At 45.5% G+C, this 70,533-nt stretch overlaps 2 protein-coding genes across 3 annotated transcripts; one reads left to right on the top strand and one right to left on the bottom strand.

The window, feature by feature from the left end:
- Positions 1 to 56,302: 56,302 nt before the first annotated feature.
- LOC100382918 (uncharacterized) lies at positions 56,303 to 58,792 on the top strand. Its single transcript, NM_001175606.1, has 2 exons — positions 56,303 to 56,879; positions 57,770 to 58,792. Exons 1-2 carry the CDS (start codon positions 56,460 to 56,462, stop codon positions 58,664 to 58,666), a joined length of 1,317 nt encoding a protein of 438 aa, NP_001169077.1. The 5' UTR covers positions 56,303 to 56,459; the 3' UTR covers positions 58,667 to 58,792.
- Positions 58,793 to 58,998: 206 nt separating this feature from the next.
- Positions 58,999 to 62,786, bottom strand: LOC103646543 (Trihelix transcription factor ASR3). Of its 2 annotated transcripts, none has more exons than XM_008671267.4 (3): positions 61,426 to 62,786; positions 60,554 to 60,604; positions 58,999 to 59,535 (listed from the first exon to the last, which is right to left on the bottom strand). In XM_008671267.4, the coding sequence occupies exons 1-3, from the start codon at positions 62,126 to 62,128 to the stop codon at positions 59,240 to 59,242; spliced, it is 1,050 nt and encodes a 349-aa protein (XP_008669489.1). In that variant the 5' UTR covers positions 62,129 to 62,786; the 3' UTR covers positions 58,999 to 59,239. The 2 variants fall into 2 exon arrangements, with proteins under 2 accessions (XP_008669489.1, XP_008669490.1); XM_008671268.3 differs by having other exon boundaries at positions 58,999 to 59,532.
- Positions 62,787 to 70,533: the final 7,747 nt, after the last annotated feature.

Below are 70,533 nucleotides of genomic sequence, written 5' to 3'. Positions count from 1 at the left end.
ACCATGAATCTTATCTTCTGGTTCTTGCATCTGTCTGAAGGCCTTAACAAATATGATATCCGCTGCACTGCCTGTACCAACCAGAACATTATGAACCAGAAATCCCTTGATGACACAAGATATGACCATAGCATCATTGTGAGGGTAATCTTTGAGCTGAAGGTCCTCCTGGGAGAAGGTGATTGGGATGTGGGACCATTTTGACTTGATGAAGGGTCCCTGCACCCCAACATGCTGCACCCTTCTCTGCGCTTCTTTCTTCTGCTTCTTGTTAGCCGGTTCTGAGCTTGAACCGCCTGTTATCGGGAGCACCAGCTTCGTAGCCGAAGGTGCTTCGAGTTGGTTGTTAAACGCAGCCATCAGCTTAAGAGTGGAAGTGAGTTCACCGGAGGTGGGCGCCAATGTTGGAGACTTGTTCTCAAATGCTATGAATTAAGAACAAGGCAACACAAAAAAGAGGTTAATGGTTACAGCCCTTCGTCCTTCGAAGCATTATTTCCCTTATGATTTAACGATCTTCGAACGAAGGTCATGAAGGGCATACCTTCATCATCACAATATATGTTAATGAAAGAAGAAGCATATGAAACATGAGAAATAACATGAGTAAACATATGGTCTTTAATATATCTTTATCATACCATCACAAATGAATAAGAACATTATTAAATTGCATTAATACCTTTGACTTGATAGAAGGTAAAAGTTCAAGCGTGACGCGTGAGCGAATACAAGCCAGCGTGAACAGTACAGGGGTACTATTCACCTATTTATAGGCACGGGACGCAGCTTGGTCAAAATTACATTTATGTCCTCTACAACTAGTTACAATCATGGCACAAATTATTATGGGCTGATTGGTCTTTTCCTCTTTAAGTCGGTGCAGCCCTTCGTATCAAAGCATGTCGCTATGCTGAAGCTCCCTGGAAGGTAGCTTCGGCGTGTACCTTCGCGCTATGTTTGCTTCTGTGCTGATCTTCCGAAGGTGTTTCTTCTTAAAGGACCTTCGGCGACGAAGCAGACCCCCAACACTAACGTAGTCACGTTCGTTGAGTTAACCATCGGGACTAAGACCCTTGCAGTTGCATTCTGCGTCGTCGATGTAGAAGGAAATTATAGTCTGATCTTAGCCAGAGACTGGATCTATGCTAATCAATGTGTACCTTCTACTTTACATCAAATGTTGTTACAATGGGTAGGCGATGATTTAGAACAATTACATGTTGATGCATCGGCCTGCATCGCTGTGGCCGATGCCCCTGTGCTTTGGACCTATGAAACTGCCACATGTCTCACATGAGTCGATTTTTCTGATTATCAGTTCATAAGTATAGGTAGGAAAGGCTTCATTCCTGTAATGTTAGAGCTGATAGAGAATCGGCTAAATCCCAAGTAAAGTTTAAATGATAAGTACATCCAAAAGGAACATATTCCAGGTAGCAGACAGTCCGGCTCCCGAGGCTAGACGGTCCAAGGAGAAGCGAGGAGATTCGTAGGGATCAGCCCCTACCGTGGATAGTCCAACCCTTGAGGGCGGACGGTCTGGTCATCTCTTGGACAGTCCGTCCCCTAAGGCCGGATAGTCCTGCTGCTGCTAGAGAGTGTTGCAGCACGAGTCCGACGTCGCGGACGGTTCGTCCTTTAATGCCGGATAGTCCACAACCACGTAGAGAGCGTCTAATTCCTCTGAAGGAAGCATAATAGAGGAATTTAGGGATCTTAACAAGTTAGGATAGGGATTTACATCGATCGATCCTTTGGAGGAGATTAACATAGGAGATGGTAAAACGATAAGGCCGACTTTTATAAACAAGACTCTGGAGGCTGATCCTAAAGATGAAATGATCGGTCTATTGAAAGAGTATTCTGATTGCTTTGCTTGGAATTACACTGAGATGCCAGGATTAAGCCGAGGGATATAGTGGAGCATCGGCTACCTATTAAATCTGGTTTTAGGCCTTTCAAGTAGAGACCAAGATCATTTTGTCTAGAATTACTCCCATGGATTAAAGACGAGATTCACCGGCTCTTAGAAGGTAATTTTATTAGACCTTGCAGATACGCGGAGTGGGTCTCTAATATTGTGTCGGTGGAGAAAAAAGAATTAGATAAGCTTAGAGTGTGCATTGATTTCCTCAATTTAAATAGAGCAACTCCTAAAGATGAATATATTATGCCTATAGCCGACATGTTGATTAATAATGCATCAGGAAATCTATATCTATACTAATCTATTAAGAATCTAATGTAGGCACCTGGTGCTACCACATGTTCACCGTCTGTGCTACCACACCGCGCATAAAAATAGTACAAAGCGAGCATTTGAACCCACAACCCCTTGCTCCAAACATTAGAGGGTAGCCACCAGATCACATGTACCTTAGTGTTTATAAATAAACAATAATTACATTTGAATAAATATCTCAATACCTATTGTGACGGAACCTCCCAAAGTATTAGGCCCACCTACAGTTGTCCTTGTCCTAAGGACTTTGGACAACCCTGTAGATGCACATAATCACTTGACAAGTTCGGTAACTGTATCCTCATCATTTTGCCCAAGAGCGCTCCACCCGTCACACAGATATTACATCACATCGGAGGATAGAATAAGCGGAAGCAAATTACAATAACTTAATTTACATTCATAAAATATAGAGAGAGTATTATTATTACAATACCAAAGCTTACCCATGACGAGGCATGTGGGCAGTTAAAAGGTCCTCAATCATCAAGCCTACATCGGTACGGTCCTTAATCGACTCAGACGGAGACACTACACCAAGACTTCCTTCTCGTGCAAGTCACCTGCCTCGTCTCGTCTTTATCATTTTCAATCCCAAAATTTGGTACCTGGCAGAGGTACATCTTTTCCGATGTTGAACCCATCACGACCATGATGGATCCACCATCAAGTTTTATTTTTGAAAACATCCCCTTCCATCTGAAGCATCATCTTTTGTTAAAATCAAAACATTTTTGTTTTCTAAAGCAAGACTAAGCATTAGAAAATCTTTTAACAAAACAGATAATTAAGGAAGGGTAAATAATTCCAAGGAAGGAAATGCAGCAATTGGCTTAACACCCAACTCCTATCACCTAATGCATCATTCAAGTGATAAAGAGTTTAAAATCACAAGTAAAAGGTAAATGCACCGAGGCTTGCCTTGTGTTGTAGGGGATTCGGGATCTGTTCCACAGATATCAAAATAAAAACTACTCCCGATAGGTGGAGTCTCAGTTGGTGGTGCAGTCTCTCCTTCTTCGACACTTACTTCTTCTTCATTTTCTATACATAACCATATATAAACATGAATTCTCATGTGATGCTATGAATATGCAGTTATATTAGTGATACATCAAGTTGTATCTTGAATACAACTTTCCTTCACGGTACACCTAAGTTACTAGGGTCTTCTAGTAGGGTTAGGCAGTTTTATTCTAAGAAACTAGGGTTTTGGGATCAAACAATGTCCAAAACATTTCAAACTTCACCCAAGGATTTAATTATCATATTAAGCTTACCTAAAAAGTTTTATGATTTTTGGAGTTATCGAATAATTTCTAAAATTCCAAAAGTCTAGGTTTAGGCCTTCTTAAATACTAAATAATTCCTGGTTTGGACTAAAAATCTTGGAACTATTTTTATTAAATACTAGGGGATTTTAGGAGTCCAGTAAAATTGGTCTCATGATTTTATCATTTGTCTATAACTTCCTATAAATTCCCTAAGTCTGGCAGAAAAAAGGGAAAATGATGAATAGTGATGGGCTGAAACCAGCCCGAGTCGGCCCACAGACGGGGAAACGCGCCCACGCGCGCGCCCGCGATGTCAGCCTTGCACAAAGGCCCTCGGTCATTCAAATAATCGGTGAAGAACCCCTGGCCACTATTCACTGTCTCTCTGACATTTGCACAAAGGCCCCTGCACTTCTGTTTCGTCGCAGACCCAGGTCCACGACGACGAACGGCGGTGAACACGCCCTCCGGTGAGCCTGTACCGGCCGGGATATGCAAAGGCTAAGCTTCTTACTTGATCGACACCAAATTCTACCCCTGGCAACCCTAATCCCTCAACTAATTGCATGAATCCGGGTCGGAATCTCTCTGTCCACGACGACGGCAAAAACCGAAGACAAACCAAGGTGTTCTAGGCGATTCAATGTGATCTAGTTCAATCAAACGGGTCTGTGAATAACAGGAGACATGAGGGAAGCTAGAACATCACACAGAAGGGCATGAACTAACCTATAGACGACTGGCCACGGCGAGATGTTTCACGGTGACGTTTCGACCGATTTGGGGGAAATACGAAATTGGGAGGCTCTGGTGGATGATTAGAGGCAAGGGTTGGTGCCTTGGATGCGTAATTACCTAGCGGAACTCACTGGGGCATCAATTTATAGAGTCCTACGATGGTGGCGTCTAATTTTGAGAAGTTGCGGTGGTGACCGGAGAGAGGGGAAATGTACTAGCGCGGGCGATCGTGGCTTTCACCGTGGCAAAGCCTCCGGTGATGGACGTACTTGCTACTATGGTTCACTGCGACGTGTTAAAGCTACTAGGCACGTGGTGCACGGTCGGTAAGCGGCCAATGCCGGCGAGGATCATCTCGGCCGGCCGCAGACCCAGTGGGTATGGTGAACCCACCAGTGACCGGCTCCGAGCCTATCTGGGCGCCAAGATCTTTTACCCCCTATAACACCCTGAATTTAGGGGTATGAAATTTCTTTCTTATGATCATCTAAGTTTAGGTGTTACTCTTCTCTATCTCACTCTAGCTTCATTCTCTCTCTAGTTTTCTCCCTCTCTTTTTCTTTTAAATAGAGTTAGTGGTATTACTGAAGGATTATTTATTTTATTTTGCCCAAAACCTATGAGTCATGGAATGTTGCATCATATTGAGTCTAAATATTTTTTGAATTGTTGCATATATTTGATTTGGTTTGAATTTGGAACTTGTTTTGAATTTGAATTGAAAACCCTAGAGAAAATAAATAGAAAAGCAAATAGAAATTTCCTGGAAATAGAAAAAGCCAATCTGGCCCAGTTAGCCCAAGTCGGCCCAGCTTGCGCGCGCCTGTCAGTCTGTCTCGCCAGCACGCCCTCTCTCCCTCTCTCTCGCTGCCCCGTGGGCCAGAGCTGTCAGCGCCGTTCTCTCCCCCCGTGCCCACTCTCTCTCTGTCCTGCCGTCCCCACCTGTCAGCTCGTCCTCAACCTCTCGCCCACGATCCCCCACCGTGGACGCACCCACGACCGTGCGTTCTCCGGCCACGTCCGTGCCCCCGTGCCCCTTTTGAGCCTCGCGCCCTGCTCGCACACCTCTCCTCTCTCATTTGCGCCCTCTACTCAACCCATTCGCCCTCTCTCTCGCTCTGCCCACGCGTGCAGGGAGCTCCGCCACCGCCCGCCATCGACCGCTGCCTGTTCTGTGGCCGCCGTCGCGCCCGTGCCCCGTCCAGTGCCATAGTGAGCTCCGTCTTTCTGTCAGCTGCTCGGGACACCCTTCGGTGTGCCCTTTTCCCCCTGCCGCGTCCAGTCCGCGCTCACTGGAGTTCCCCCTGTGCAGTCGGAGCTCCGCCACCGTCGCCCCGTCGAGCCCTTGTGCCTCCGCCGTTGCTTCGCGATGCCAGCGCTTCTGCTCAAGGTGAGCAACCTGCCTATGCCCTTAATTTGGCCATTGCTGTCCTGTTTAGCACGCGATTGTTCGCCGGAGTTGCCCTGCGCCGCCGTTAACCCGCCTCACCGTGTGCAGCGCCCTCTAGTGCTCCCGCGCCGGCGTGAGGCCCATGTCTGAACCTGCTAGATCGCCCTGATTGCGCCCAGGCCAGTCCCCAAGCCTCGGGGGCCCCACCGTGGATAGCCTCCTCGTCTCCAGCGAGTTCTCGCAGCGGGACCGAGCGGCGCCACCACGCCCACGCCTGCCCCTGGCCGTTAGATCTCAGCCATTCGTCCGAGATCGGACAGTTTAGACTTAACCCGAGCGGATCTAATCCCAGCCCTCCGATCTGGATCCAACCGCCTCTCTCTCTTCCCCCTCCCCCGCGTCTCTGCCTCTCGGCCCAGCTAGTCAGCCCATCCTAGCCCGCTGACGCCCTGGCCCCACTTGTCAGCCGCGTCCACGAGATCTAATCTGGGCCGCTGATCTCTGATTCGATGGCTGAGATTACCCCGTACCCCTTCGCGTGTGAGTTTTGCTTAAGAGCCCCCTGGTTTTAAGAAATCAACCCGCCGTCCTCTGTTTTAGCGCATAGGTCCCTGGTTTCTTTAGAATAGCCCCTTGGACTTTTATTTAATCACAGATTTAGCCCTAATTTCATATTTCAAACTTCAAAACTTGTTTATTTCATATCTTTTTCATATGAACTCCAAATTTAGTGGTTCGAATTGCAAAATGTTCACAAAATTATTCTCTGTTCAAATAAAATATGACCAACTGTAATCTGTATACTTTATTTTTTACGCTTAGAATATAGGATTAATGTGTATGTTAATGAGATAAATAGAATTAGGTATGTAATTATGGATAACACTTAAAGGATAATCAAATTCCTAAATGAGAGTAGTTCATCTTACAATTTATTCTTTTCTTTGTTTAATTACTACTTAACCTTTTTTAGCTATGTTCCAGCACTTAGAGAGTAATTAATCCCCAATTAGGATTAGTCCATATTATAACTTGATCTCATTCCCCTGTACTTAATACTATACCTTTTTGAGTTGTGTGCCAATGTTTGTACATGTTTGATGTGATGTTCATTTTTTACCTTCCAAATGTATTGAATGTATGCTCGCTTTATTTAGACAACGAGCAGCTCGTGGTTCCTAAGTGTGTTGTCGAAGATCCCTCTGAGCAACAACCTGGTGAAGGCAAGTGTCCTCAGACCTATCATGTCCTACTTTACTTTATAATTCACTGTCCCGCATTACATTATTGAAACTTAAGGATTGGCTAGTCTGTATTTACCTTACCCTGGTTTACCTTTTTGGGTTAATCATGGTTAGCTTATGCTATTGCTTCTAACTTAATCAATGAACATGATGTGATCTTTTATGATATGATGATGTTATCCCGATGAGGTTATTGTGATTACTTTAGGGGGCTCAGGCTGTTTCCTGAGTACCTCTCCGTAAGGACCTGTTTGGGGAGTGACAACCCGGGATAACAATGCAACCATGAGGGTGGAATGGGACGCCCTTAGCTGATTAATTAGAGGAACCAAAGGAGTAGTTGGCTTCACCGTAGGGCCGTCAATGGGGTCCGGGCACAGTACTTGCTCTGCCGAGGCTGGTTGCAGAGGTTATTTGATTTGGTTTTGTTAGTCACCCTTCCTCTCGGAAGATGTACTGTGTTTATCAAACTGGAGAAACCTAACGGGCGGCTATGATCTCTAGGAAATCTTTGTAAAGGCTACATAGTGAGACCCTGTTAGGTCACCTTGGTAGTGATCAATGGGGAGGCTAGAACCCCGGGCAGAATGGGAATCACGGCTTGTGGGTAAAGTGTGCAACCTCTGCAGAGTGTTAGAAACTGGTATATCAGCCGTGCTCATGGTTATGAGAAGCCTTGGGATCCTCTTTGATTAGAAGAACTTTGATTACTTTTATGATGATGATTAGCAATGATGATTATAATTCTGATCTCGGGTATTTCCTCTTGGAGGGAGTACTTCTGGGTAATAACTGGGTTATTACTAAAACTTGGCCCTACTTATAGTAATAAAACTTGACCAACTAAAATCAACTACTTAACCTTAACTCCACATACAACTAGTCCACTTTAGCCAAACGGGACATTTGCTGAGTACGTTGATGTGTACTCACCCTTGCTTTGCAAACCACCCCACCCCAGGTTGTCCCCATTGTACTCAGTGCTCAAGAGGTGAAGCTGGCAACATGGAGGACTTTGAGGAGTTCCAGAACTACGACGAGTTCTAGTTTACTTTAGTGGCAAACCCCCAGTCAGCTGCCTGTGTAGGCTTACATTCTACGTTTCGTTACTCCGCACTTTGATATTATTGTTGAACACTATGGATATGTATTAGACTTTGTGGATGTCTCAGACATTTTGATGTAATTAAGTACCTTTCCGTTATTTAATTCGAGCATTGTGTGATGATGTCCAATTATGTAATCACTGTGTACGTGAGTTCTGATCCTGGCACGTACATGGTCCGCATTCGGTTTACCTTCCAAAATCGGGTGTGACATAAGTGGTATCAGAGCCTTGCTGACTGTATGACCGCTAACCTAGACTAGAATGGTCGCTCTAAGGACTATAGACCCCTACTCTTACCTTGACCTTAGTGTCTTTTCAAAAGTTGGTCATTTTGATCAGCTCTTTGTTATTTACTTATCACAAAAAGTTTTGTCTCACTTTTCTTTCTGTTTACTTTCTGGTCTCATAGTTCTACTCTTACTCTTGTGCTTACGACATCTTTTGTAGATGGCCCGTATCAGGTGTACTGCACGTAAGTCTGTGATCCCCTTTTTGCTTTCTCGCTTGGCAGAGCATCCACTGTGTCGCATGGTGCCAGGTCAGTCCAGTCACCTGGAGAGACTGCATCGTCACCTGCACGAGGAGCAGGAGTGTCGACGCCAGGAGTAGGAGCAGGAGCAACAGGACTCTTCCCCCTCGCCTCAGCGGGAGGTGGAGTCTGAGAGGCCGCCTTCCCCTGCACCTCAGCCAGAGATGCCCCCTGCACCACCACAGGGCATCCCGGCTGCTGGAGGAGACCCTGACGGAGATGACGACGACGCTGGTGGCAGTTCGAGCCATGGCACAGAGCGCTCGGAGGAGCCGGAGCCGGAGGGGTGGATCGCTAGACCCATCACTCGTGACGCCGCTCGCGGGTGTCACTTCCACGACGCTCTCGATACTCTGTTGCGTCGGGCCTTCGACCGACACACTTGGTCTATCGAGTACCATTGTGTAGTCTACCAGCATCGTCGCGGGCTATACCCGGACCAGTGGGAGGCTACTTGCTTGGTGCGCCGTCTGGACGATGATCTCCAGGGTGCAGAGGCCTTCTCAGAGCAATATTCTATCACTGAGAGGGACACTGCCAAGGCAGCCATGCAGGATGCAGCACGACAGGCACTTTCTCAGTATTGCTCGTTGTTCAGCGGGGTAGCCGATGGCCTTGACCTGAAGTACTACCCTCGCCGTTCGACCGGCAGCGCTGGAGGTGTGATTGTCTCACCAGTTGGTGAGGGCAACCCCAGGCTGAGCAGCATGGTCAACCTGGCCGCCGTTCTCAACACAGAGTTGGACCACGCCCTTGACGAGTTGGGCAAGATTCGGGGGGAGGTTGTGAAATTGTGTGCTGAATGCGTGACATGCCACTATCTTGATGGTGGTTCTCCCGCCCCTGTCGGGATTCAGCACCCATACCGTTCATTGCCCCGTGATCGCTTTGACTATGGTACCCCAGACTGCAGGACCCACATAGATTTAGATCCATAGATCGATGGAGTCAGAGTCTGTATTAATGCTTAATTCAGTGTCTTAGTATAGTCAGTCCTAGTTAGAGTCAGTTTGATTATCTTTTGTTGGATGCTTGTCATGATGAACATGTAATGAAGTTGGATCTTTGTAATGATTGTCACTAAGGTGTGGGTATCCCCTACAACTTGGTGTAGTTATTAATAAAGTCAGTTATTTAGTTTGGTAATCCATTTATTTCCACTTTCCTCTTTATCTGAGAAATTGTTAGTGAAGATGATCAATTGTTCAGTGTTATGAAGTTTTTCGTATATCTTTTCTTATGCTGAAAGACTGCAGAGTCAGATTTGATATGTGTGTGGTTTCTACAGATGTCTGAGAAGAGGCACAGAGGTGTGAGGCGTGCTTAGCCAGAACAGCAGGCACCCCAAGAGGAGGCAACTCTACAGCAGCATTTGCCACCGCCACCCCCGATGACCATTGAGCAGATGTTCATGATGCAAACGCAGGCAGTTCAGGCAATTGGTCAGACCTTAGCAGCGATGCAGCAAGTGCAGCAGCAGCCACCCCCACCTCAGCCTCCAGTGCAAGTCCAGATGCCACAAGTGCCCAGAGACAAGCGGGCAGAGTTCATGAGGGGCCATCCCCTTGTTATTGCCCACTCTGCTAATCCCATGGACGCAGAAGATTGGCTGCGTACCATGGAGCGTGAGTTGCACACTGCTCAGTGCAACGATCGTGAGAAGGTGTTGTACGGTCCCCGACAGCTGAGGGGAGCAGCACAGTCTTGGTGGGAGTCTTACCTTGCCACCCGTGCCAACCCTGAAGCCATTACTTGGGAGGAGTTCAGGGACAACTTTTGTCGCTACCATGTGCCCGACGGACTGATGATAGTGAGCAAGGAGGAGTTTCTTGCCCTGAAGCAAGGTCCTCTATCCGTTAGTGAGTATAGGGATAAGTTTCTGCAGTTGTCATGTTACGCCCCAGAAGATGTCAACACGGATGCCAAGAGGTAGTACCGCTTTCTGAGAGGATTGGTTGATCCCCTCCATTACCAGCTCATGAACCACACTTTCCCCACCTTCCAGCATTTGATAGACAGAGCAATCATGACTGAAAGGAAGCGTCGGGAGATGGAGGATAGGAAGCGCAAGATTGGTGGACCTCAGGCCGGGAGTAGCAGCCGTCCCCGCTACTCAGGCAACTCACCCTAGCAATTCAAGCAAGGTCACCAGCACCAGCACCAGCGTCAGCATCAGCACCAGTACTAGAGGCAGTTTCCTCAGCAACAGCAGTAGCAGTACCATCAGAACAACCAGTAAGGAGTAAATCAATACCAGCGTCAGAACAACCAGGCAGCTCGTCTTCCTGCCCCAGCAACCAACCAGAATGGCCAAGCAGCCCCAACACAAGTAGGAGGTCGTGCATGCTTTTACTGTGGAGAACAAAATCACTGGGCGAAGAACTATCCTAAGAAAGCAGCTCAGCAGCCACCATCAGTCAATGCCCCAGCAAGACAAGGAGCGCCACAACAAGCACCTGGAGTCCGTGGTCAGGCCTACAACCGTGGAAAGGTGAACCACTTGGAGGCCAAAGCAATCCAGGATGCTGATCAGGATGTGGCAGTAGGTATGTTTCCAGTCGAATCCTACCCAGCAAAAGTACTATTTGATACTGGAGCCACGCATTCTTTTGTTTCTACATCTTGGGTAGAATCACATAACATACCCATAGAACCAATGATCCCACCTTTGAGAGTTAATTCAGTTGGGGGAAAAGTTCAGTCCGATAGGATTTGTCCGAATCTAAGGATTGAAATAAGGGGGATAGATTTCCCCGCTAGCCTAGTAGTAATGGGAACTCAAGGGTTAGATGTCATCCTAGGGATGAATTGGCTACATAGAAATCAAGCCACTGTCAGTTGTGACAAGAGAACAGTCATGTTGGTGTCCCCATTCGGAAAGGAAGTAGTAACCAAACTGTATTTACCCAAACTAGAAGAAGGAGACTGTCACCATTTATCAGTAGATGACAAAGAGTCCAATCCGATTGAGGCAATTAGGATTGTGTTAGAATTCCCTGATGTATTCCCTGAAGAGTTACCAGGCATGCCACCTGAAAGGAAAGTTGAATTTGCCATAGAGCTTATCCCAAGCACCGCCCCTATTTCCAGGAGAGCTTATCGAGTGTCCGGACCAGAGTTGGTGGAACTCAAGAAGCAAATCGATGAGTTGTTGGAGAATGGCTACATCAGACCAAGTACCTCGCCTTGGGCCGCCCCAATACTATTTGTGGAGAAGAAGGATGGCACGAAGAGGATGTGCATTGATTACAGAGCTTTGAATGAAGTCACCGTCAGGAATAAGTACCCCCTGCCTCGAATTGAAGACTTATTTGATCAGTTGAGAGGAGCCAGTGTGTTCTCAAAAATAGATCTGAGGTCAGGTTACCATCAGCTTAGAATCCGACCCGCAGACATACCGAAGACAACATTCATCACTAAGTATGGACTATATGAGTTCATGGTTCTGTCATTCGGCTTGACGAATGCGCCAGCTTACTTCATGTACCTGATGAACAGTGTGTTCATGGACTACCTTGACAAGTTCGTAGTGGTGTTCATTGATGATATTCTCGTATATTCCCAGAATGAGCAAGAGCATGAAGAACATTTGAGGAAAGTACTTCAGAGGCTACGAGATTGCCAGTTGTATGCCAAGCTTAGCAAGTGTGAGTTCTAGATCAGCAAAGTTCTATTCTTGGGTCATATTATAAATCGAGATGGACTAGCTGTAGATCCAAAGAAGGTAGTAGCGATTATGGACTGGAAAGCACCAGAAGATGTCCGAGGAATCAAGAGTTTTATTGGAATGGCCAGTTACTATCGGCGTTTCATTGAAGGTTTCTCCAAGATTGCCAAACCAATGACAGCCTTGCTAGCAAAGAAGGTTGAGTTCAAGTGGACCCCAGCGTGTCAAGAGTCATTTGAGATGTTGAAGCAGAAGTTGACAACAACACCCGTGTTGGTTTACCAGATGTTTACAAGCCATTCTCAGTATATTGCGATGCTTCGTACACCAGACTGGGATGTGTGTTAATGCAGGAAGGGAAAGCAGTGACATACTCGTCCCGATAATTGAAAGTTCATGAGAAGAATTACCCCACTCATGATCTGGAGTTAGCAGCAGTGGTTCATGCACTGAAGACCTGGAGACATTATCTTTATGGGCAGAAGTGTGATATCTACACGGACCACATGAGCCTCAAGTACATATTCACTCAGTCAGAGTTAAACATGAGGCAGCGAAGATGGCTAGAAATGATCAAAGACTATGAGCTGGAGATTCATTATCACCCAGGCAAAGCAACGTAGTTGCAGATGCTCTTAGCAGGAAGAGTCAAGTCAATATGTTGTCCGCTAACCCAATGTCGTTCAAGCTAGCAAAGGAATTCGATAGGTTGAGTCTTGGATTTCTGAACAACACTCAAGGAGTGGCAATTGAGATAGAGCCCACTCTGGAGCAAGACATCAGGAAAGGTCAGAAGGATGATGAGAAGATCAACGAGATTCGGCAGCTAATCATCGATGGGAAAGGTCTAGATTTCCGTGAAGATGCAGAAAAAGTGGTATGGTTCAAGGATAGGCTATGTGTTCCCGACATCAAATCGATCCGGGAACTGATTCTCAAGGAAGCTCATGAGACAGCGTACTCTATACACCCTGGTAGCGAGAAAATGTACCAAGACCTGAAGTAGAGATTCTGGTGGTACGGTATGAAAAGAGAGATAGCAGAGTATGTGGCCAGGTGCGACAGTTGTCAGAGGATCAAGGCAGAACAACAGTGACCCGCAAGTTTGTTGCAGCCGTTGCAGATTCCGCAGTGGAAATGGGATGAGATTGGGATGGACTTTATAGTCGGTCTGCCCCGCACTCGAGCTGGTTACGACTCCATCTGGGTAGTAGTGGACCGTTTGACAACGGTGGCCCATTTCATACCATTTGTTGGGGACTTGCTCTCAAATGCTTCGGCTTAAGAGCAAGGCAACATAAAGAATGTTAAACGTTAAGGTTCTTTGTCCTTCAGAGCATTATTTCCCTTAGGATATAATGTCTTTCGGACGAAGATTACAAAGAGCATACCTTCATAAATTTGACATATAAAAATGAAGAAGGAATTTATACGAAACATGAATAGTACGAACCATCAAATATGTTATTACTATTGTATTATTCTTATTTTATTACCATGAATAAGTAAAGATAACAATTCATTACAAGTGTACCTTCGGCTTGAAGGAAGATAAAGAATACAAGCGTGACGCAAAAGCAAATGCCAAGTCAGCGTGAAAAGTACGGGAGCACTGTTCATCTATTTATAGGCATGGGATGCAGCCCATGTAAAATTACACCCATGCCCTTTACATTTGCTAATAACTCTATAGTAATCCATCAGGGTCTAAATAGCCTTTTCCCCTTTAAGTCGGTTTCCTTTTCTGCTATCACGCCGAAGCTCTCCTACGAACAGCTTCGACTTTGCGCCATCCTTCGTATTCTTTGTGCTTCTTCACACTGTGGTTTTGACCTAAGTCCGAAGGTACCTGTTCATGTATCATACTCCAGAAACATTGTTAAATCATGTTTTTGAGGACCTTCGGAAGCCGAAGGCCCCCAACAGTAGCCCCTCGCAATATTAATTTGTTAGAATAATAAATTCAGATTGCGATATGGACGAAGGCCTTAAGCTGAAGGTCCGAAAAACACCTTCCCTTTGCTAGAATAGCAATAGTCAATGACAAGCGGGGCCCTGCCACTTGCAACGTATTGGGCGTATAAATAAGAGCGCACCGCGAGCACATTTAGCACGCTTTCTTGCCGTCTGCTCTTGCCTTCCTAATTTTTAGTTCTTTGCACACCAACGCTTGCCTGGCTTTTTAGATTTTCTTTAGCTTCGGCTTTAAGAGCACGCTTTCAACATTTCCGAAGATGTCTCAAGACAAAAAAGCTATTGCTGAAACGAAGTTGAGCCTTTCTGAGGAGAAGAATCTTGGCTTTATTGAATCGATAGCAAAGACAAATACAGAGAAGATTACTAGGGAGATTTTAGAAGGTTTATCTGAAGATACTGGTGATAGTGACAGTTATGATGTGGAAAGTGGTGGAGAAGACTCCGAAGATCGACCCTGGCGACCAAGTCATGCAGTTTTTGGAAAATCAACTATTAAACAGAGTCATCTCGATAATATGAGGGGAAGATATTTTCGGGACATGTCTACTGTAAGGGCTGATGACGAAGAGAGGACTGTGCCTACTCCCGAAGAGAATGAAGTTGTGATCTTCCGAAGCTTTTTTAAAGCTGGGCTTCGGTTTCCATTAAGCAAATTTGTGGTTGAGGTTTTAAAGATCTATCAAGTCTGCCTTCATCAAATTACGCCCGAAGCAATAATAAGAATGGGAATCTTCGTCTGGGTCGTGAGGAGCCAGGGCTTGGAGCCAAATGCAAAAAGCTTTTGCAATATGCATGAATTGTTATATGAGACGAAACCTTGGGGCAAAGAGCAATATCATAACAATTTTGGCTGTTATAGCTTCGTCGCTCGCTCTGGCTCGAGCTGTCCCGTGCCAACCTTCCGGAAAAGATGGCCTGGGGACTGGATGAAGGAATGGTTTTACGTGAAAAACGATTTAAAGGCACAAGAAGACATCAAAGATATTATCATGCATCCTATCTGGCAGTGCTTCGGCCTTAGGAAGCCGAAGGTGGAAATCGATGATGCAGCTGAAGAATGCCAAAAGGCCTTTGGCATAGTCTGCTCTTTCATCGGAACGAGGGATTTAGTCCAGGAGCACATAGCCTTCAGAGTGTGGCCTCTTGTAGAGCAATGGGAAATGCCAAAGAAAACCATCAGCAAGCCTGACGAAGGTGGACTGGTTAGGTTGAAATACACCTTCAGATACGAGGGTAAGTTTATTGAGCCAGATGATGATTGGCTGAAATGCATCGAAGCTACAAGCGACGAACTGCTTGGACCATACTCAAAGACAGAAGATAACGCTCTATCTACGACCTTCAGAGGGCGGAAAAAGAAGAGGCTGAATAGAGTTTTCGATGCTATTGGGTTTATGTACCCTGATTACCGCTACCCGCTGAAAGGGCAAAAGAGAAAAAGCGCAACTTCTGGAAAAGGTGATACTTCGGTTGCTCTAAGTGAGGCTGCGCCAAAGAGGAAAAGAGTGAAGGTCCTTACTCACCGACCACGCTTCATCGAACCGACCTTGGTGCCCGAATTTGGTGGTGAGACCTCTACTACTACTGAAGCCAAAGAGCCTACACCTTCACAGAAAATTGACAAGCTGACTGCAACGCCGAAGGCTGAAAGAATTGAAGAGCCAAGAGCTGAGAGGACAAAGACAACAGAAATTTTAAGTCCTTCGGCAGAAGTTGAAGTACCAAAAAGCCAAAAAGGTCCAGCAATGACCCCCAAAAGAAAAAGGATGGTTAATGTACTGGATGTATTGGAGACAATAAAGTCTTCAAGCACTACTCCGAAGAAAATTGCCGAAACTCCCGAAGTGCAAATTGAAGCCTTTGGTGCCGAAGCTACAAAGCACCAAGCTGAGACTGAAGCTGGGCCTTCAGAGCCCGCCAAGGTGAAATCCTTGGAAACCAAAGAAACAGAAGCAGCAGCACAAATTTTGGCTGAAGAAACTGACACTGCCGCCCCGAAGCATTTTCTGAAGCTTTCAATTATATTTTACGACATGCTTCGGGGAAAAAGTTGACTGAAAAAGAAAAGCAAGAGGCTCAGTTCTATGCCCAAAAATTGAAATATCCAAAGGGGGCGTTGATTTTCAACGGCAGCGGAGAAGAAGACTTCTTGTATTGTCTCCCAGACAGCAAGGAGATCTGTGTCTGTCGGGAGATGGCAAGAAGCTTCAGATTCCCAACACTAGAAGACGGGCTCTCAGTGTTGTCAAAAGATGAATTGGCCGACAGCTTAGCGTACAACAGCTTAAAGGTGAGAAAATAAACTTTTGTGTGCTTAAAAATTTGTGTGCTTATTTTTTAATACCACATTCTTTTTGCAGGGCCTTATTCTTAGCAATGCCCTCAGAGCGCAGAAAAGCGATGAAGACGAGGGATGTACCATGGCGTTGAATAACCTTCGTTCCGAAGTGATTGAGCTAAGGAATGAAGGTCTTGAGAAAGATAAAATATTAAACTCATTGCTTAATAAAATAAAAGAAGACGAAGCTACTTCCAAGGCCCAAGCTGAAGCCCAGAAGTGCGAAGTTGAAGATCTTCATAAACAGCTGGCTGAAGCGAAATTAAAGTGTGCAATTGCCGAAGCTGACCGAGACGCCAGCGATTACTGGAAAAATCATTGGGAGAAAACAACTGCAGAACTTTGGTCTTTAAAAGAAAGATGTTATGAAAAATCCATGAAATGTGTGGAAAAATTAAGACTAGTTTCGCCAGCGTTGGCGCATATTCAAATGAAGGCAACTTCGTACTGGGCAATCCCGAAGGTCCAATCGACTGGATCAGCGGCGAGGCCGAAGCTTTTGAAGAAATTTTGAGTGGCCGTGGGGACATATGCGCGTTCTCGGGTGCTAGGGGGATTACCTCTATCTTGGAAAGAAGAGGCCACGAACATGTGAAATCCTTGGCGCAAACCGAGGCTGCCTTATCTATTGAAGGTATAAAAGACCCCTCGGCCGAAGCAAGCTTGGTTGGTGGAAAATTTTTCACCGACATTTGGGAAAATGGCGGTCGGGAGATAGCTCAAGAAATTATAAGGAAAAGTGAAAAAGGTATTCACAATGCTAGAGAAATAGCAGAGGCCGCTGAGAAAAGTGCGGATCTCGAGAGGCGAACAGGTATTGATTAATAACTTTTGACTTTATGTTGTAATTTTATGACTTCGAACTTATTTACGCTTTGCATCACAGCCGCACTATCTCCTCCCCCAGAGCCTGTCGAGCCATTGGCGGACCCCAAAGCAAAGGAGGATGATGAGATTATAAAAATGGCCAAAGCTATTATGGATAAAGTTGTTGATCAACTATTAAACGAAGTTGCAGAAGTAGTCTTAAAAGAAGATTAGCTGTTATTGTAAAGATATTTGGAATGTAATATTTGCTGGACAATGTGTGTAATATTTTATAATTTTGAATGTAATATATAAGCTATTTATAATTCAATTCTTTACGATGCATGAAACTTTTACATACATACCGTTTTTTAGCCTTCGACGAAAAAACACCTTTCCTTCTTTTTCATGCTTCGTAAGGAATATCCATATTCGTGAAAATATTATGCTTCGTAAGCAATAGATTTCTCCCGATACTGAAGTTGGCGAAACTGCACTTCTTCAAACTTTATTTTGTGCCTTGGCATAATTTCTTCGAAAGCAATTTCCGAAGGCTATCATTGTATTCCCCTTCTTGTGCCATTGATGCAATATGATGTATGATGTCATGTTTATGCGAATGATGTGATGATGCTATGATATTCAATGATGGCATTTGTTCTGAAGGTACACACACATCCTCACAGTAGAATACAATCTCTTTGCCGTTTATTTTTCGGTATATCAACATTGACTTTTCGCTGTAAGCCTCCCTTAGGAGCTTCTTCGCCTTTTATTTCGGCGGTATCAGCGTTTATTTTTCGTTGTAAGCCTCCCTTAGGAGCTTCTTCGCCTTTTATTTCGGCGGTATCAGCGTTTATTTTTCGCTGTAAGCTCTGCATTCCCTTTGGAACGACTTTTGAGCAGAAAACTTACGCTGCGTTCCCTTAAGAACGACTTTTGTTGCTTCGACAAAAACTTGCAGTGTATTCCTTCGTCAAGACCTTTAGATCTTCGTCGATGTTTGAAGAAGTTATATTCATTATGATAATGACGAAGCAATTACAAGAAATTGAAAACAACAAAAGAACTAAGTTTTCGATGATTGCTCTTTATTGAAAAGGTAAATGATAACAAATGTAAAAGTTGTTTCAGCGGTAGGATATATCTTAGTAGATGTGCTTCGATTCTGGCACAGTACTGTTGACTGTGCGAGCTTCGGACTGCTCCCTAAAGTCTCGCTGCTAGTGATTTTGCTGGCTCCCTTCTGGCTGCTGGCCTTGGGGATAAGCGGGTTACATTGGTGGTGGAGGTGGGGGCTGTTGCCAAGATGCCTGAGGTTGGCTTGCCGAAGCAACAGAACTGCAGGATGGTTACCCACATACTCTGGAATGTATGGTGAGTGGTACGAAGCAGTATGCATAACCTGCTTCGGCTGGATCTGTTGGGCTGCAGCTTCTACTATCTCTTTCTGTTTTTGAATGTTAACATGGCACATCCTGGTAGTATGGCCCTTGTCCTCACCGCAGAATAGGCAGTAAATTTTCTTGGGCTGATCCCCAAACCTTCCTCCGAAGCCCCTAACGCCTCTGCCCCTTGGAGCTGGGGGCCGAGAATAGTTCTGTTGCTGCCCCGAAGCCTGGGAGGAATACTGCGGCCTTTGTTGCTGACTTCCCCTATCATCATTCTGAGTAGAATGGATAGATCTGACGTGCCTAGGGTGGATTCTCCCTCTGAAGCCCCTGGTCATTTCGGAGAACATGTAAGCTTCCTCCCTTCTTTGCCGAAAGTCATTATCTGCTCGGATATATTCATCCATCTTCTGAAGCAGTTTCTCCAAGGTCTGAGGGGGTTTCCTGGTGAAGTATTGGGCTGTAGGTCCTGGCCGAAGCCCCTTAATCATGGCCTCAATAACAATTTCATTAGGCACCATTGGCGCCTGTGCCCTCAATCGTAAGAACCTTCGGACATACGCCTGAAGGTATTCTTCATGATCCTGAGTGCACTGGAACAAGGCTTGACTAGTGACCGGCTTCGTCTGAAACCCTTGAAAGCTGGTGATGAGCATGTCCTTCAGCTTTTGCCACGATGTGATTGTTCCTGGCCGAAGAGAAGAGTACCAGGTCTGTGCAACATTTTTAACTGCCATGACGAAGGATTTCGCCATGACTGCAGTATTGCCACCATATGAAGATATGGTTGCTTCGTAGCTTATCAGAAATTGCTTCGGATCTGAGTGTCCGTCATACATTGGGAGTTGGGGTGGTTTATAAGACGGGGGCCAAGGTGTACCTGCAGTTCTGCTGACAGAGAAGCATCATCAAAAGAAAAATTTCTATGATGGAAATCCTCATACCAGTCATCCTCGTTGACGAAGCCTTCTTGGTGAAGCTTTCTGTACTGGGGCCTCCGGTTCTGCTCATCTTGCGTAAGATGACGAACTTCTTCAGAGGCTTCGTCTATCTGCCTTTCTAGGTCAGCTAGCCGGGCCATGTTTTCTTTCTTCCTTTGCACTTGTTGATGCAGCATTTCCATGTTCCTGATTTCTTGGTCCAAATCGTCCTCCTGAGGCGTTGGACTGGTGGCCTTCCTCTTCTGGCTTCGGGCTTCCCGAAGAGAAAGGGTCTCCTGGTTCGGGTCCAGCGGCTACAGAGCAGCAGCCTCTGTTGCTGAAGCTTTCTTTGGCGGCATGACGAAGGTCGATGCTTGCCGAAGGTGGTCAAAAAGGGTTCACCGGAGGTGGGCGCCAATGTTGGGGACTTGCTCTCAAATGCTTCGGCTTAAGAGCAAGGCAACATAAATAATGTTAAACGTTAAGGTTCTTCGTCCTTCGGAGCATTATTTCCCTTGGGATATAATGTCTTTCGGACGAAGATTACAAAGAGCATACCTTCGTAAATTTGACATATAAAAATGACGAAGGAATTTATACGAAACATGAACAATACGAACCATCAAATATGTTATTACTATTGTATTATTTTTATTTTATTACCATGAATAAGTAAAGATAACAATTCATTACAAGTGTACCTTCGACTTGAAGGAAGATAAAGAATACAAGCGTGACGCAAAAGCAAATGCCAAGTCAGCGTGAACAGTACGAGAGCACTGTTCATCTATTTATAGGCACGGGATGCAGCCCATGTAAAATTACACCCATGCCCTTTACATTTGCTAATAACTCTATAGTAATCCATCGGGGTCTAAATAGCCTTTTCCCCTTTAAGTCGGTTTCCTTTTCTGCTACCACGCCGAAGCTCTCATGCGAACAGCTTCGGCTTTGCGCCATCCTTCGTATTCTTTGTGCTTCTTCACACTATGGTTTTGACCTTAGTCCAAAGGTACCTGTTCATGTATCATACTCCAGAAACATTGTTAAATCATGTTTTTGAGGACCTTCGGAAGCCGAAGGCCCCCAACACCAGTCAAGACCACCTATAACAGTGCAGTGTTGGTAGAGTTATACATGTCTCGGATTGTGTGCTTGCATGGTATTCCAAAGAAGATAATATCGGATAGAGGCACCCAGTTTACTTCTCATTTTTGGCAGCAACTACATGAAGCTTTGGGTACACACTTGAAGTTCAGTTCGGCTTATCACCCGCATACAGATGGTCAGATTGAGAGAACCGACCAGATTCTTGAGGATATGTTGAGAGCTTGTGCTTTGCAAGACAAATTAGGTTGGGACAAGAGGCTACCTTATGAAAAATTCTCCTACAACAACAGTTATTAGGCCAGTCTGAAGATGTCACCATTCGAAGCGCTCTATGGGAGGAATTGCAGAACTCCATTGCCACAGAACGGGCGGTGGACCACGGCGAGCTTCACGACGTGCGCACGGGGCGAGAGAGAGGCAAGGGTGCTCGGCTGAGGGCGCAACTGAGCGGGGGAGGATGAGTAAGTGTGTGCGGGCTCCATAAAAGGCTCGGGCGTGTGGGGGCGTGGCTGGGAAACACGCGGTCGTGGGCACATCCACGGTGGAGCGCGTGAGCGGTTCGGGGGGGGGGGGGGATGGTTCCGATAGGCGGGGCCCACGGAACAGAGAGAGAGAGAGAGAGAGAGAGCAGGCGAGCGAGCGAACGAGCTTCAATGCTGACGAGCGGGGCCCGCGGGATAGAGAGAGCAAGCGCGCGTGCAGAGGGAACTGGCGCCGACAGGTCAACCCCACCGGGCAGCGAGAGGGAGAGAGGGAAAAGAGAGCGCGCGGGGGACGACGTTGACCGCCTGTCAGGGAGGGACGGACGCGCGGGCGCGCGCGCGAAGCTAGGCCGAGATGGGCCTGCTCGGCTAGAATTGGTTTTCCTTTTTTCCCTAGAATTTCTAATTTCTTTTATTTTATTTTTCTCTATGGATTTCAAATCAAATTCAAACCATTTCAAACATGTGCATGAAAAAGGATAATTTAGGCTCAGCATGATGCAACATTTCATGACTCACATAGTTTTGACAAAATAAATAATTACTCCCTCACCTAATTAACCTAATTCTAATCAAGAGAGAGAGAGAGAGAGAGAGTCTAGAGAGAGAGACAAGAGGTAACACCTGGATTTGGTAGGCATTTAGAGAAGAACCCCCAAATTCAGGGTGTTACATCACCCGAGGTCGGCCTCAGCCTCGGAACAAACTCCGCCTCGCTCGAGCTCAGCCTCGGCTACCTGCCCCCCGTGAATCCCGCAGAAGGTCACTCCATTAACTGTGACCTACATGGCTACAAGCCCCAGAGCAAGCTCAGCCACGGCCTCGAGAAGACTTACACCTCGCCCGAGCATGGCTTCGGCCTCGATATTACCAATGAAAGAACGCCCGACTGTAGCATCCCAAAAATTCAAATCCTGAAATTTTCTCAAACCCCCTCTAAATTCAAAATGAATTTCAAATTTCGTTTCAAAATGTTTGTTTGCAAGTTGATATCAACAAATAAATTATAGTGGTCTATATTCTCTCCAAAATCCTCCTCAAAATATCCTACAAATGTTTCTCCAGTGATCCCCCTCAAATTCTTTCAGAAATACCGCCCAGATATTTCCCGAGTAATCCCCTTCAAGTTCTTTCCAAAAATACTACCCAAATATTCCACCGATATATCTCCAGATATTTTCCTTTTGAGAAATACCTTCAGAATCATTTTCAAGTCCCCACAAATATTTTCTTCATAACTTTCCTCATGCTCATACGTATACGTATGCCTCCAGTGTCATACGGTGAGCTCTACAAGTTAATCTCACTTATACAAGACAAATACATGCTAATCTCCCACTAATCCTCTCATCCTCCCACTAATTCTCTCATCCCTCCCCCTATTCTCCCCACCATGGCTATAAATAGAGGGGCAAGGGCCTCCTCTCATCCCACCCAAGCCATTTCATGGCAACTCTCTCCCCCCCACACACCCACTCCATGTTCCACAAAAGCACACACTAGCACAAGGATCGTTCGGTCGTTCTTCGATCGTTTGTCCCCCTGTTCTTAGTTTGTTTGTTCGTTCGTCCGATCGTTCGATCGTTCGTCCGATCGTTCATGGTTCGTTCGTCCGTTCGTCCGATCGTTCGATCGTTCGTCCGTTCGTTCGTCCAAATAATCTTTTTCCTGCCGTTATGCTGCCGAAATTCTGATCGTTCGTTCGTTCGATCATTCGATCGTCCGTTCGTTCGTTCGTCCAAATAATCTTTTTCCTGCCATTATGCTGCCGAAGTTCCGATCGTTCGTTCGTTCGATCATTCGATCGTTCATTGTTCGTTCATAGTTCCTATTCATCGTTCATCGTTCGTTCATAGTCCCTATTCATCGTTCTTCCAGATAATCTTTGTCCTGCCGTTATGCTGCCGAAATTCCGATCGTTCGTTCGTCCGATCATTCGATCGTTCGTCCGTTCGTTCATAGTTCCTATTCATCGTTCATCGTTCGTTCATCGTCACTATTCATCGTTCATCGTTCGTTCATACGAACTATTCACCGTTACTATTCATCATTACTATTCAATGTTACTATTCATCATCGTTACTATTCATCGATGATACCTATGCCATCCTTTTTGTCGTCACTATTCATCGTTCTATTCATCGTTACTATTCATTGATCATCTGATCACCCCAAATTTCAACTACTCATCTGTCATGCTGTCCAGTCCACCTAAGACCAGCCAGAACAATATTCCAGTCATACGAACTCCGGTGACTGTGATTTTCCTTCCAGTGGGAACTTCCCATCTGGTCACCCATCCTAGGTTTCTCCAAGTTGAGCATGCTTAACTTTGAGATTCCTTCGAACCAGGCTCCCAAACTCAGATTCAAATAATTCTTATTTCTAAATTCTTATCAAACTATTCCCTATCCAACCATGTCATCCCTTAAGCATGGTCCATATTCCAGAAAACTCCCAAAATACTCTTGTCTCATATTCTGCCTATAACTCTCCTGTTCATACTAAGTCAGACGATTCATTCGTCACTATTCTCACCAACAGTGAACTTCACTGTGCTACACCACATACACTCAGCTATAAATACACCCAGCTACCCTCTCCCTCTCCACACACACTCAACACCCTCAGCCAAGGCAAACACCCCACCCACTCAATTACTCCGCTCTGCCGGCTACACGCATAGTGTCGCTTCGCTTCCAGTCCACCCTCCTGGTAAGCACCTCCGCTCCACCACCAGTAATATCACAACACCACATGACACATATTCTACTCAAGACTCTACCCATCCATATATCGCTATTCTGACCACTATACTAAATATTTGTTGGTATACTTGCTTGTTTGTATGTTTGCTTATTCATGTTGCATAGTTATCGGAGCGTTCGTGTCGTCTCGTGGAGGCCAGATCTGCAAGTCTACGCCAAGCAGTGGAGGTAGAAGCTAGTTCCACGAGCTCCCCTTCCCCCTTCGCCGAATAAGCACGGCAAGCTCACTGGATCCCATTGATGCATAAATTACCTATGTTTTTCAACCACAACCCTCAGCCTGTTATTTTATGCATGATATGATTTTGAGACAAGTTATTATGGCCACCCAGCCGCTTGCCGCAATTAATCCTTAATATATTTGTTCCAAATGATTTGAGAAAAGGTGTGAGTTTTCAAAAGAAAATGCTTTTCAAAATGTGTATGATGAAGGGTTTTCACCCTTATCACCTTTGAGTAGGGATGATCAGGGACTCCCTAGTTTAGGGGAAGGCCTAAGGTGATGGCTCAGCTGGTTTAGGCGTGAGCAGAAGGATTATCCCCTCTTATAAGGACCGGTTTGTCATCTTTCACTATCTGTACTCATGATAAGTACAACCACTCGAGACTATGTGAGCAGTCACTCAATCTGAACTCGTACGGTCCAACCCCCGGGTTATGAAGGCTGGGGAGCACCGGGAGGATAAGGAGGGGGAATGTTTTGTCCGGTTTGGACATGGCGGTGGCCTGACTCCTTCCGGTATAATCGTTAAGGTTCGGACGTGGAAGGAAGGAAAGGGATTCGGATTCGGATCTCATTGATCATGAGATCGCAGAGCCAGACTAGTGGGTAAAGTGTACACCTCTGCGTAGAGTTTGAAAACCTATTCGAATAGTCTGTGTCCACAGGAATGGACGAGTCTGGTGTGGTATGTCAATTAGTATTTGTTTTCAAAAAAGATGTGCTTTTGAGAAAAGTGGTTTTTAAAAGGTCCGGCGGTTGAGCCGTGAGCTATGGTGGACGAGAAGTCCAGTAGCTGTTTTTGAAAATGAAAACCAGTGGGAAACTGCTGAGATACCTGGATGGTTTAGTCCAGGGGATTTTGTTCTAATATTGAAAAACTTCCTGCTCCTTTTGGAGAGGATGCGCTTTGCAAAAATACAAAATGTTTTTCAAAACAACCCTGCATAAAATATTGTTGTTTCTGCAAAATATACTGAGCTCCACATATTCCATGCATTATATCTGATTTCCCCATTCCGCGGGCGAAGGTGGGCTGCTGAGTACGTTTGTACTCACCCTTGCTTATTTGTTGTTTTTCAGAAAAAGGAGATCGGGTAAGAATTGCGAATGCTCCCAACCTTGCATGTGGCTGTTGGACCGCTGATTTGCTTCGCTGCGTATATTGGGCTGCTTCAGCCCCACTCTAATGATATTTCCCGAGTTGTGGACCAACTATTAAAGTTGATCGCCACCTTTATAGGTTTGTCTCGTTTAAGCAGATTTGGAATCATCTGATGTATAAATGTGTTTACTAGCCTCCTGGGACTAGTAATTGTATCACATTTGAGTCCCAGAGGATTGGGGACGCTTCAGTGGTATCAGAGCTGTTAGGTTGGCCGTAGGACGTAACCCTTAGCCTGATCCAAAAGTTTTTGAGTCAAAACTATTTTCTTAAAAAAAAATTCTTGCTCTCATCCCTTCATTTCAAAAATGTTTTCCCCCTTTCCTTCTCTCAAAAGTCAGATGGAGGTCTGCTACCAAACCAGCTTGTGCCAGAATGAAGATGGTTTCCCCAAGTTACTGAGAGCATGCACAGTTCGCCTCGGAATCAGGAGTGAGCCAGAGTATGATGGTCGTGAATTCGTCGAGCATGGCACAAAGAAGTGTGTCATGACTGTATACATTGGATCCAGTCCGCACCATGTGGAATGGAGTGTCACTGCTGCTGGGCACAGATTCAAAGACACCTGCCAAATCGTCGTCCGCAAGGCATTGAGGGCCCTGTGTCAGATCTATGAAGAAGAAGTGGCCGACACACCGCTCAGATTCTTTCCGCCCTTTCAGAGAGACCGTCCAGTTTGGATGGCCAGGATGCGTGCATTGGAAGGGAAGCAGCTGCTTGAGGATGACCCCACAGTCATGTACCTCATTGCATACCTGCTCACCCTGGATGCACAGTATGATTTCTTGGATCGACACCACCGTTAGATGATTGCCCGAGCAGAAGATGCAGAGAAGCTCAACCGTAAGCTCCATGTGGATCTCACCACAGCTCTAGCCCGTGTAGCTGCCTTGGAAAGTCGTGAAGTCATTGCTGTTGAAGCCCTGAAGCAAGCCAAGGATGAGCATGTCCAGAAGTTGATGGAGGCCTACTTGGTAACCCATAACCAACGTAGAGCCCTGCGGATCCAAGACCCACTTCATCCAACCCAGTTCAACCCATGAGAGCTGAAGATCCCCAGATTCTTGAAGGTCACCCGGTCTCTAACAGAGGAGAGAAGAAGGCTTGGGAACTCCCGGAAGGAGCCATAGTCTTGGAAGGAATTCCAGTCTTCCCTCAGGCTATGAATAAGCAAGAGCACCCCAAGTCCTCCCAAGATCCCCCGCTGGAGTTGTTTGAGCCCTTCACCATGAAGAAGATTCCAGCACCATCCCTTGAAGTCAAGGAAGAAGCTGCAAGCACCCCGCCAGCACCGCCGCCCTCTGAGGACCTACAAGAGCCAGTCCCGCTTGAAGAAGAGTTCAATCCCGTTCTGCCATATCAGTCGTCACCAGAAGAAGTCATCAACATTAGCTCCCTCTTGACCCATCCAGGAGATGTCTCAGATTGAAGTTGTGTGCCAGCCTCGTCAGAAGAGAAGCTGCCTGGTCTGAAGTTAGTTATGCCCAGTCCTCTGCATGCATTGGGTAGTGAAGTTTTTTTCTTCACTTTGGCCAGAGCCCTGCATGTATGAGAGGTAATCGTGTAGACTCGTGTTTTGCAAAACTCTAATTGTGTGCCCCCTAGGGCATTTCAAAATGAATTTCGCTTGATGTTTTCTCCCCCTTTGAGTGCACATGTGATGCTTTAACATTAGTGCTCATAAGTCGCATTTAAGCATAGTTCTCGTTTCAGGAGCCGAGCAATAGTAGTTATGCTTAGCCCCCGAATCTGAGTAGTCCGTGCTTTGGAAAAACTCTATTCTTCCCCTATTCAAAATATTTCATTTGTTTGTGCTTATCATTGCTGAACTTATGTGTTTTCTTTCTTTTTAAGAAAGGTTTTCTCTAAAAACATAAATCACAAATTAGATATAATCCTCACCTTATGCTTCCATTCTCATCTTAACCCAGCCCAAGAGAAAAGCACCTTACCCAAGAAGATACCGGGAAGCTTACCCTTGAAGCATGGAATAAGCTACAGAGGAACCTATCCAGCCGCTCAGTCAAAAGGACCGACCGTGAGAATCAAAGCACTGCCCCTGAGTCAAAGTAAACAGAAAAAGAGGACAGAAGAAGTTATTACCATACAGAGAGGCAAACATTCTTGGAATCAGAGACCACAAACATCAGGGTCATTGACCCCGCCACTCACCCTTGCCCCTCGCACGCGTGCCCGCCTCCATGCGCACTACCACCGCCCCACGCCCCCTTTGAAGCGCACTACCGCCACCCACGCCCCCTTCTGCAGCGCACCCACCGCCATCGTCGCCGGCAACAGGCCCCCCTTCCCCTTGTTGCACCTGCTGCCTCGTGTCACCTACTCCATCACCGCCACTCCGCACCCGAGCACCCCCGCTCGCCTATAAAACCCCCCACCAGCTCCCTCAACTCCCATCTCGCTCAAAGCAAAGCACACTCCAGATAAATACCCTCTGCCAAATCGCAAGCAGCTCCATTTTTCCACTTCCTCGCCCCTAAGATCATAATGCTTGGTGATTCTTGGGTTGAAGACTGTTGTACATGGTTCATAGTCTTTGGTTTCCTCCAATATATGATGGTAATACTCTTCGATAGAATCCTCCAGTGGGAAGAGCAAAGAGAAAGAAAGGGTCAGTGAAAAGAAGATAGTGAAGAGAAGATAAGAAGGTTCTCCCAGAATCAACCCTATGTCAGTCATTTCTCTGCAGCCTGCTCAAGCAGCAACAGCAGAAGAAGGCCCCGTAACACCCTTGTTATGAGGTACTTCAAGGAGTTCAAATCCCCGAGATTCAAGAGTTCTACCCTCATTCATTTTAAGTGGGGTAGTGTTCCAGTAAGGTTCCTGCTATGGAGAAAAAGAAGAAGGCCTGTAGCAAGCTTGTGGAGGACACGATCATCGAAGCATATAAGTTTCTGGATGAGAAGTGGTCACCCAAGTTCTGTTGATAAAGCACCAGAAGACCCATCAAGAAAGGAATCCATGTGAGAGTTCGCAAGAGGAAGGTTTGCGTGTTGGCATCGATGTTTCTTCAGTAAGCCAGCTGCCAAGCGAAAGCTAGAAGCCTAAAGATGATCTTTGAGTAGCCAGAATCAGCGTTTGCAAACAGCAACCGGATTCTCCTGAAAGGCCAGATTTTGTTGAAGTTCCATCTCCTTGAGGAGTCTGCAAAGTGAAGATATGTAGCTAAAGTAAAGCTATACCCATAACCCTTCTAAGCCGAATCTCGAGGACGAGATTCCTTTTAAGTGGGTGTCACACCCGGTTTTAAGGAACAAAGCCGGGTGCATCTCATACATGCGCCAAGAAGACAACATATACAATAACAGAGTGTATAGAGATAAATGTCATAAGACATCAGAGTATTTATTACATAGCGGAAGACTTATTACAAAATAAAATAATGAATATAAAACGAACTAAGGATCGTCGGCGCCAATGTCAACTGAGAAACGCCACCTAGATTAGATCATACTCCTCGCCTTGTGGCTCCTCCTGAACCACCTGTTCTTCTCCTGTGGGGGGTGTGAGACAGCAAGAGTGAGCTCACATACGTTCATCGCTCAACAAGTTGTGGGGAATAATGTGGCATGAACTCACCAAAGGTGGGAGTTCATGAAGTGTAAGGCTGATCAATGATATAAGGCTGAAGCTAAGCATTGCTTTTAAGTTGGTCAAAATTTTATTAGCAATTACTAAGTGTAAGTAAATACCAAACCATAGTAATAATAAGTAAAAGTAATAGTAAAATAATCCCAAATGCAATGAAATGACAAATTAAGTTTAAGTTCCATAAATTAATCATGTGAGTGTCCGAGCCGCTCATGACCGTGAGCACGGCTAGTATACCAGTTTTACACTCTGCAGAGGTTGCGCATCTTTACCCACAAGTCGTGTTACCCATTTGCCACAGAGTTGATCAGACTCCATACACCTCTACCAAGGAAGCGAGGCAGGGTACCACTACGAGGCCTTTACAAAGTTCCACTAGCTTCAGACTACCCGCTACAGTTTATAGCAAGCTCTAGTGCAGGGTTCTTGCCTGATCGCCATCGCAGCAAAATCAACCCAAGGACCTCCCTACACTGACCACTCCCCTACTGCCCTTGCCCCTTTCGGGTAAGGTAGTCCTCCACTAGCTTTCCTAGTTAATCAGCCAAGGGCGTCCCATAAACCCTTGTGGTAGCACTGTTTTCCCGGGTGGTTCTCCATGTTCCCATTAACATAATGATCTTATCATGAACAATAATAATAAACAGATAATAATAAGTATAACAATGAGTGATGAATATCTTTATACCCAAAGCCACATAAAGCAATAGCATGTACTACCCAAAAATTTAGTAGTTAAACCAGTGGTGAAACAAGGTATAAAGATAGTCAAAATCTAGGGTATCCTATTGGGTCCCATCAAAATTAACCTATGCAGATCATTATGATTAATAAGAACATGACTGGGTAAAAGAAGTGATCAAGGGCACAACTTGCCTGGCACTTGAGAATCCAGGTACCAACTTGCTTTTTAGATGACACGTGTCCTCGCTCTAGTCGTAGCAATACAAACAAACATTGTAGGCAAAATTAACATTACACCAAGCATGTAAATAAAATACACAGTAATAATCTAGACATTAAAATAAGATCACAAGAACTGGAATCATTAAATTTGGAGTTATAGATTTTAAGTTATGAATTTATGAAGCTTTTATGTACTTAATACAAGATTAAGTAGTAGATAAATTTAAATGAGTCTTTCATGCCAAAACAGAGGCACTAATGGTTAGACAATAATATTATAAAAATTTAGGAACTAGAATGGACCAAATTGGAGTTAATATGAATTTTCTACAATTTAAACAAGTTTCTGCAATTAGATTTGTACTAAAAACTATTTTCTAAATATTTTTCCTGGTTTTCCTAATCTGTGGACCGCGCCTCATTTTCTGGTAAGTTCAGGGGCCAACGTGTAAGTATTCTCAAGACTCTGAGCGCCCCTGGTAAGGACGGCGGGTTGAATCCGAGAAAACCCAGGGGTTCTTTAGCAAAGTGCACCCGCGAAGGGGTATCACGGATCCAGGGCCGTTGGATCTAAGTCATGCGGCCGAGATTAGGTGGATCACTATCCGAAAGCGTTGAGCAATGAGATCCTCTGGATCCCGCACCAACGGTGTGGATTTTAAGTGAATACGATCTGCTTTCACCCACACGATCCTGGATCAACGGTTGAGGCCAACCGATACGCAGAGACTAATCGGGACCGCCCATCCACGAATCAACGGCTCTGGTGCCGTCCTCAACCCCCTGGCTCCCTTTCTCTCTCTTCTTTACTCTCTCTCTCCGGCTAATCCCCACGGCCGAGCGCCATTGACACGGCAGCAAACTGCCCGAGCTCGCCATTCGAGCCCCCATCCAACGGCGCCACCCATCATCTCCCCAAACTCCCTGTCTTCATCTTCCCAGGTCGTCTCCCCAGGTCGGCACCCTACAATCCGCCCGAGTCTGCACGCCGAAGATGAGCTCGCCGCCGTGACGGCGAGTAAATGGCTCGGAACCCCTTACCATTGCACACGCATTCGAGGGAAACGACAGGCACAGAGATGAGCGATCTAAACAAAAGGATCGGTGGCAGAGGAGGATACTACCGGCCACCCCATGACCTGAATCCGCGGCGGCGCAGTCCAGTGATGGCGTCCGGCCGGTGAGAGTTGCAAGAAAGCCAGTGCCCACAACCAAGCGCAGCTAGACGGTATACGTAAGGTAGATACTGGCGCGAACGCACGTATGACTTACCCGAACCCGGCCGATGCAAATCCAAGAAGTCCCCGCACCGCCCTGACCACCGCGATTCCTTCTCGGTCTCAACAGAGCAATGGCTAAAGCCTCGGCCTCCAGGTGGTCGTGGAGGAGGTGGGGTTCGGCCCTCTTGTAGGCCTGCCGCGGAGAGTCCGATGTGGCGCGACGCTCGGCGTACGACGCGGGCCGGTTGTTACAGATAGTTTCGGATGAGGTGAAGAAGAAAACGCGTGCGCTATTCTTGCGGGGAAGAAGACCGGGCGCGAGAGGATCTACAGGACTCCGTCTGACGAGCGGGACCACGGCATGCTCTGTTGCGCCCGCACGCGAAGTCCGCGGAGGGGAAAGACCTGACTACTCGGGCCCGTCCGCCAGTGGGTGGAGGACGCGCGTGGTGACTGACACCAAGGGCCCGCCTGTAAGCCGATTGGGAAGCACGGCGCACGACTGCAGTTTGCTGCGAAGTGGGCCACCATGTCATTGAAAGAATGAAGGGTGCGGGATAGAGTTGGGCCGCGCGAAGTGTTTCTGCAGTTGGGCCGAAAGGGGGAATCCGAGGCCCAGGCAGGGTTTTAATCTTTTCCATTTTATTTTCTATTTTCTTTTCTCCCTTTTCCAATTCAAACTCCAATTTGAATTTGAAATCGAATTCCATAGCAAACTTGTCTCCAATTAAATATCCCACATGAATATGACATGGGGTAAATTAATTTATTTTTAAGAAATTTTATTTGGATAATGCTTTTCCCCCCTTCTCCACATTTCTTTAAAATTTTGCTTTCCAAAAATAGAATTTAAATCCATGTGTCCATTAATATATTAACAATGCCTTTATTTTATTAGCCACAAATGCACAATCAAGTAAAACTCAGCATGATGCATGATTTATTTAGGTGTTATTGGTTATTCAATCCCCTTTTTAAGGTGTTTATTCACATGTGATATTAACTAGAGATGGTACACACATATAGACAAAGGAAATACTCTCTCTTCATATGAGTTACAAATTTAGGTATTACAAATCCTACCCCCCTTAAAAATAATCTCGTCCTCGAGATTTGTAAGAAAAGGGATATAATAGGTTTGGTCTAGAATTTTAGTTTCTCATTTGGTTTTGGGAATCAAAGTTTTGTTCAAGTTTTTTTAACAGTTAGTAGATGATATGAATATTGTATGTCTAGATATTCATTAGGTCAGGTATGGTTATGGCAAGTAGAGGTTGTGGCAAGGGTATAATAAGGAAAGACTTCATCCTAAACTATGGATCTTGATTCCGCTCGCGATTCAACTTGATCTTTGAAGTCTTGAGTTGATGCTTATCCTTCTTTGACATGGTTGGTCTTCTTTGGCCTTTATTTCTTGGAGTTATCATCCGAGTTAAGGACATATGGCTAGGACATATGTGAGTAGGATGGATTGTATGGTGTAGGTAGGTTAGAATCTCTTGCTAGGTTAAAATTGTGGGGTTATGCAACTATTGGATGGTTAAGGTAGTTGCATATGGCCATGTCGATCTGTCATTCTTAATTTAGTGCAGGGTGAACTAAGTTCAGACCCGATCTATAGGAGTAGAGTCTAATCTATTTCATCAGTATTATCTAACATGTTTGATAAGTCACTTTAGATTAGATCAGATCTAGGTTAGATTGGTGTGACTAGTTTGACTAGATAAGATCTTATTTATTTTAGGCTAGATCATGGTTGTTACACTAGCGTGGGATAAATATGCTTATTGGGGTAAGATGAATCCATAAGGGTAAGGTAGAATCTTTTGAGGTCACATAGATCTATTAGGATAAGATAAATCTTTTCAAGATAAGATGAGAATCTATTTTTTTAGGATAAGATGGATCTATGAGTGTAGGATAGACTTTTTCAAGATAAGATGGATTTTGCTAGGCTAGATTCTTTGATGAGGGATAACCTAGTTCATTTAGATATTTTTATAACCGTTTTTTTTCTATATGTATATGCAGATGTGATTGTGGACATTACTCCACAACTAATCACACTCAATCAAAGATCCAAATCAAACAAGTATCATAAGAACAAACATTCAAGCTTACAAATACCTATAAAAAATAGTTTTGTTTTTGTTCCTAAGAGTAGGTCTCCTATTCCTAAAGCCACTTTAGGCACAGGATTTCAAAGTGTGAAATCCACATTTGTCTTTAGAATGAAAAGGTAAGAATAATCAGAGTAAAGCGGAAATAGATGAGAAAAGATTAAGAAAAGTTTAGAAAAGAATCAGAGTAGCAAGGGTAAGTAAAGAATGATTGTCCAGTTCTATCTAGGTTTCGTCCTACAGTCAACATTCCTCTGATACCACTTCTGTCACACCCGGTTTTAAGGAACAAAGCCGGGTGCATCTCATACATGCGCCAAGAAGACAACATATACAATAACAGAGTGTATAGAGATAAATGTCATAAGACATCAGAGTATTTATTACATAGCGGAAGACTTATTACAAAATAAAATAATGAATATAAAACGAACTAAGGATCGTCGGCGCCAATGTCAACTGAGAAACGCCACCTAGATCAGATCATACTCCTCGCCTTGTGGCTCCTCCTGAACCACCTGTTCTTCTCCTATGGGGGGGGTGTGAGACAGCAAGAGTGAGCTCACATACGTTCATCGCTCAACAAGTTGTGGGGAATAATGTGGCATGAACTCACCAAAGGTGGGAGTTCATGAAGTGTAAGGCTGATCAATGATATAAGGCTGAAGCTAAGCATTGCTTTTAAGTTGGTCAAAATTTTATTAGCAATTACTAAGTGTAAGTAAATACCAAACCATAGTAATAATAAGTAAAAGTAATAGTAAAATAATCCCAGATGCAATGAAATGACAAATTAAGTTTAAGTTCCATAAATTAATCATGTGAGTGTCCGAGCCGCTCATGACCGTGAGCACGGCTAGTATACCAGTTTTACACTCTGCAGAGGTTGCACATCTTTACCCACAAGTCGTGTTACCCATTTGCCACGGAGTTGATCAGACTCCATACACCTCTACCAAGGAAGCGAGGCAGGGTACCACTACGAGGCCTTTACAAAGTTCCACTAGCTTCAGACTACCCGCTACAGTTTATAGGAAGCTCCAGTGCAGGGTTCTTGCCTGACCGCCATCGCAGCAAAATCAACCCAAGGACCTCCCTACACTGACCACTCCCCTACTGCCCTTGCCCCTTTCGGGTAAGGTAGTCCTCCACTAGCTTTCCTAGTTAATCAGCCAAGGGCGTCCCATAAACCCTTGTGGTAGCACTGTTTTCCCGGGTGGTTCTCCATGTTCCCATTAACATAATGATCTTATCATGAACAATAATAATAAACAGATAATAATAAGTATAACAATGAGTGATGAATATCTTTATACCCAAAGCCACATAAAGCAATAGCATGTACTACCCAAAAATTTAGTAGTTAAACCAGTGGTGAAACAAGGTATAAAGATAGTCAAAATCTAGGGTATCCTATTGGGTCCCATCAAAATTAACCTATGCAGATCATTATGATTAATAAGAACATGACTGGGTAAAAGAAGTGATCAAGGGCACAACTTGCCTGGCACTTGAGAATCCAGGTACCAACTTGCTTTTCAGATGACACGTGTCCTTGCTCTAGTCGTAGCAATACAAACAAACATTGTATAGGCAAAATTAACATTACACCAAGCATGTAAATAAAATACACAGTAATAATCTAGACATTAAAATAAGATCACAAGAACTGGAATCATTAAATTTGGAGTTATAGATTTTAAGTTATGAATTTATGAAGCTTTTATGTACTTAATACAAGATTAAGTATTAGATAAATTTAAATGAGTCTTTCATGCCAAAACAGAGGCACTAAAGGTTAGACAATAATATTATAAAAATTTAGGAACTAGAATGGACCAAATTGGAGTTAATATGAATTTTCTACAATTTAAACAAGTTTCTGCAATTAGATTTGTACTAAAAACTATTTTCTAAATATTTTTCCTGGTTTTCCTAATCTGTGGACCGCGCCTCATTTTCTGGTAAGTTCAGGGGCCAACGTGTAAGTATTCTCAAGACTCTGAGCGCCCCTGGTAAGGACGGCGGGTTGAATCCGAGAAAACCCAGGGGTTCTTTAGCAAAGTGCACCCGTGAAGGGGTATCACGGATCCAGGGCCGTTGGATCTAAGTCATGCGGCCGAGATTAGGTGGATCACTATCCGAAAGCGTTGAGCAATGAGATCCTCTGGATCCCGCACCAACGGTGTGGATTTTAAGTGAATACGATCTGCTTTCACCCACACGATCCTGGATCAACGGTTGAGGCCAACCGATACGCAGAGACTAATCGGGACCGCCCATCCACGGATCAACGGCTCTGGTGCCGTCCTCAACCCCCTGGCTCCCTTTCTCTCTCTTCTTTACTCTCTCTCTCCGGCTAATCCCCACGGCCGAGCGCCATTGACACGGCAGCAAACTGCCCGAGCTCGCCATTCGAGCCCCCATCCAACGGCGCCACCCATCATCTCCCCAAACTCCCTGTCTTCATCTTCCCAGGTCGTCTCCCCAGGTCGGCACCCTACAATCCGCCCGAGTCTGCACGCCGAAGATGAGCTCGCCGCCGTGACGGCGAGTAAACGGCCCGGAACCCCCTACCATTGCACATGCATTCGAGGGAAACGACAGGAACAAAGATGAGCGATCTAAACAAAAGGATCGGTGGCAGAGGCGGATACTACCGGCCACCCCATGACCTGAATCCGCGGCGGCGCAGTCCAGTGATGGCGTCCGGCCGGTGAGAGTTGCAAGAAAGCCAGTGCCCACAACCAAGCGCAGCTAGACGGTATACGTAAGGTAGATACTGGCGCGAACGCATGTATGACTTACCCGAACCCGGCCGATGCAAATCCAAGAAGTCCCCGCACCGCCCTGACCACCGCGATTCCTTCTCGGTCTCAACAGAGCAATTGCTAAAGCCTCGGCCTCCAGGTGGTCGTGGAGGAGGTGGGGTTCGGCCCTCTTGTAGGCCTGCCGCGGAGAGTCCGATGTGGCGCGACGCTCGGCGTACGACGCGGGCCGGTTGTTACAGATAGTTTCGGATGAGGTGAAGAAGAAAACGCGCGCGCTATTCTTGCGGGGAAGAAGACCGGGCGCGAGAGGATCTACAGGACTCCGTCTGACGAGCGGGACCACGACATGCTCTGTTGCGCCTGCACGCGAAGTCCGCGGAGGGGAAAGACCTGACTACTCGGGCCCGCCCGCCAGTGGGTGGAGGACGCGCGTGGTGACTGACACCAAGGGCCCGCCTGTAAGCCGATTGGGAAGCACGGCGCGCGACTGCAGTTTGCTGCGAAGTGGGCCACCATGTCATTGAAAGAGTGAAGGGCGCGGGATAGAGTTGGGCCGCGCGAAGTGTTTCTGCAGTTGGGCCGAAAGGGGGAATCCGAGGCCCAGGCAGGGTTTTAATCTTTTCCATTTTATTTTCTATTTTCTTTTCTCCCTTTTCCAATTCAAACTCCAATTTGAATTTGAAATCGAATTCCATAGCAAACTTGTCTCCAATTAAATATCCCACATGAATATGACATGGGGTAAATTAATTTATTTTTAAGAAATTTTATTTGGATAATGCTTTTCCCCCCCTTCTCCACATTTCTTTAAAATTTTGCTTTCCAAAAATAGAATTTAAATCCATGTGTCCATTAATATATTAACAATGCCTTTATTTTATTAGCCACAAATGCACAATCAAGTAAAACTCAGCATGATGCATGATTTATTTAGGTGTTATTGGTTATTCAATCCCCTTTTTAAGGTGTTTATTCACATGTGATATTAACTAGAGATGGTACACACATATAGACAAAGGAAATACTCTCTCTTCATATGAGTTACAAATTTAGGTATTACCGTGCGGTAGATTTGTAGCATCCCAAAAATTCAAATCCTGAAATTTTCTCAAACCCCCTCTAAATTCAAGATGAATTTCAAATTTCGTTTCAAAATGTTTGTTTGCAAGTTGATATCAACAAATAAATTATAATGGTCTATATTCTCTCCAAAATCCTCCTCAAAATATCCTACAAATGTTTCTCCAGTGATCCCCTCAAATTCTTCCAGAAATACCGCCCAGATATTTCCTGAGTATCCCCTTCAAGTTCTTTCCAGAAATACTACCCAAATATTCCACCGATATATCTCCAGATATTTTCCTCTTGAGAAATACCTTCAGAATCATTTTCAAGTCCCCACAAATATTTTCTTCATAACTTTCCTCATGCTCATACGTATACGTATGCCTCCAGTGTCATACGGTGAGCTCTACAAGCTAATCTCACTTATACAAGACAAATACATGCTAATCTTCCACTAATTCTCTCATCCTCCCACTAATCCTCTCATCCCTCCCCCTAATCCCCCCCACCATGGCTATAAATAGAGGGGCAAGGGCCTCCTCTCATCCCACCCCAAGCCATTTCATGGCAACTCTCTCCCCCCCACACACACCCACTCCATGTTCCACACAAGCACACACTAGCACAAGGATCGTTCGGTCGTTCTTCGATCGTTCGTCCCCCTGTTCTTAGTTTTTTTGTTCGTTCGTCCGATCGTTCGTCCGATTGTTCATGGTTCGTTCGTCCGTTTGTCCGATCGTTCGATCATTCGTCCGTTCGTTCGTCCAAATAATGTTTTTCATGCCGTTATGCTGCCGAAATTTTGATCGTTTGTTCGTTCTATCATTCGATCGTTCGTCCGTTCGTTCATCCAAATAATCCTTTTCCTGCCATTATGCTGCCGAAATTCCGATCATTCGTTCATTCGATCATTCGATCGTTCATCGTTCGTTCATAGTTCCTATTCATTGTTCATCGTTCGTTCATAGTCCTATTCATCGTTCTTCCAGATAATCTTTGTCCTGCCGTTATGCTGCCGAAATTCCGATCGTTCGTTCGTCCGATCATTCGATCGTTCGTCCGTTCGTTCATAGTTCCTATTCATCGTTCATCGTTTGTTTAGCATCACTATTTACCTTTACTATTCACCGTTACTATTCATCATTGCTATTCAACGTTACTATTCATCATCATTACTATTCATCGATGATACCTATGCCATCCTTTTTTGTCGTCACTATTCATCGTTCTATTCATCGTTACTATTCATCGATCATCTGATCACCCCAAATTTCAACTACTCATCTGTCATGCTGTCCAGTCCACCTAAGACCAGTCAGACCAATAATCCAGTCATACGAACTCCGGTGACTGTGATTTTCCTTCCAGTGGGAACTTCCCATCCTAGGTTTCTCCAAGTTGAGCATGCTTAACTTTGAGATTCCTTCGAACCAGGCTCCCAAACTCAGATTCCAATAATTCTTGTTTCTAAATTCTTATCAAACTATTCTCTATCCAACCATGTCATCCCTTAAGCATGGTCCATATTCTAGAAAACTCCCAAAATACTCTTGTCCCATATTCTGCCTATAACTCTCCTGTTCATACTAAGTCAGACGATTCATTCGTCACTATTCTCACCAACAGTGAACTTCACTGTGCTACACCACATACACTCAGCTATAAATACACCCAGCTACCTTGTCCCTCTCCACACACACTCAACACCCTCAGCCAAGGCAAACACCCCACCCACTCAATTACTCCGCTCTGCCGGCTACACGCATAGTGTCGCTTCGCTTCCAGTCCACCCTCCTGGTAAGCACCTCCTCTCCACCACCAGTAATATCACAACACCGCATGACACAGATTCTACTCAAGACTCTACCCATCCATATATCGCTATTCTGACCACTATACTAAATATTTGTTGGTATACTTGCTTGTTTGTATGTTTGCTTATTCATGTTGCATAGTTATTGGAGCGTTCATTCCGTCTCGTGGAGGCCAGATCTGCAAGTCTACGCCAGGCAGTGGAGCTAGAAGCCAGTTCCGCGAGCTCCCCTTCCCCCTTCGCCGAATAAGCACGACAAGCTCACTGGATCACATTGATGCATAAATTACCTATGTTTTTCAACCCCAACCCTCAGCCTATTATTTTATGCATGATATGATTTTGAGACAAGTTATTATGGCCACCCAGCCGCTTGCCGCAATTAATCCTTGATATATTTGTTCCAAATGATTTGAGAAAAGGTGTGAGTTTTCAAAAGAAAATGCTTTTTAAAATGTGTATGATGAAGGGTTTTCACCCTTATCACCTTTGAGTAGGGATGATCAGGGGCTCCCTGGTTTAGGGGAGGGCCTAAGGTGATGGCTCAGCTGGTTTAGGTGTGAGCAGAAGGATTGTCCCCTCTTATAAGGACCGGTTTGTCATCTTTCACTACCTGTACTCATGATAAGTACAACCACTCGAGACTGTGTGGGCAGTCTCTCAATCTGAACTCGTACGGTCCAACCCCCGGGTTAGAAGGCTAGGGAGCACCGGGAGGATAAGGAGGGGGAATGTTTTGTCCGGTTTGGACATGGCGGTGGCCTGACTCCTTCCGGTATAACCGTTAAGGTTAGGACATGTGAGGAAGGAAAGGGATTCGGATCTCATTGATCATGAGATCGCAGAGCCAGACTAGTGGGTAAAGTGTACACCTCTGCGTAGAGTTTGAAAACCTATTCGAATAGTCTGTGTCCACAGGAATGGATGAGTCTGGTGTGGTATCTCAATTAGTGTTTTGTTTTCAAAAAAAGAGGTGCTTTTGAGAAAAGTGGTTTTTAAAAGGTCCGGTGGTTGAGTCGTGAGCTATGGTGGACGGGAAGTCCAGTAGCTGTTTTTGAAAATGAAAACCAGTGGGAAACTGGTGAGATACCTAGATGGTTTAGTCCAGGGGATTTTGTTCTAATATTGAAAAACTTCCTGCTCCTTTTGGAGAGGATGCGCTTTGCAAAATACAAAATGTTTTTCAAAACAACCCTGCATAAAATATTGTTGTTTCTGCAAAATATCCTGAGCTCCACATATTCCATGCATTATATCTGATATCCCCATTCCGCGGGTGAAGGTGGGCTGCTGAGTACGTTTGTAGTCACCCTTGCTTATTTGTTGTTTTTCAGAAAAAGGAGATCGGGTAAGAGTTGCGAATGTTCCCAACCTTGCATGTGGCTGTTGGACCGCTGATTTGCTTCGCTACGTATATCGGGCTGCTTCAGCCCCACTCTGATGATATTTCCCGAGTTGTGGACCAACTCTTAAAGTTGATCGCCACCTTTATAGGTTTGTCTCGTTTAAGCAGATCTGGAATCATCTGATGTATAAATTTGTTTACTAGCCTCCTGGGACTAGTAATTGTATCACATTTGAGTCCTAGAGGATTGGGGACGCTTCACCGACGTCACCAGAAGCAGCAGAACTAACGTATTGCCAAGAGCTTTTCGCCATACTCAACACTTCTCCAACCACTATGACTTGGACAACTTCCCCATCAGATAGGCTTGGGTATGGGACCAATCCCTTGGCCCTAGCCTTGGCTCTCTATGTACTCAAAGATGAAAATACAGGAACCAGACACCCCCTCCCAGCACAAGTCAACAACGAGTACAAGGGCCATACCATCTACAGGGGCTCGGACACGCTTCCTCTCCATACACGACAAACCCCAACGCTCCTAAAGATCCTCCTTGAGGCTATAAATAGAGGCGTACATGGCTTCAGGAGGGCCGAACACTTCCTGGTTTTCACCCCCCCGACGATATTGGCACTTGCGTCAATCAACCCTAGGTACTTGGGATCCTCTCCCTCTCCCGACCAGCTTATACTCCCTATTGCAAGCACTTAGGTGCAAGAAATATAAGTCTCATCCCCCTTTGCTGGAAGTAGGGCCTTATCTTACCCGATCCAGGGCAAAATACTTGTGTCCCCTTTCTTCACCCATCTGGGCTAGGGCATGCAACATTCATTCACTAGTTGGTGGGATCCTTGGGTCAAAACACCGACAACACTTTTGTGGGTTAATATACGACAACAAGTGTGAGGATATATGATGACAATAGCGAGAAAGAGGAAGCGCTCATGCTGTTGCATAGGTGGTTACGCATGCAAGTAAGAGATAAGGCATGCTAGGCTGCACTCTAAAGTCTAAACAGCATGCCAGACTGCCAACATCCACTTCTTCTCCATTAGCACATCTTCCTTCGGCTTGTACAAAACTTTATAAATCAGCATAGTTTATAAATCAATACATCACTATTGATATTGGTTATACTTACTAATTGCTTGCCACCACACCCTTAGTGAACTCCACAAACTCGATATCACCATCATCTCCCTCCTGAACAGTCCACACATGTCACATCAACATTAAATAGAACAAAAGTTAAAAGAAATATTAAATATAGTTGCTATGTTACACCCTATAATAGGATTACATACCACAAGAATAGGTGCACTTTTCTCATGTGAGAGCCCCCTATCCAACTAGATGCAAAAATTAGTGCTTGAAATGTTGAAGGCTTGAAAGAACTCCGATAATCATCAACCACTCTTCCTCCAGTACTGAAAGTGGACTCTGATGATACACTACTTGCTTGGACAAGCAAAAATCTCTTCGCCATACTCGAGACTACTGGAAACCTATGAGCATGTCGTTGGCAATAGCGAAGCAAGGTGAAATTCTTATCACTTGTAGGAGCATTTGGTTCATCTAAATAGATAATCAACTCTGATTTTGAACCTTCTATATCACTAGACTCCAAATAATTCTGAAATTCATCTGGAACTATAGCTGAAAATGAACTGTTTATACCCATTGATGAAGAGCCTGATTGAGTGCTCAGGCTACTCTCACCCATCTTTTGGTGATACAACAACACACCACAGATAAAGAAACATTAGATCGATTGATCGATGATTTTGTCACTGCAGTTATCTTCCGCATCAAAGTGGGTGGCTTCTTTGTGAGTTGTTTGGTTCGAGGTTGAGACTCCAAAATAGTTGGCAGCAGACTATTTTCCTCTTCCATGATCCTGTACTCACAGAAGCACCAACAAAAGAATTATACTACATACTCCACAAACTCCATACAAATAGAGATCCTAACTTAATACAACAACCACAATTCCACAAACTCTGTCTAATTATCCTTGCTACAGTTTAAAAAGAAGAAAAAATACACAACTCTGTATGTTTTTGAAATAGGAGAATGTTTATGTTGCTACATCTTGAACTATTCTAGCAGTTAGTATCAAAATTTTGAATTAGGGAAATGCAGCATGTGTATTCTCATAGCGTTAGGCCCTGGTCGGTGTCAAACCCTCAACAGTTAGCAAGCCACGAAGGTCAGGACAGTGTGGGCCTGCCTCCTGCCGTGCTGCGCGCCGCTGGCTGCCTGCGACCGTCGTCGTGGAGAGGTGGAGCGGTCGCCGTGGAGAGATGGAGCTGGTCGGGTCGCTGGAGCGGTGGAGCGGTCGCCGTGGACTAGGGTTGTGGCGGTCTGCGATCGAGGGACCTACCCATCTACCCGAGCGGTGGAGTCGTCGTCGTAGAGAGATAGATCGGTGGAGCATCGTCGTGGAGAAATGGAGCGGTCGTCGTCGATGGAGCAGTGGAGAGATGGAGCTAGGGCTAGACCTGGACGAGTCGGAGGAGGGAGGACTGCTCGAGGCGAGTGACTGAGTGCAGACCAGCGCCCATGTAGTACCCAAATGTGTAAACTATATTAGAGGAAAGAATTTTCTTATGTGTTTTGCCATTGTTCAACTAAACAAGTGAACATCACATTTAAAAGCAAGTACTTAACTAATAATACCTAAAAAATTTGTGCATCATGTTGGTTTTTGTTTGTATGTGCATTTAGTAAAAATAGTAATCACATTTATGAAATAAATTAATGTCCCAAATTGGGGATCTAATACCTATTAGAATATTTAAGAAAGGGAAATAACAGGGAAATGAGAAGGAAAATATTATACAAATAAAAATAAATAGATAAAATAAATATATAAATAAATAAATTATGTTCATACTAGTATTTGAATGTAGGCATTTAACCTAAGTATTAACTTCACAAATATGAATTTAAATTTGAAACTTAAAACTGAAAATGGGAGAAATACGAAAAAGAAAAGAAAAGAAAAATAGAAAAGATAAAGAAAATGGGAGGGAGATTGCGTCCTGGGCCCAGATCTCATTTTCGGCCCACCTGGTCTCCTGTCCGCGGCCCAGCTCCCCTAGCCCACACCCTGTCACTAGACCAATGACATGTGGGTCCCATCGCTCTGCCTCCCACCTCAGCACCTCACACATCCGACAAGTATGGCCCGCTCCCCAGACTCTCACCAACCGGGGCACGCGCCAACCAACCCTCTTGCGTGTGGGCCCCATCGGCCGGTCGTCTTCCTCGCGGGGATTTTGCTCCGTGGACGGAGCTAACGGCTCGGACCTCGTCAACCTCCCAGCCGATTCAGTCGTGGCTGTTGCGCCGTCTGAAAGGGAAATGTGCCCTTGGGCCATTTCTATAATGTTTTGGTGATTAAATGTCCAACACGTTTGATTTAGTCCTTTTGTGCCAAATAAAGAGAGAAGTACAAATCAAGGCACAAGGTATGTTTCTAGACTTAGTAAATTGTTTTGTGAACTAACATTGTTTGTCTAAGTGCTAGAAACAATGCCAAAAAGAGAGGAATCAGATTGCAAAAGACTTGGCTATCAGCAGCTAAACTTCAGCTCGGACTGGCACACCGGACTGTCCGGTGGTGCACCGGATAGTGTCCAGTGCGCCAGGCTGGCCTCCGATGAAAGTGCTGCTCTCGAGAATCGATGGCAGCGTACGGCTAAAAATCACCAGACTGTCCGGTGGTGCACCGGACTGTCCGGTGAGCCAACGGTCGCCAGCGCCAACGGTCGGCCGCGCAATCTTCGCGCGACATGTGGACTGCTCCAGCGGTCAGCTGGTGCACCAGACCGTCCAGTGTCTTGTGCGCCAATCAGCCTAGAGGAGCAACGGTCGGATATGCCAAATTTGGAAGGAGATCGCGCACCGGACAGACTGTCCGGTGCGCCACTTGACAGAAGACAAAGATAGCCTTTCAAGTTGGTCTTTAACGTCTCCTAGCTGCCTTGGGGCTATAAAAGGGACCCCTAGGCGTATGGAGGAAAAACCCAAGCATTCACTAAGCATTCTAAGACTCCCACACTCCGTCTCCGCGCATTTGATCGATTGTGTTAGTGATTTGAGCTCCGTTCGAGTTGTGAACTCTCTGTGCTACGTTTAGAGCTCAAGTCTTGGCTTGTGTGTGTGTGCTGCGGATTTGTGTGTTGTGTGTGTTGCTCTCCTAGCCTTACTCTTGTGCCTTCTTTGTGATCTTTATTGTAAGGACGAGAGGCTCCAACTTGTAGAGATTCATCGCAAACGGGAGAAAAACTATACGGAAGAAAGATGTGGTATTCAAGTTGATCATTGGATCACTTGAAAGGGGTTGAGTGCAACCCTCGTCCATTGGGACGCCACAACGTGGAAGTAGGCAAGTATTACTTGGCCGAACCATGGGATAAAAATCACGTGTCACTTGTGTTGCTTTCTCTGTGATTATTGTGTTCACAAGAACTCGCTACTTAGCCGTACTAACACCTTAAACTAAGTTTTTGTGGCTATTAGTGTTTGATTTTACAGGATCACCTATTCACCCCCCTCTAGGTGCTCTCAATTGGTATCAGAGCCGTACTCTTCATCTAAGGGACTAACCGCCCGAAGAGATGGATCCTAAGGGAAAGGGGATGGTGGTCAACGACAAGGAAAAGGAGTCCGTCTTCAACGAGCCAAGAGACGACAAGCCTACTGACTCAGGCTCGAGTCAAAAGAAAAAAGACGGGAAGAAGAAGAGGCGCATCAAGAGGATCATCTACTACGATAGCGATGCCTCGTCTTCTTCACCACACGACGAAGACGACGACTCTTAAAAAAGGAAAACGATTAATCAAAACTATTCATTTGATTATTCCCGTATTCCATTTAATTCAAATGCTCATTTGCTATCAATTCCACTTGGGAAACCTCCACACTTTGATGGAGAAGACTACTCTTTCTGGAGCCATAAAATGCGTAGTCATTTATTTTCTCTTCATCCTAGTATCTGGGAGATTGTTGAAAACGGAATGCATTTTGATAGTACTGACAATCCCGTTTTCATAAATGAGCAAATTCATAAAAATGCACAAGCTACTACTGTCCTGCTAGCTTCACTTTGCAAAGATGAATATAATAAGGTGAGTGGCTTCGACAACGCCAAGCAAATCTGGGACACCCTCAAGATTTCTCATGAGGGAAACAACGCCACTATGATTACCAAAATGGAGCTGGTGGAAGGCAAACTGGGGAGATTCGCCATGATCAGGGGAGAAGAGCCAACTCAGACCTACAACAGGCTCAAGACCCTCATCAACAAGATCCGAAGCTATGGAAGCACAAGATGGATGGATCATGATGTCGTCCGACTCATGCTAAGTTCATTTACTATAATTGACCCCCATCTTGTCAATCTTATCCGTGAAAACCCCAGGTACACCAAGATGACGCCTGAGGAGATCCTTGGAAAATTTGTGAGTGGGCACATGATGGTGAAGGAAGCTCGATACGTGGACGATGCTCTAAACGGTCCTCTACCCGTCTACGAGCCTCAACCCGTTGCTCTTAAGGCAACCAATAGCAGGGAGGCGCTTCCATGCAAGGGGGCACAAGTGGAGGCTACTGGCCTCAACGAGGATGAGATGGCGCTTATCATCAAGCGCTTCAAGGACGCAAGGAGTACCCCCAACAAGAATAAAACAAGGGGAAAGCGCTCCTGCTTTAAATGTGGTAAGACTGGTCACTTTATTGCAAATTGTCCCGATAATGATAATGACCAGGGACAAGAAAAGAGCGGGAAGAAGGAGAAAAAGAAGAACTACAGGAAGGCGAAGGGTGAGGCGCACCTTGGAAAGGAATGGGACTCGGACTGCTCCTCCTCCGACTCTGACGACGAAGGACTCGCTGCCTCGGCCTTCAACAAATCCTCACTCTTCCCCAATGAATGCCATACATGTCTTATGGCCAAGGAGAAAAAGGTACGTGCTCGGGATACACCCAAGTACACTTCATCTAGTGAAGAAGAATCCTCCAATGATGAAGTAGATTACTCTAGTTTATTTAAAGGTTTAGACAGAGCCAAAGTAGAGAAAATTAATGAATTAATTGATGCTCTAAATGAAAAAGATAGATTGCTAGAGAAGCAATAAGATATTTTGTATGAAGAGCATGACAAATTTATTAGTATGCAAAAATCCCTTGCTTTAGAAACTAAAAGAAATGAAATGTTTTCTTCTGAGTTATCTGCTTGTCATGAATCTATCTCTAGTTTAAAGAGTTTAAATGATGAATTAAATGCTAAGCTAGAGAAAATGAATGAAACTAGTTCATGTGTAGAGCATGTTGTTATTTGTAATAGATGCAAGGATTTTGATGTTGATGTCTGTGATGAACATCTTATTGCTATTACTAAATTGAATGATGAGGTGGCAAGTCTTAATGCCCAACTTAAGACTTGCAAAAGTAATTTTGATAAATTAAAGTTTGCGAGGGATTCCTACACTATTGGTAGACACCTCTCAATTAAGGATGGACTTGGTTTTTGAAAGGAAACCAAGAACTTAACAAGCAAAAGGCTCCCGTCCTCAACAAGGAGAAAGGGAAGGCCCCTATGGCTAGTAGTCCTCAAAAGAACCATGCTTTTATTTATTATAGGAAAATTGCAAATCATAATAAGAGTTATGTTCATGCTGCCTACAATGATGCACATGCTATGTTTGCCTCTAGCTCTACTTTTGTGCATGGTAGAAGTAGGCCTAGGAAAAATCATGTTGTGCATCATGTGCCTAGGAAAATGTGTAATATACCTACTACTGTTTTCCATGCTTGCAACACTTCGTTTGTACTTTCATGTAAGAATGAAAAAGTGGTTGCCAGAAAGTTGGGATCCAAATGCAAGGGAGACAAGACTTGTATTTAAGTTCCAAAAATTATTGTGACTAACCTTGTAGGACCCAACAAGAGTTAGGTACCTAAAACCCAAGCTTAAATTCCTTTCGGGTTTATGCATCCGAGGGCTCAAGCTGGATCATCGACAGCGGATGCACAAACCACATGACGGGGGAGAAGAAGATGTTCACCTCCTACATCAAGAACAAGGATTCCCAGGATACGATCATCTTTGGAGATGGGAACCAAGGCAAGGTCAAAGGCTTGGACAAGATAGCCATCACCAACGAGCACTCCATATCAAATGTATTTCTAGTAGAGTCGCTTGGTTACAACCTTCTGTCTATAAGTCAATTGTGTCACATGGGTTACAATTGTCTTTTTACAAACATTGATGAATCTGTCTTTAGAAGGAGTGATGGTTCATTAGCTTTTAAGGGTGTATTAGTTGGGAAACTCTACTTAGTTGATTTTTCGAAAGAGGAGGCCGATCTAGATGCATGGTTAATAGCTAAGACTAGTATGGGCTGGCTATGGCATCGCCGTCTAGCACATGCACTCATCATAGCAAGAATGTGATGACAACATCAAGACCACTGGAGCTTCTTCACATGGACCTCTTTGGACCCGTTGCCTACCTTAGCATCGGGGGAAGTAAGTATGGTCTTGTAATTATTAATGATTTTTCCCGCTTCACTTAGGTGTTCTTTTTGCAGGATAAGTCAGAAACCCAAGGGACCCTAAAGCGCTTTCTAAGGAGGGCTCAAAACGAATTTGAGCTAAAAGTGAAAAAGATAAGGAGCGACAACGGGTCCAAGTTCAAGAATCTGCAAGTTGAGGATTAACTTGAGGAGGAAGGTGTCAAGCACGAGTTCTCCGCTCCCTACACACCACAACAAAACGGTGTGGTAGAAAGGAAGAACAGGACGCTTATCGACATGGTGAGAACAATGTTTGGAGAGTTCAAGACGCCCGAGCGGTTTTGGTCGGAAGCTGTGAACACAACTTGCCATGCCATAAACCGGCTCTATCTGCATCGCCTTCTCAAGAAGACCTCCTACGAACTCCTTACCGGTAACAAACCCAATGTCTCCTACTTTCGTGTATTTGGGAGCAAATGTTACATTCTGGTGAAGAAAGGTAGACATTCTAAATTTGCTCCCAAGGCAGTAGAAAGGTTTTTACTAGGGTATGACTCAAATACAAAGGCGTATAGAGTCATCAACAAATCATCGGGTTTGGTTGAAGTCTCTAGCGACATTGTATTTGATGAGACTAATGGCTCTCCAAGAGAGCAAGTTGATCTTGGTGACATTGATGAAGATGATGTTCCAACGGCCGTAATGCACACAATGGCGATTGGTGATGTGTGACCCCAGGAACAACAGGAGCAAGATCAGCCATCTTCCTCCATAATGGTGCATCCTCCAACTCAAGACGGTGAACAGGTACATCAAGAAGAGGGACAGGATCAAGGGGGAGCACAGGAAGAACAAGTGATGGAGGAAGAAGCACCACGTGCCCCTCCAACTCAAGTCCGAGCAACGATCCCACGACATCACCCCATTGACCAGATTCTAGGTGACATAAGCAAGGGAGTAACTACTCGCTCAAGATTAGCTAACTTTTGTGAGCATTACTCATTTATCTCTTCTATTGAGCCTTTCAGGGTAGAAGAGGCCTTGCAGGATCCGGATTGGGTGTTGGCCATGCAGGAAGAGCTCAACAACTTCAAGAGAAATAAAGTTTGGAGCCTGGTGCCATGTCCAAAGCAAAATGTTGTGGGAACCAAGTGGGTGTTCCGCAACAAGCAAGACGAGCATGGGGTGGTTACAAGAAACAAGGCTCGACTTGTGGCAAAAGGTTATGCCCAAGTCATAGGTTTTGATTTCGAGGAGACTTTTGCTCCTGTGGCTAGGCTAGAGTCTATTCGAATTTTATTAGCCTATGCCGCTCACCACTCTTTCAGGCTATTTCAAATGGATGTGAAGAGCGCTTTCCTCAATGGGCCAATAAAGGAGGAGGTATACGTGGAACAACCCCCTGGCTTTGAGGATGACAGGTACCCCGACCATGTGTTCAAGCTCTCTAAGGCGCTCTATGGACTTAAGCAAGCCCCAAGAGCATGGTATGAATGCCTTAGAGATTTCTTAATTACTAATGCCTTCAAGGTTTGGAAAGCCGATCCCACTCTTTTTACAAAGACTTGTGATGGTGATCTTTTTGTGTGCCAAATTTATGTCGATGACATAATATTTGGTTCTACTAATCAAAAGTCTTGTGAGAAGTTTAGCAGGGTGATGACACAAAAGTTCGAGATGTCGATGATGGGTGAGTTGACCTACTTCCTTGGGTTCCAAGTGAAGCAACTCAAGGACGACACCTTCATCTCCCAAACAAAGTGCACACAAGATCTTCTCAAGCGGTTTGGGATGAAGGACGCTAAGACTGCGAAGACACCGATGGGAACCGACGGGCATGTCGGCCTCAACAAAGGAGGTAAGTCCGTTGATCAAAAGGCATATCGGTCTATGATAGGTTCCTTGCTTTATTTATGTGTAGTAGACCGGACATTATGCTAAGTGTATGCATGTGTGCTAGATATCAATCCGACCCCAAGGAATGTCACCTTGTGGTCGTTAAGCGAATTCTTAGATATTTAGTTTCTACGCCTTGCTTCGGAATCTGGTATCCAAAGGGGTCTACCTTTGACTTGATTAGATACTCAGACTTTGATTATGCCGGGTGCAAGGTTGATAGGAAGAGCACATCAGGGATGTGCCAATTTCTAGGAAGGTCCCTGGTGTCCTGGAGTTCAAAGAATCAAATATTCGTTGCCCTATCCACAGTTGAGGCCGAGTATGTTGCCGCAGGACAGTGTTGCGCGCAACTACTTTGGATGAGGAAAACCCTCCGGGACTTTGGCTACAATTTGAGCAAAGTTCCACTCCTATGTGACAATGAGAGTGCTATCCGCATGGCGGATAATCCTGTTGAACATAGCCGCACTAAGCACATAGACATCCGACATCACTTCCTGAGAGACCACCAGCAAAAGGGAGATACCGAGGTGTACCATATTAGCACCGAGAATCAGCTAGCCGATATCTTTACCAAGCCGTTGGATGAGAAAACTTTTTGCAGGTTGCGTAGTGAGCTAAATGTCTTAGATTCGCGTAACTTGGATTGATCTATAGCATACATGTGTTCTATGCCTTTGATCATGTTACTTTGAAGCATTTACATTACTCGTTGAATATTTGTGGTGCTCAAGTTGTACATGACCTCCCCGGACCTCACAAGTCCATATGCAAATGGTGCACATATTTAGGGGGAGATATGCTACAACTTGACCCTTTGAGACTAACCTTTGTGTTTGAGTATACTTGATGTAGTCTCAAAAGTGCATTGAAAGGGAAATGTGGACTTGGACGATGCAAAGACTTCCACTACACTCCGGTATTAGTGTGATTAATTCCATGTTCATTCTTATGCCCTATTTGCCCTTTTGCTCTTAATTGACATTTTGGTGAGGCAATGGGGTTAGAGGGCCAAAAATGATCCCGTTTTGGTGCTTAATGCCAAAGGGGGAGAAATTAAGGCCAAAGCAAATGGATCAACAACCACTTGTGAATTTTGAAAACAATAGAGTTAGAACTTTTGATTTGTCTAAAATACTCTTATTGCAAAATTTGGTCTCTTGTGGGAGAGAATTTTGATTATGGGAAAGAGGGGGAGTTTTTGGCACTTGATTGATTTTTCTCATGGAATATCTCTTGATTTGCCCAAACAAGTGTGTTTGACTTAGTGATAGGGAAAAGGATTTGATTTAAAAAAACAAACCAAGTGGTGGCAAAGAGTGATCCAAATATGCCAAATCATTAGAGAAAACAATTTGATCTTCAATTGCATTGATTTTGCACTTCTTTTGTTGCTTTTTGATGTGTTGGCATAAATCACCAAAAAGGGGGAGATTGAAAGAGAAATGTGCCCTTGGGCCATTTCTATAATGTTTTGGTGATTAAATGTCCAAAACATTTGATTAAGTCCTTTTGTGGCAAATAAAGAGAGAAGTACAAATCAAGGCACAAGGTATGTTTCTAGACTTAGTACATTGTTTTGTGAACTAACATTGTTTGTCTAAGTGCTAGAAACAGTGCCGGAAAGAGAGGAATCAGATTGCAAAAGACTTGGCTGTGAGCAGCCAAACTTCAGCTCGGACTGGCACATCGAACTGTCTGGTGGTGCACCGGACAGTGTCCGGTGCGCCAGGCTGGCCTCCGATGAAAGTGCTGCTCTCGGGAATCGACGGCGGCGTACGGCTAAAAATCACCGGACTGTCCGGTGGTGCACTGGACTGTCCGGTGAGCCAACGGTCGCCAGCGCCAACGGTCGGCCACGCAATCTTCGCGCGACACGTGGACTGCCCCAACGGTCAGCTGGTGCACCGGATTGTCCGGTGTGCACCGAACAGTGTCCGATGCGCTAATCAGCCTAGAGGAGCAACGGTCGGATATGCCAAATTTGGAAGGAGATCGCGCACCGGACGGTCTACAGGACCTGTCCGATGGCGCACCGGACTGTCCGGTGCGCCACTCGATAGAAGGCAAGGATAGCCTTCCAAGTTAGTCTTTAACGGCTCCTAGCTGCCTTGGGGCTATAAAAGGGACCCCTAGGTGCATGGAGGAAAAACCCAAGCATTCACTAAGCATTCTAAGACTCACACACTCCGTCTCCGCGCATTTGATCGATTGTGTTAGTGATTTGAGCTCCGTTCAAGTTGTGAACTCTCTGTGCTACGTTTAGAGCTCAAGTCTTGGCTTGTGTGCGTGTGTGCTGCGGATTTGTGTGTTGTGTGTGTTGCTCTCTGATAGTCGCCTAGAGGGGGGGGGGTGAATAGGGCGAAACTGAAATTTACAAATATAAACACAACTACAAGCCGGGTTAGCGTTAGAAATAAAAACCGAGTCCGCGAGAGAGGGTGGAAAACAAATCGCAAGCAAATGAAGAGTGTGACACGCGGATTTGTTTTACTGAGGTTCGGTTCTCGCAAACCTACTCCCCGTTGAGGAGGCCACAAAGGCCGGGTCTCTTTCAACCCTTCCCTCTCTCAAACGGTCCCTCGGACCGAGTGAGCTTCTCTTCTCAAATCACTTGGGAATCAAAACTTCCCGCAAGGACCACCACACAATTGGTGTCTCTTTCCTCAATTACAAGTGAGTGTTTGATCACAAGAAAGAATGTCAAAGAAAAGAAGCGATCCAAGCACAAGAGCTCAAAGGGACACTACAAATCGCTCTCTCTAGTCACTAAGGCTTTGTGTGGAGTTGGGAGAGGATTTGATCTCTTTTGGTGTGCTTTGCAATGAATGCTAGCTCTTGTATAATGGTTGGAAGCTGAAAAACTTGGATGCCATGAATGGTGGGGTGGTTGGGGTATTTATAGCCCCAACCACCAAACATGACCGTTGGTGCAGGCTGTCTGTCGTATGGTGCACCGGACAGTCCGGTGCACACCGGACATGTCCGGTGCGTCAGCCACGTCACCAAAGTCGTTGCAATTCGACCGTTGGAGTTCTGACTTCTGGGCCCGTCTTGATGTCCGGTGGCGCACCGGACATGTACTGTAGAGTGTCCGGTGCGCCAGCATGGGCGTGCCTGACGCCTGCGCACTCTGGCGCGCATTTATTGCTGTTGCAGGCGACCGTTGGCGCGAAGTAGCCGTTGCCCCGTAGTTGCACCGGACAGTCCGGTGAATTATAGCGGAGCAGCCGTTATGATTTCCCGAGGCTGCCAAGTTCCAGAGCCGCGTCTTCTAGGAGCACCGGACACTGTCTGGTGTACATCGGACAGTCTGGTGCATTATAGCGCGCCGACTTCTGAAAATTCCCGAGGCTGAGGAGTTCTGCGCGAGGTCCCCTGGTGCACCAGACACTGTCCGGTGCGCCACCGGACAGTCCGGTGCGCCAGACCAGGGAGCCTTTCGGGATGCCTTGAGCACTCTATTTTGAACCCAACTTTGGTCTTATTAATTGGCTTGTTGTGAACCTTTGACACCTGTATAACTTATACACTAGAGCAAACTAGTTAGTCCAATTGTTTGTGTTGGGCAATTCAACCACCAAAATTAATTAGGGACTAGGTGTAAGCCTAATTCCCTTTCAATCTCCCCCTTTTTGGTGATTGATGCCAACACAAACCAAAGCGAATATAGAAGAGCATACTTGAACTAGTTTGCATAATGTAAGTGCAGAGGTTGCTTGGAATTGAGCCAATATTAATACTTACAAGATATGCATGAATCGTTTCTTTGTTTTTAACATTTTGGACCACGCTTGCACCACATGTTTTGTTTTTGCAAACTATTTTGTAAATCTTTTCAAAGTTTTTTTGCAAATAGTCAAAGGTAAATGAATAAGATTTTGCAAAGCATTTTTCAAGATTTGAAATTTTCTCCCGTTGTTTCAAATGCTTTTCCTTTGGCTAAACAAAACTCCCCCTGAATGAGATCCTCCTCTTAGTGTTCAAGAGGGTTTTGAAATATCATTTTGAAATACTACTTTCTCCCCCTTTTGAACACAATAAGATACCAATTGAAAATATTCTTTTGAAAACCTAAGTTTTTGAAGTTGGTGGTTGCGGTCCTTTTGCTTTGGGCTCATACTTTCTCCCCCTTTGGCATGAATCGCCAAAAACGGAATCATTAGAGCCCTCGAAGTACTTTCTTTCCCTTTGGTCATAAATAAATGAGTTAAGATTATACCAAAGACGAAGTCCTTTTGCTTGGTGCTCATGCTTTCTCCCCCAAAAATGGAGAGTTGCTCGGTGTGATGGCGAAGAATGAGTTGCGGAGTGGAAGCCTTTGTCTTCGCTGAAGACTCCAATTCCCTTTCAATATACCTATGACTTGGTTTGAAATAGACTTGAAAACACATTAGTCATAGCATATGAGAGAGACATGATCAAAGGTATACAAACGAGCTATGTGTTCAAGTTAGCAAAAGAAGTTCCTAGAATCAAGAACATTTAGCTCATGCCTAAGTCTGTTAAAAGTTTGTTCATCAAGAGGCTTGGTAAAGATATCGGCTAATTGATCTTTAGTGTTAATGTAAGAAATCTCGATATCTCCCTTTTGTTGGTGATCCCTAAGAAAATGATACCGAATGGCTATGTGTTTAGTGCGGCTATGCTCGACGGGATTATCCGCCATCTTGATTGCACTCTCATTATCACATAGCAAAGGAACGTTGGCTATGTGTTTAGTGCGGCTATGTTCGACGGGATTATCCGCTATCTTGATTGCACTCTCATTATCACATAGCAAAGGGACTACGGTTACAAATTAACCAACGTTGGTTAACATGCAGCGAGGTTACGAGTCACTTAAAGAGCAAGTGGTACCTGGAATCTCAAGTGCCAGGCAAGTTGTGCCTTGATCCACTTTTGTTACCCAATAATATTCTTTATTATCATTATTCAATACATAGGTTTAATTTTGATGGGTCCCAATAGGTCACCCTAGTCTGTTTATCCTGTTTACCTTGTTTACCCCTGATTCATGATTCACTTGGGTAGTTATGCTATTGCATTATTTGGTTTTGGGATTAATATTTCATTATATCCATGTTCCAATTATTATGTTATGTTATTTATGTTCATGTCAAGATCATTATATTTTTAATTAGAACATGGAGCTTAACTTGAGAAACACGTGCCACCACAAGGGTGGAATGGGACGCCCTTGGCTGACTAATTAGGAAAGCTAGTAGAAAACTACCTTACTTGAAAGGGGCAAGGGTAGTAGGGGAGTTGCATGCAAGGAGGTTCTCGGGTTGATTTTGCTGTGATGGCGGTCAGATGGGGGATTCTTGCAAGTGCTCTTCCCATAAACTGTAGCAGGTTTTCGGAAGCTAGTGGAATTTTGTAAAGGCCTCGTAGTGGATCCCTAGACATTCACCTACCTCGGTAGTGTCTAAGGGCCTTGCAAACCCTGGCGACATGGGATACACGACTTGTGGGTACAGGGTACAACCTCTGCAGAGTGTAAAACTGGTATACTAGTCAAGCTCATGGTCATGAGCAGGACTCTCGCATGATTAAATTATGGAACTTAAATTCAATTTTTCATTTGCATTTGCATGGGTTTATTATTAATTTTGTTCTATTATTATTTATTATGGTTTGGTATTTACTTACATTTAGTAACTGCTAATAAAATTTGACCAAATTATTAAAAGCAATGCTCAGCTTTAACCCCTATTGTTGATCAGCCTTACACATCACATGAACTCCCACCTTTGGTGAGTTCATGATCACTGGTTTCCCCATAACTTGTTGAGCTATGATCATGTGTGAGCTCACCCTTGCTGTCTCACACCCCCACAGGAGAAGAACAGGTGGTTCGCGAGGAGCCACACATCGAGGAGTTCGATTCGATCTAGGTGGCGTCTCCCAGTTGACTTTCTGACGCCAAGGATGGATTTTAGATCCTTTTATATGTATATTTTATCTTGTAAGCCTTCCGCTATGTAATAAATACTCTGATTATTGTGACATTTATCTTTATACACTCTGTTATTATATATGTTGTCTTCTTTGACGTATGTATGAGATGCACTCGACTTTGTTCCTTAAATCCGGGTGTGACAACCCAACGGTCAACGGACGGACGCTTCACGTTTGCTAACTTGCTTTCCTGAGTCCTGACTTCCTGTTGTATGTTGCGGACTTCAGTGTTGGGCTTGGGCCTGTTGGCTGCCTACATGGGCACTTGGCCACTTTCCTTGCCTCATTGCCTGTTAGTTAGTGGACGTCAGGACGTGAGTCACGTGATGGGCCATGGTATGTTTGAGCTGGCTCATTAAGAAAACAAGCTCAGATGTTAGCTCAGCTCGTGAAAAAGTTCAAACGATCCGAGCTAAGCTAAGCCGATCTCGAGTCTCGAGTCAAGCGAGTCAACAAACCACGAGTATTTCTTTCAGCTCTAGTGAAACGGGAAGAACATCAAAACTGGTGACTTATATAGGATGGAGAGAGAGATTAGTGATGCATGTAGCAAAAAGAAGCAAGAAATCTTTTTTTCTCTTCTAGCTGCGAACGGGCCGGACTGCGTGCGCGGGTCAGACAGCCCAGCCCATTCTTCCAGCACCGACTCCAAGTAAACCCGATCATTCACGGCTCACTCCCCAATCCGTGAAATCACCATCGCAGCCGCCGTCTTCTCCTATCGCCCTCTCCTTGTCGGTTCGCCCGCACCGTTTCCCAAACCCTCCGGACTCGAACCCAACCCACGCACCCACATCGGGAGACGAGCCAGGCCGAGCTCTGGAAGAGTCTCCGGAAGGCCCGCACCGTCGATGGCGGCCGAGGGCAGCGGCGTCCAAGAGACGTTCGAGGCGCGGGTGAAGCGCCTGTTCGGGTCCCGCCTCTTCGACGCCGTCCCGGACTCCTCCTTCCCGACGGCCTCCTGGTCCGTGGCCGCGGGCGACGTCGAGCGCCACCGTTGGTCGAAGCCGTCGGAGGCCCGCGACGCGGAGGAGGAGGCAGCGGGGGAGGCCGGCCGCGGGGACACGCCCTGCGTCTCCGCGTTCTACGACGCCAACGGGTGCCTTCGTGGCCGGAGGCGCAGGTCCAGGCAGGAGGAGTTCGAGGGGAACCTCGACGACCTAGATGAAGACGAGGAGGAGGACAGCGAGAGGGAGAGGAATGCGGCAGAACAGGACGAGGAGGAGGGGGTTAGAGTTAACATCGGCCTCGACCCCACTCTGGATCGGGAGGTGAGTGAAGTTGTCTTCGGTTATTGATTGTTTGGTTTGACCACTTCATCAGCTGCTCTTACGATATCATAATTGATGCTTGACAGTTCGTTGGAATTTAATCATGATATCATAATTGATGCTTGGCAGTTCGTTGGAATTTAATCATGATATCATAGTTGATGCTTGGCAGTTCGTTGGAATTAAGCTGTGAAGTAAGATCAGGATTAAATCAACTATTGATCTTCAGTCTATGTCTTCTTAAATAAACATTTTCACCTAGGATTTGTTGCTTCCTAACTAGGCTTCTGCATGATTTGGATAAAGAATAGGCGGAGATGACCAGAACATTTTGTTAACCATCTTATTATTGGTTTGTGCCATAGTTTCACGTTGTCGCATTTTTGTCATCTGGGATGCATCAAAGGTCTATTTCTTAAATCTGGTGGGACGACGTTATTCCTCATATTAGTACTAACTAACTATGAGGAATGAGACGGTGATGCATCAACTTATTCTATTACACAAACCAAACAAAAAAAATGAGGAGCGACAAAATAATGGACCAACTCATTACTCAAACCAAACACCCTATAAGAGTATGGACAAATGTATTAGATTTAATGGTTCACTAGGCCCTCTATGGCAGTTTTTTAATGAGTGGGAGCATGTCCCGTTTCCTTTTGATTATTGATGAGTTTTTGTTTTTGTAGTAGTTAATGATAATTGTAATTGGCTAACGAGATATCTTTATTTGGATGTGATATATGCTTGACCTGGAAACAGCTTAAGTAACTTGTCTGGAGTTCTCTTGAATGTTTCTTCATGGTCGGTCATTATGAGTTATCCTATGTATCGCTGTTGGTGTGGTTCTACTGGACTCTTATGTTAGAAGAGTTGTTTTTTTACAGGAAGAGGAGGACAAGTATGACAGAGAGGCCTTTGGCAGAGAGGAGGCTGCTGACCGTGTGTACATGCATGATATAATGGATGCCGGCATAAACATGAGCATCAACAGTATAGTCCCTGACCTCCTTGATGATTCCATTGAAGAGGTGTACCGTTTTAGGAAGGATCCTCGTGCAGATATGAGGGCAGCATCTGCAAGACTCAGAGAAGATGGTTCTACTAAAGATTGTGATTCTCACTGTCCCACTCAAGCCAAGGATTTCCCCAGTGTAGTTCATACAAAGAAAGCTGTGGAGGAAGACAATGTAAAACCTATACTGAAGAGGAAGGAGTCACAAGCTGATTTAAAACCAAGGAAACGTGTCAGGTTTGATGCTAATGTTAAGGATAGTGAGTTAGATACGTTTGAACATGACGAAGATTCTCCAACGGTTCCTCAATCCATGGATGTAATCACTGAGGTGGAGAGCACATCTACTTTGTCTGCATCTCCTGGGGTCCCTGACTATGTAAGGAACCCTTCAAAGTACACCCGATACAATCTGGATGTACCAGAGTCTAATGATGGCTCGAACAGGACAGCTCTTGCTGACATGCATGATCTGTTAGCGAGATCATACCCAAACATGATACATTCTGAGACGCCTGTTGAGATTCCTAGCTCAGTCACATTCATCCCTCGCAAGAAGTCAGTGGATACCATGGCAGTGGATGAGGGCCCCAGAGCTATTGATTCTAACTCCTCTGCAATTGGAATGGTAGCAGGCGCCTCAGATGAACCTGATCAATGTGAGATGGATGAAGATGACAGTAAATCACCGTCAATGCCACAGATGCATACAAACTCAAAGGCGAGCTCCCGGCGTTACAGGTCAAGCAGAACAGATGATGATGAGTGAAATTGAGGATCCCAGGGTACCCAATCTGATGTTTGTTTCTAAGAAAATTTTGAGTTTCAGAATACCTTATGTAAATCAGGATATATGTGTGTTCTTGTGATTTGAGCTAATTAACTATGTTGAACTACTTTTCCCCCATGTTCCTTGTTGTTTACAATTTATTATACCGGGAGTCACATAGGATGTCAATATTAGAAATTTCCACAAACTTCACTGGTAAGTTGTCTTAGCTGAAACCTTCTGCAGTCTGATTGTGTCAAACAGTACGGACTTATTTTTTTAAAATTTTTAGTTTATTCTGCTTGCAGAAATCAAATTAGAGGAAACCTAACTGACCCAAGATTGTGTCATCAGATATGCACTTCCATTCCTCTGTAAGAATACACAGTTTTGGGGCCATACGGGCATACAAATGCTACATCCCATGGGTTAAAAAATGGGGCATCCCATTTCAGGTTTCTGACCAAATTTCAGAACCAATCCACAATAACAATAGGACGCCAACAACCTGTACCAATCTGTACATTCTTGCAGCGATTATTTACTGTGCTCAAGACACACTCACAGTGGCGGCTATAGCTTATCAGCAATTCTGTAGAGGGCATCAGCCACCTTGCCAAGCACACCAAGCAGGCTGCTCACCTGATCCTTCCTCTGCTCCCTATCCAGTCGGCTGTTCATGTTCTGCGCCTCTAGCTGCGCTGCCACCATCTGGCTGCTCCGGTCTAGGATTTCAACCAGCTGCCCCTGCAGGTTGGTCGCGGCTCTTCCGGAGGCATTGTCATCGCTGCGCTGCCTCTTCTGCCCGCACTGCGCCGCTGGCGAGTCCTCGGTGATCTGCTCCGGCTGCTTTTCTTTTGATGTGCCTGCTGTTTGCAAACATGGATGGTTGTTAGGTATGAAACCTCAACTTCTGAAGCTTTATCATGTGAATTCTACTGCCCCTACTTTGTTCTGTGTTGCATATGTGAATTCTACTGCCGCTACTTTCTACGCGTCTAGATATATACATTACATTTAGATACATAGTGAATGCTATGTATTTAGAAAAGACAAAATGACATAATTTGAGGGAGTAGCGTTTTAGGAGTTGCTGTAGTTACTCCCGTCTCATCTCCTAATATACATATGATTTTTAAGAGAGATCCTAAAAACAGAACACTCCCTAACCCTAAAGCAATACTCCTATATGGAAGAAAAAAATGTGTAATCTGTTGCATCAGCGCTCCCCCATATGTTGAAATGGTTTTCGAATACTCTCCTGTTAGAACTTATAGATGTATAAGAGATCTTGTGAAGTTGCTCCTCCATATTCATAATCATTCAAAAGATTTGAAAACAGTATGTACAAGACGAATATTTCTCACATCTCCCTCCACGTGTCTACACGGTACTGGGATTTAGCAACCAGGTACAATACCATTTTTTTTGGGGGGGGGGGGGGGGGTCATAGCATCAGTTCTTAGGTATTATTTGATAGAAAAGGGCCCCAGTCAACATATTGCTTTGTGGGCATTGATTCTGAGTCAGCACTGCCAGATGTTTATACAATTATTTCTTTTATAGCCTTACACCTGGTAAACTATATATTGTGGCATGAAGAGTTCTATAATTTCAGAAGCAATCGGTTGTCACCAAAAGAAGAATGTGAAAAGGCAACTCTCAGTCTCATACAGGTTTCAAAGGCATGAGAGATGGCAGCCTCAAACATTTGCTCTGCCTGGAATCGCAGGATTTTGGTGGCATGGTTCTTATAGCCTCTGGATCAAAATTAAAAACGGTGTGGAGTGAATTGGCGCAACCATCTATGTGCCTTCTTTCTGCACTAGGCTTTGGCAGATCAAACCAAACCAATGGAACAGTAAAAGAAGTTTCTGTGTGCAGTACCTTGCTCGGAGCTCGCTTGCCTGGGCAGCACGTCATCCGTCTTCTCTGTAACTGTAACCAAACCAGCAAAAATGCAAAGCATTGTCACTTTGTCAGACAAGTAACAATCCAAATAGCAAAGTGTATCCAAGTGAAAAAAGGGAAATAAAGCGAAGAAAAAAAGGGGAAAATCTGTGTATGCTTTAAGCTTTGTCCTTAGCACTTTAGCTGGAAGAGAAACTGAAGCGTTTCCCCAACAGGAGGAAAGGGCTCATCAGTTCAGAACCATGAAAAAGTTTCCTTATGAACAGTTCTACTTGGAAAACCTCCAAGAAGAAAATATGTTCATTGCACGTAGAAAGCATTGAGATAGCGTTTGGTTGAGAGATATCGTGGAATGAGATGGTTTCGTCTTAGTTTCAGAGATGGGATGGTTAAGAAGGACGTGATGACTCTATTTTTTTTAGGAACAATTAGATCTATACCATTAAAAGATCCAAACTTTAGATATATACCATGGACCCCACATGTCATTGACTCATGTGGACCCACATGTAAATGAGATAGTAATGGTATGGATCCAAAGTGGTGATCTTTTAATGGTATGAATCCAAATTTCCCTTTTTTTAATTTAGTTTTGAGACATATTTTTTAATTTTTCTTCTTTCCCTTCTCCTTTCCCCCCCTTTTTTCTTGTTCCTTAATCCTTATCCTATCTTCTTCCCTCACGAGCTCGCGGCCGGGCCTCGCCCCCGCCCCCGCTGCCGGTGGCCGTCGGTTCCGCGCGTCACACCGCGCCGCCTCTATACACGAGTTAAAGCTCTTCCACGCAGAAAGGACCGCAATTTTTCGCCAAGAAAGAAGAAGCAGTAAAAAGGGAACAAAAAGCTCACCATGCACTGAAAGAGAGGAGGCACGCGCGAAGAACGGGACAGCTTGCTCTCCGGGGATCGGCACGACCACCGCAGCCGGCGCCGGCGCCGGCGCCGGTGTCGGTGTCGGCGTCGGACTTGGCGTGGCCGCGTCGTCTTCTTGGTCATCCTCGTCCTCAGACGAGGAGAAGAGGCCGCCCCCTTGGATCCCGCGGCCAGTGTGGAGCACCGCCTTCGCCTTGACCTCCTCCTCCTCCTTGGCCTCCGCGTCCTCCAGCGCCGCCGCATTCCCGGCGCCGCGGCCCTCGAGGATGTCGTAGACCTCCTGGTCGAAGAAGCCCGGGAGGCGCCTCTCGCGGCGCGCGTCGTTGCGCATGGCCCAGAAGGAGGCCTCCTTCCTGGCCGCGTAGCCGCGCTCCCACTCCCTGATCTTCTTGTAGTCCCCGGCGAGGTTGCTCCAGCGCTTGCGGCACTGCACGGGGCCGCGGTCCACGCCGTGGCGCCGGCAGTACTCCGCCACCGCCGCCCACTTGGTCGGCTTTGCAGCCGCTCCGCCGGCGCCGGCGCCCTCTCCTCCCCGTACCCGGCCGCGGCCGCGGCCACGGCCGCTCCTCTCCACCACCCGCTTCCCCTCGATGAGCACCAGTATCTCCTGCCGCGTCCACCGCGGTAGCCGCGACCCGCGGCCCGTCCCCACGCCTCTGGCCTCGCCGGCGTTCGACATACCGCCCGGCTCGCGTACGGCGAGCTCTCGCTCCTTGTCCCTGACCCTGGCCCTGGCCCTGGCCCCCGAAAAGAACCGGTACAGCTGCTAGCTGGGCAACAGAGACGCAGAGGGCGTGTGATGAGCCTGCTGAATGAGCTCTAGAGCTGGGGGATTAGGAGGGAGGCAGCGAACTAATCAGGGTTAAGGACTCTGATTAAGGGTTGGTTAGTGGAGGCTCCTCTCCGCTCATGTCTCGTCCCAATTCCCAAACCAAGGAGTGGTAGTGTAGAGAAGGAGAACAAAAAGGGCAGGGAGTGGTTTGCAGCTTGCAAGGGTTTGTTTGACAAGTGGATCAAGGAAAAGGTGCAGGGAAGCAATGAGTGTGAGTGATTAGGAGAGGAGGAAGGCTTACATAATTAATTATTTATTTATATATATATATACAGGGAGGAAGAATTAGCAAGTGGGGGCTCCAACGGCAAGCGGGGCAGGATAGCTGTTGGAGGCCGAGCTAAACCTACCGTCTCAATTGTTCGACAATACTAGTAGGGTGGGAACACGGGTGTGGGGGTAAGCACTGTTGTGATCTCGATTCTGGTGATGTCTCTTTCAGAAGACTTTTTTGCTTCTCTAAATCTCTATGCTCAATATAGAGAAATTTTGTTTCTCTACAACTTTCATCCATAGCCTCTAAACTCTTATTAGATACAAAGAACACTCCTTTATCCTCTACACATAAAGTCTCTCTTTTCTTTATCCATTTGTATACTTTACATGTCAGATTAAACAAAACTAAAGCCCTGTTTGAGAGAGCTTCACTTCAAGAATTTCAAGTATATTTTACCTTCTTCTATGCAAACATGTCTACCTCCACAAGCTCTAGTTTCAAAAAAAAATGAAACTAGAGGTCAGTTTCATAAAAAAAATAAGCTCCTCAAAGGGTGCTTCAAAAACACTGTTTTCATACATCCTCATAAAGTTACACACAAATTATCTACCGATTCAGGTCTCTTTCTCCACCCGCTAATGATTAAGGGTAATTATGAAAAATCACACAAATTAATTGTATTATAGAAACCGGAGTCTATGTGCAAGCCAAACACTCTTGAACTCTGCCTTACCAATATGTTGAAGTTGTTTCATGGTGAAGCTGAAAAACCGAATCTGCAATTCTTAAAGTGAAGCCCTCCCAAATAGTGCCTAAAAATATAAACTGCCCCGTTCTCGAATATTTGTCGTCCGCTAGTTTATTTTTAAACTAAACGGCGACAAATAAAAAAGAACAGAGGGAGTATAAGATATTTGATGGTATAATAATTGTGTACATAAAAAATAAAGTAAAATATGTCTTTAATATATATAGGACGAGATATACATGATATTATGTAATACCCAAATATTTAGATTTATAAAATGTATAGTATTGGGAAATTATAAAAAGGTTATGTGATTACTTGTTTTGTTTCCTCCTTGTTGCATATTCAAGTAATGGAACAAGTGGACTAATAACAATTATATTAAATTTATAAGTTAAATGGGCATTACATGCTGGGTTCTTGTATTTTTGCATTTGTGTTCAAATGGTGAGACAATTTTAAGTTTGAAAATTTGAATTTGAAAACTGAAATTGTAAAAGAAAAGAAAAAGAAAAGGAAAAGAAAAAAACAAACAAACCGCGTTGGGCTCAAACTTCCCCCTCGGCCCATTCGCACTCTCTGTGGCGCGGCCCAACTCGGTGTCGCATCGTTTCGACAGGTGGGCCTATCCCGTAAGCCTGACTCGCGTGTTCACTGGCCACGCTGACCGGCTGACTCCCTGGCCCACGTGAAAGGCACCTCCTTTGTCAACCGCTCGGCAAACTCCGCACGAACCGCGGTGGCCGTTGCAGCTGCCACCAGCTCCGCAGTTGCTGATGCCTGGGCATAAAACCCCGTGCCGTGGCTGTATCTCCCCCCCTCATCACCCTTTCGCCCTATAGCCAGCTACAGTCGGTGAGAAGTGAAATTCGGAGGAGCCGAATTGGATTGTCGTCGCCGCCTCTGCGATTCGCCCAAGTCTTCGCCACTCGGGCTTTGGCTGGGTTCGTGGTGGTTTCCCGTGGGGCCAAGGACCGTATTAGTATGGGTGGTCATGCGCGTGAGAGGCCGGCGACTACCCAATTTCTCGTCGGAGCGTGGCGGGTACACAAATCTGTCGTGGGTGTCATGTACCAATCCTACCTCCACTCTCGGTGAGACCCCTCTTCCTTACCCTCGCCTTATCCCTCTCCTTAGTTAATGTCGTGCCGTTGCTAATGGCGTGCTGATCGGGCATGAATTTGGCCTCAAGGGTCGGGTTTCCATTCTTGCACTGCCAGTATCGTGGGCAGGTATGTTAGACAGCGTTGTGGTCGGTGAAACCGTTCCCTGTGAGTTTGCCCTAGTCCTAGCTGTGTGTAGCACATACCCCCTTCGAATATGGTGTAATCGGGCCTCTGCATGGATTTTTCGGCCATGGTAACGCCGTGGGAGGGCGAGCGTCCGGTTGTCTTACACGCGCGATTAGTGGTGGTCGTCGATCTGGACACGAACGGTCATGACCATCACGCTGGTACCGCATGGGTTGGGGTAGCTATCGGTCGTGGATCTCAATCGAACGGTCTACAACCGATCTAGGGTAGATAAACTCTTCACAGTTGATCTCGGATCCAACGGCTGGTATCGCATATCGGTTCATGGGTGCACTGGTCTAATCGAGAGCGTAAGTTTTCGATCGGAGGGTCCTGGTTGAAGCATACCTCTTCAACGTGGAAAGTTTGCAAAAGAACCCTCATGTTTTAATAAATAAACCCGCCTTCCTAGAGCTATAGTAAAGAGTTCAATTCAGGTCCCTAGCATTTGCAATTTAAACCCTATGCTCTCTGGAATTTATGGCCGCAGTCCTAACAGTTTAATAATTAGTGAAAAAGAACACTGAAATCGAATTTCCTATATAAAAATAATTGTTGAATCTTGTTTAATTCATAGAAAATCCATTTTAACTCCTTTTTGATCTATTCCAGTTGCATTAATTTTGTATCAATATTGTTTATCACCTGGTAACTCTGTTTTATCATGAAACATAGATTAAAATTACACACTTAGTTTATTTTGTACCAAACACTTAATAATTTCGAAAAATCATAACTTGTTAACCGTAACTCCGAATTTAGTGATTCTCGAACCTATGATCTCATTGCGATGCATATAATATTATTATGCAGTATATTCTCATGTTTGGTGTGATGTTAATTTCTCCTGTACCATGTTTGTATTGTTGCGAGTAGACGAGCAAGCAACTAAGGACCCAGGTGCTCAGCAAGTGGAAAATACTGAGCAGGAGCTCGTTGAAGGCAAGTTGTGCCCTTGATCACTTCTATTTACCCAATAATGTTCATGTTAATCATTATGATCTGCATAGGTTAATTTTGATGGGACCCAATAGGTCACCCCAGTTTGGTTATCTTTATACCTTGTTTACCACTGAACTTTTGGGTAGTACCTGCTATTGCTTTATGTGGTTTTGGGTGTTAAGATACACATTATTCATGATCATGCTTTTATTATAAATGAGTTATTTACTGTTCATGACAAGATCATTATGTTAATTGGAACATGGAGAACCACCCGGGAAAACAGTGCTACCACAAGGGTGGCATGGGACGCCCTTGGCTGACTAATTAGGAAAGCTAGTGGAGGACTACCTTACCCGAAAGGGGCAAGGGCAGTAGGGGAGTTGTCGGTATAGGGAGGTACTCGGGTTGATTTTGCCGCGATGGTTTTTCAGACAGGGGATTGTTGGGGCGAAGGCAAAGGCGCCACCCCTCGCTCGAAGTCTTCGCTGATAACCGCCGGTCAGACAGGGACAGAGCAGGTAGGGATACCCTTCGCTTGATCGGCACCAGACGAAGACTGGCGACGAAGTCATCCCATAGTGCGGCCTCGTCCAGCTCAGAGGCCCACGTGCGTTCCGGCCCATTGTAACGGGCCCTGCGTGGCCGCCGCGAGTTACGGGCCTGATCTGTAAAGGCACCCCTGTAATTACAGTCTGTAACCCCACTTTATGGGAATATTCTGGGGATAACCTAGGTAGCTGAGGGCACATGCGTCCTTAGCACAAGGCGCTGGGCGCTCAGGTACCTATAAATACCCCCGCACAGTGCCCGTGAGAGGCCTGGTTAACAGAGCTATTTGCCATCTCACGCGTAACCCTACTGTCTACACTGTTCACCCCTGTTGGCCTTCTTGCGACTGATAGCAAGTTCCAACATTTGGCGCCCACCGTTCGTGCTACGACAAAACCACCCGCGATGGCACCCAAGAGAGCTAACCCGAAGGCTGACGAGGCTGCGAAGGCAGCACTGCTCGCGGCAAGAAAGGGCAAGGCCCTCGCCCTCACCCAATCCACCCACCAAGAGCCCACTGAAGACAATGTTCCCCGCACCTGCGAAGACGACACCTTCCGCACCTGCGGGCCCGAAGGACAATCGCAACCGCCCCCAGGCTTCGCCCCACTGGAAGGCGCGGACCTCACCGAGGACGGCGAGGTCCTCGGCGTCTCAACAGAAGAACAGCTACAACTGCGCGCCCTGCGCCTCAAGAACCGCAATCTCCAGAGGCAGAAAGAGATACTGGAGGCCAAGCGCCAGCGTGTGTCCGCACTAGCCAAGGTGCGGCAAATGATACGCGACGAGGAGCAGAAGGCCCAAGACCTCGAGCGCGAGATCGCGCTGATGCAGCGCGAAGGCCACCTTGGCCTACAGCAAGAGCCACCCCTCCAGCAGCGCGCACAACCGGAAGACACGCGCGAAGGCCACCTCGGCCTGCAGCATGGCCCACCCCTGCAACACCGAGCGCAGCCGGAGAACCCGCGTTTCCCCCAGCATGACTACACCTTCCAGCACGGCGCGCCATTCCAAGGGGTCAACTACCTCGACGAGCGAAGTCCCCTGGCACCACACCTGCAAGTGACGCCTTGGCCAGCTAACTTCCGAGCAGGGACCTATCCCAAGTACAACGGCAGCACCGACCCGGCGTAATACATAATGAGTTATCAGGTCGCCGTTGTTGGGGACTTGTTCTCAAATGCTTCGAATTAAGAACAAGGCAACACGGAAAATGTTAAGTATTAAGGTCCTTCGTCCTTCATAACGATATATCCCTTCGGGATATATAGCATCTCGGACGAAGGTTACAAAGAACATACCTTCGTAAGCATAACAACGAAGAATAAAGCATTCACATAAATCATGAAATAAACATGTAAATATTATCATAGAATTATCTCTACTTGTATTAATGAATATAAATGACTTTGAAGTACAAATGTACCTTCGGTCTTGCGGAAGGCAAAAAGTACGAATGTGATGCGAAGGCAAAAAGCAGGTTCGCGTGAACAGTACAGAGGTACTGTTCATCTATTTATAGACACAGGTCGCAGCCTGTGACGAATTACAATTATGCCCCTTGCGGAAGTTTACAACATTGACTCGGACATACATGTATAAAAAGGTCATTCTGCCTCTATGTCGGTTTAAAACGCCGAAGCTCCATGAAAAGGGACCTTCGGCCATCTCTTAGAAACGACTTTGGCCGAAGCTGCTTCTTCGTGTGAGACCTTCGGCGTACCGAAGCACGACCCCAACAGTAGCCCCTTTCGCGGTGCTAGATCGTTCTTCGTAACGAGCTTGGCCCGTGAAAAAAAACCTCTTCAGCTTCGGGAAGCCGAAGGTCCAAAAAACACCTTCCCTGAGCTCGTTGCGGAGAAACGATCCGACTTCCGAGCGCGTGCCAAGCCCACTTTGTAGAGTTACTGTTTGGTCTTTGCGGTCCACTGCACAGCGGGTATGAGTTACTGCGCGCCTGGTGTAACAGTTCCACCGCTTCGCCTTCCTACCTGCAGCACTATATAAACAAACAGGTGGGTGTGAAGTTACCACAACATTCATTGCTATTTGCACTGTTTCGCTGCCAAAATTTTTCACCATAGCCGAAGCTTAAGTCTCAGAATCGAACGAAGGTGCTTCTCAACGTCCGCTTCGTCAGAAAGAAGAGCTTCGGAGAAAAGAAAAAAGGAAAAAGTTTTTGACTTCCCAAACTTAGAATCAAATGGCGAGAATACGATCTACTGCCAAAGTTGTACGTGAGGGAGACGAAGCCGAAGGTTCAGACACTGTGCCCATCTCCGAAGCAATGCAGCGTTCCGGTCTACTGACTACAGAAGAAATGCCTGCTGCTGAAGCAGGCCCAACAACTGCCGAAGGAAAAGAAAACATTGAAGGGACTGACTCCGAAGATGACTATCACCTTGCTATGCCCAGCAAGCCCAGTCACCTGGATTTTGGGAAATCAACTGTTTCAAAAGCTGACCTTTCGAAGATGGTGAAAGCAGGTTATTTCAATGAGGACCAGAAGAAGCTACTCCGCTTCGGGGAAGAAGAAACCACCCCGAAGCCAAGGAAGGATGAGATTGTTATTTTCAAGAGTTTTTTAAAAGCTGGGCTTAGATTCCCTCTCCACGATATTGTTGCGGAGATACTAAGGAGGTTTGGTATCTACTTTCATCAATTGACTCCTAACGCCATCGTTAGGCTCAATGTTTATATCTGGGCCCTCCGAAGCCAAGCTGTGGAACCATTTGCTGACAGCTTCTGCCGAGCTCACGAATTACATTACCAAACAAAGGCCAGAAAAGATGGGCTACATGATAATTTCGGTTGCTATAATTTTGCCTACCGGAAGACAACAAAGTGTCCTGTCATCAGCTACCGAAGCAAATGGCCAGCAGGTTGGAAATCTGAGTGGTTTTATGTAAAAGTCGATGAAGACAAAGAAAAATTGGTACAAAGCCCTCTGGAGTTAATCTTCGGAGAGACAAGGCCACAATGCCGCATTGGCGACCTAAAAGGTCCCACCTGGGCTGCTCTGGGTGAATTTGAAATTATCTCAGAACATATTGGCACCAGGGATCTAGTTCAAGAGTTCTTGGCATTCAGAGTTTTCCCTACTCTAAAAGAGTGGGAGATGCCGAAGCTGGAGGGAGAGAAGAAGAAGGGGGAGCTTGTCCGGCTTCCCTATTACTTCAAGTTCAAGAAGTTCTTCAAAAAACCCTGCAAAGAATGGTTAGACACTGTTGAGGTGATGTGCAACGAAATCCTGGGGAATTACTCCAAAAAAGAGGATCAACTAATGACAGCAGCCTTCGGTGCCCGACCGAAACGAAGGCTGAACCGAGTGCTTGACGCCCTAGGCTTCGAATACCCAGACTACGAACAATTGAACAAGGGCGCCGAGGGCCGTAAAAGAAAAAGAGTAGCCGAAGCTCTGATCAGGGATGAAGAAATACCAGCAAAGGAGAAGAAAGTTCTCAAGAAAAGAAAAATATCTGCTCCGAAGCGCAAATCACCCGAAGAAGAGGAGACCCCCACACCGCCTTCTACCAGCGACGTGGAGGAAATTTTAAAGGTAATGACTGAACCCATGCCTACGAAGCTAAGTCCACTAGGGCTCCAACTGACGAAGCTTTTTGAAAAGGTGGACGAGCCGGATCAACCGAAGATAAACAAACCCAAACGGCAAAGAATTATTGCGGTAACTGAGGTTATCGACAAAACTCCACCTAGGTTGTCAATTCAGAAAACGGCAGCTGCTGAAGGTAGAGCTTCGGAAGTCGCGGCTACCGAAGCTGCCACACCCGAAGATGTAAATTTAGAAACTACTCTTGAAAATATTGACAAAATTTTGACGGAAAACATTGAAGAAGCTGCCACCGTTACTGAAGAAATCCTGGCCACAGTGCCAGGGAAAGGGAAAGAAATAGTCGAAGAAACTCCGGACGACGAAGCCTATTCTTTCCAGAATCTAGTTGGGCAGAAACTGACGAAGGACGAAATAGATGAACTCAAAGACTATGCCAAATCTTGCGGCTACAAGCCAGGAGCCCTTCTATTTGGGGGTGTAGATGATGAAAAACTAGGCTGTATTCGAGACCAGACTGGAGCTAAGGTAATCTGTACTCTATCGAAGAGTATCGGTTTTCCGAAGTTAGAGACAGACATCAGCCGCTACCGACGACAACATATCGTCGGCAGCTTGTTTTATTCTAACTTCAAGGTAAACAACCTTTTTCTCTGGTTTTTATTGCCGTTAACAATGAAAATATTACTTAACATAAGTTGTTTCTGTTCAGAGCATGCTACTGAGCAAAGCTCTGAAGATGCAACAAGACTTGGAGGACAAAAAGCACGAAGCTATAATTGAAAACTTGGAAAGCAAAATAAAAGAGCAATCTGCCATCATTGAAAAGAAAGACTTCGAGCTCCAATCGACCGAAGGCTTGCTGGCTGAAACTGAGGCTAAAATATTAGAGTTAAATTCGAAGCTTATCAATCAATCAAAACAATTTGA

This window comes from Zea mays, chromosome 2 (genome assembly GCF_902167145.1).
Source record: "Zea mays cultivar B73 chromosome 2, Zm-B73-REFERENCE-NAM-5.0, whole genome shotgun sequence".
NCBI lineage: Eukaryota > Viridiplantae > Streptophyta > Magnoliopsida > Poales > Poaceae > Zea > Zea mays.
This window is presented reverse-complemented; position numbering and strand designations above follow the sequence as displayed.

Excerpts from the sequence above, each read along its gene's own strand:
- LOC100382918 (NM_001175606.1), top strand. The coding sequence starts at position 56,460 with ATGGCGGCCGAGGGCAGCGGCGTCCAAGAGACGTTCGAGGCGCGGGTG. Across the intron at positions 56,880-57,769 it reads ACCCCACTCTGGATCGGGAG|GAAGAGGAGGACAAGTATGA; the intron begins GTGAGTGAAGTT and ends GTTTTTTTACAG.
- LOC103646543 (XM_008671267.4), bottom strand. The coding sequence starts at position 62,128 with ATGTCGAACGCCGGCGAGGCCAGAGGCGTGGGGACGGGCCGCGGGTCG. Across the intron at positions 60,605-61,425 it reads CTCCTCTCTTTCAGTGCATG|TTACAGAGAAGACGGATGAC; the intron begins GTGAGCTTTTTG and ends GTTTGGTTACAG. Across the intron at positions 59,536-60,553 it reads GCAAGCGAGCTCCGAGCAAG|CAGGCACATCAAAAGAAAAG; the intron begins GTACTGCACACA and ends GTTTGCAAACAG.